The 71,675-nt window shown below is 40.4% G+C and overlaps 4 protein-coding genes across 11 annotated transcripts; 2 read left to right on the forward strand and 2 right to left on the reverse strand.

The window, feature by feature from the left end:
• The first annotated feature begins 361 nt into the window (after positions 1-361).
• LOC112565110 (transmembrane protein 220-like) lies at positions 362-5,036 on the forward strand. 2 transcript variants are annotated; one of them, XM_025240409.1, is made up of 7 exons: positions 362-500; positions 1,355-1,477; positions 1,636-1,665; positions 1,936-1,996; positions 2,525-2,657; positions 3,546-3,611; positions 4,090-5,036. In XM_025240409.1, the coding sequence occupies exons 1-7, from the start codon at positions 468-470 to the stop codon at positions 4,271-4,273; spliced, it is 630 nt and encodes a 209-aa protein (XP_025096194.1). In that variant the 5' UTR covers positions 362-467; the 3' UTR covers positions 4,274-5,036. The 2 variants fall into 2 exon arrangements, with proteins under 2 accessions (XP_025096194.1, XP_025096200.1); XM_025240415.1 differs by having other exon boundaries at positions 455-559.
• A 1,277-nt stretch (positions 5,037-6,313) lies between these two features.
• On the reverse strand, positions 6,314-32,352 carry LOC112565138 (N-acetyllactosaminide beta-1,6-N-acetylglucosaminyl-transferase-like). Of its 6 annotated transcripts, none has more exons than XM_025240486.1 (3): positions 24,506-25,487; positions 12,795-13,933; positions 6,314-7,641 (listed from the first exon to the last, which is right to left on the reverse strand). In XM_025240486.1, exons 2-3 carry the CDS (start codon positions 13,909-13,911, stop codon positions 7,391-7,393), a joined length of 1,368 nt encoding a protein of 455 aa, XP_025096271.1. In that variant the 5' UTR covers positions 13,912-13,933; positions 24,506-25,487; the 3' UTR covers positions 6,314-7,390. The 6 variants fall into 6 exon arrangements, 5 of the variants coding, with proteins under 5 accessions (XP_025096271.1, XP_025096254.1, XP_025096237.1 ...); XM_025240469.1 differs by lacking the exons at positions 6,314-7,641; positions 24,506-25,487 and adding exons at positions 10,556-11,001; positions 32,236-32,352; XM_025240452.1 differs by lacking the exon at positions 6,314-7,641 and adding an exon at positions 10,556-11,001 and having other exon boundaries at positions 24,506-25,495.
• Positions 32,353-33,059: 707 nt separating this feature from the next.
• LOC112565171 (lupus La protein homolog) lies at positions 33,060-42,709 on the reverse strand. 2 transcript variants are annotated; one of them, XM_025240500.1, is made up of 13 exons: positions 42,564-42,709; positions 41,604-41,686; positions 41,321-41,390; positions 40,859-40,965; positions 39,688-39,789; positions 39,093-39,307; positions 38,648-38,716; positions 37,156-37,183; positions 36,361-36,501; positions 36,140-36,254; positions 35,635-35,753; positions 35,178-35,211; positions 33,060-34,810 (listed from the first exon to the last, which is right to left on the reverse strand). In XM_025240500.1, exons 2-13 carry the CDS (start codon positions 41,667-41,669, stop codon positions 34,611-34,613), a joined length of 1,266 nt encoding a protein of 421 aa, XP_025096285.1. In that variant the 5' UTR covers positions 41,670-41,686; positions 42,564-42,709; the 3' UTR covers positions 33,060-34,610. The 2 variants fall into 2 exon arrangements, with proteins under 2 accessions (XP_025096285.1, XP_025096292.1); XM_025240507.1 differs by having other exon boundaries at positions 41,604-41,683; positions 42,564-42,701.
• Positions 42,710-45,949: 3,240 nt separating this feature from the next.
• On the forward strand, positions 45,950-53,357 carry LOC112567670. Its single transcript, XM_025244397.1, has 10 exons — positions 45,950-46,748; positions 46,861-46,902; positions 47,265-47,355; positions 48,221-48,278; positions 48,530-48,674; positions 48,910-49,106; positions 50,154-50,332; positions 50,650-50,837; positions 51,393-51,479; positions 51,828-53,357. The coding sequence occupies exons 1-9, from the start codon at positions 46,365-46,367 to the stop codon at positions 51,426-51,428; spliced, it is 1,320 nt and encodes a 439-aa protein (XP_025100182.1). The 5' UTR covers positions 45,950-46,364; the 3' UTR covers positions 51,429-51,479; positions 51,828-53,357.
• The last annotated feature ends 18,318 nt before the right edge of the window (positions 53,358-71,675 follow it).

Raw genomic sequence — 71,675 nt, forward strand, 5'->3', positions numbered from 1 at the left:
TCACTGACATTTCTTGTCACTACCACCTGTTAACCATGACACATCGATTAAAATGATCACGATGTTGATGGTATTTTTTGTATGCCTGTATTTGCAACTAATCACCTAAAAATTTGTTAACCAGCATTTGTACCAAGGACCGAAACAGACCTTTCTCGCATGCACGAACAGTTTCTCTCATACACTATGTATAAACGTTCTCGGTGACACTCGAACGCTGGAGAATTGCCGATTTCGTCAAAGGTAGATTGCAAGTTGCGAATTAATATTGAAATCAGATACTAAGTATCAATCATGCATAAACTTTACCTATTACTTGTTATTATCATGTTTAACATCGTCTCTTGCTGTTGGCGAAGAGGACAGTACGCGTGTCTAGACCACAACAAATGCTGTCATTCGACACTTATTGACTTTCAAGTTAAGAGATTGCTCTGAAGGGAGAGCACTGTGATACACATACAAATATGACTTCTGCTACTGCGTCTTCATTTGCGAAGGTGAAATGATCATCAGTATAAATGCTTGTATAAAATAAGTCTCGATTAAACCCTTACAGGTATGATCAAGTGCAGTGACAAAGTACGCTGAAAGCAGTCTCATACTGGTGCATTAAAAAATAAAGCTCATGCTGTAGAATACATGTCCTCCATCACTAAGCACTTCACAGATTAGAATATAATGGAATTGTTCAACAATCAAGAATGTTTTTCTTATTTTTAAAGTGCTCAAGATACTAAATTCCAGTATAAACTAGAGTAAGGGAATTTTCTTTTTTTTTTTTTTTCGAAATTTCTGGGAATTACCTTTAACTGTCATTATCCAATACAGACATATGGTAACCAAGTTAAAACATTAAACTGTTACTTGAACTATGTTTTGTTTTGATCCAGGTCTATGCTTACAATAATTTTCGTTGTGTTGAGCACACAAAGTTTTATGCTACACAATAATGTAGAGGTAGGGTTGTCGCCAAAAAGAAAGCGCCAGCTATAGGCAAACACTTGACCTTTTCTAGTCATTCTTTAAAACACGAAAGAGATAGATTTTTGCTACCCAAATTATTTGATGTCCTTGTCCTTTCTGTCTGTGTAAGTAACTGTGTATATTCACAGCATTCAGTGATTCACCTAGATCTTTATTTAACTCCCAGCTTTTCTGTATTCTGTTAATATCGTCTTCACACCAATTGACAAGCATATATATATATTCATGAAATATGTTGGGAATGTATTGTAGACGACTAATTGATAACTATTTTTGTTTCATTTTGTTTTGTTTACCTTCCTTAATTATAAGCAGTATATTATTTTAAATTAATGATTGATAATATTGTATTTGTAATGATGTTTAGACCATGGCAACACATCCTGAACTGTCAACAAAAAACAAGTCTGTCACCTCGCACTGGTTCCTTGTATGGCGAGGAATCTCACTGTTTATGACAGTATTTTTCCTCCTGGCCTCGGCAGTCAATGTAGGTTGTAGGTTTGATGTAGGATTTTTAAATTTCATTGTACACTCACTTGTGATTGCTAGATGCTTCATGAATGGTCACTGAAGTGTGTGTGACAAAAAGAGAAATGTTATTCACACAGTATGATATCCAGACTGATGTGTGCTCTTTTTTTTCAGATTAATGATGGAGATTGGTACATATGGGTTGTAAGTATAACATTTGATTTAATAAAATGTAAAAATATAATAGTTCCAAACCATTAAGTCATTGGGGAATGAGGTATTATATATAGTGCCTGCATTTATCAAAGGGCCTATTTTTTCTGCCCATGTCCTTTCCACTGGTTTTCTTTCACCAACTTTTCTAAGGAGCCAGCTACCTATTGAAATGAAATATGTCAGAGGAAATAAGGCTGACATATTTTGTAAAAGAGTGAAAACCTGCCACAAATCAGTAAATTATTCGTACTGTTTCAGCCAATATACCTTATTCCAGCTGTACTTGCCAGTGCAATCGTGATTAGGCCAGATGTTCATGGTATGTTTATGACAAGTATATTGGTATTTATACATTGTTGTAAATAAATGTAATAAATTAGTTTTATGGTAATGTGTAATATTTCCTTAATTATAAATACTTTGGTTTATTTTGTTACAAGAAATTTGTCAACAGTATGTTTCATAAGTTATGCACTTGTAAAATATTATTGCATTTACTAAGTGTAAATTTTATCATGTGACAAATTTTTCATCCCATAAAGAGAAGCGAAATTCATGCATTCCTAATCATTTTTATTATAAAACATGGAAAGGTTTTCAAGAGTTATTTAATTAGTCCTTAAAATTCTGCCAGTGCTTAACAACAAAAAAAAAAATCACTTTGGAGTACCTGTTAATATGTTTGCATGTCAATCATGTTTAGATGCATATTTACTAGACATGGTTATTTCACATTGCCTATGATGTGTTTTAATTTTGATTTAACATTTATAGTTTTCATTTTGATTTGACAATTTTCACTCCATTATTTCCATGCAATTATGTTCCCTTATTTTCATATCAACAGAAAATAGAGTGTGGAGCACTTTGGCTGTGATCCATTTTGCATTTTGCCTGGCTTACACAGTTTATCAGGTGGTCCTTTTGATAGAGGCTATCACAGGGGAACTGAAAAACCCCTTAGAACATGAAGAAGGCCGGTGAGATTCAAACACTTAGATATAGGTGACATGTTATACATCGAGGTACTGTGAGAAAGTGTCTGTGTGTGTGTGTCTGCACAAATGTCTGCATGTACATCTGTAAATATATGTATATAAATATGTATTATCTTGCCTCCTTGTGTCCAACATAGATGTTGGATGAGAAGTGAGGCTGGCAACATTAAGAGGGTGTGTGATCCATAACTAGGGAAACTTTGTGGAAAATCTGTTCTAATAGTAAGAAAAGTGTTGGCAAGATAATAAGTTGAATCTGTTTTTATATAACCTGTTAGCATCGTTCAGCATTCTGTCAAAGATAAGGCATCTGATGTGGGTGATCAAGATTGCCAGCAAGATCATTGGCTTTTTACAAGAACCACTAGATGATCTCTATACCAGGGCTGTGAGGTTAAAAGCTATCAGCAGCATTACAGACTCCTCTCACCCACTGTTTCACCATTTTAAAATGCTGCCCTCTGGCTATAGATAGAAACAACTGGTCACCAAGAAGAGGACTTTTGCCAAGTTTGTCGTACCAACTGCAATAGTACTCTTCAACAGAACAAATGTACCTAGGGTGTGCTTCTAATAAACATTGCTGGGGGTTGGGGGTGGGGGTGCAGAGTGGGGGTTGGGGGTCGAGGGTTTAAGTACAAGTGTAAGTAACTGTATGGTTGTGTGAGATGGGCATATGTTCTTTAGTTTACTACTCATGAGAGCTCCCAACAAAGGAAAATTTCTATCTCTGTTGTGAACAATAGTAAACAATAAAGATATTTGTAACATGCATGGATTTACATTCAAACTTCTTTTGTGCTATGACTGTAGAAAAAGTGCTTAATAAACTGATGGTGTATAACTAATCTTTATTTGGATTTTCAACAGGGAAATGGCAGGCCTTTTGATAATTATGGCTTGGCTTGGAATTTGCAGATTTACAAACCTTGGAAGGTAAAAACTTTTGTTCATTTACTATTAGAAGATCACATGCTTCAGATTTTCAGCCCTCTTATGCAGGAAGCCCCAGCTGGATTTTCATCAAACAATGATATTGCGTGAAAATTCTGATAGCAGGCTGTCGTAACATACAGCAGTGCAATGGGATCCCTGCATCTGAATTTTCATGCACCATTGCGACTATAGTCCAATCTAGGCTTACTGCATATGAGGTCAGGACTTTCAGTTTTATCCTTCCTTTACCTCCCACCATAGACGTTCATGCATTTTGCATAGTCATTCAGATCTGCTTCTCAATTACAATTTTATAAATATGTTTTTTTTCTCAGCGCCTTGAGCAGATAGCTCAATTGACCCGTAATTGTTCTCACTGTGAAATAATGTTGGCTAATCTTGTACGATTGATGGGATGTTGAGAGCTGCAAATGTGTGAAAAAAATAATAAATAACAGTCTACTCAATATCACTTCAGGCCAGATGGTGCTGTTTCCAATCGTAGTCTGATGAATGCACTGCTTCTGCTAACGGTCATGCTGGCTGTAATTCCACTGGGTATTTGGTCTCTCTGCTTCGTCCATGACTGGCACACAAAACTTGGACATTGCAAGGGCATGTTTCAAGAATTCAGTGACTTTGAGAAGTCAAAAGAGCTGTAGTTGGCTTGCTGAGCCCCAAATAAAGAATGCTTCCCAAATACATATCCACTTTTTGAAGATTTTTTTGACAGTATTTTGTTTGCACTGCTTGTATATTCTGTTTTATCAGCATAAGAAGCAAGTATACCTACTTGTCGAAAAGGTGTTATTGTTTCTTGTTGACTGTCACTGCTGTTTCATTCATGCATTTCTAAAAATCTTTTATGCGATTTTCTTTCTCTTGGTCTACTATTCTAAAACATAATGATGAACGAACAATTTTCAGTTGTTGAATTCTTAAGTTAAATGTCTCTTTCTTTGAAACTTGAGTCTAGTCCTTGTTTACATATCAAAATTACTGTTTGTGTTCCACTGCATCGTATATTCCATGGATAACATTTTAATATTCTCATTTATGATGTGATTAAATGTTTTTAACTTTTAACTTATGTTTTTGCTGACTTTATACAATTTTAACTTCCAAAAGAAGCTTTATCATTGTACACAAAGTCAAGGTTTCATGTGCAATATGCTGAAATATACTTGTCCATTAAAAAACTGTGAAGTGTTGTAATAACATACTTCAGAGGCTTTTGATATTACCATCGTCTTTATCTCTTGATTTAATCTTATGGCTTCGGATATTCTTTGTTCAGAAAAATTTGAATTAATACTTACAAATAAGCATGCTTACAAAGGGCATTTGTTCAACAAAATCCAAAAGGTTGTGATATTTTGCCATAAATGTTTTCATTATATAATCCCAATAAAATTTAATCATGCATTAAATGTGTTGTGGCTGTGCATAACAAGAAGAATGCATTCAGTGGCGACATGAATTGTCCACTTGAAATCCATTAAATATGCATCAGTGTATATTATCTACTGCAGGTACTTAATTGTAAGTGAAAAATATTTTGTATAGCGTGTCATCCCTTATTTCAGTTTGTGTTTTTTTTCCTAGCAACAATTCTTGGTTGACCAAGAGCTTAAAGATCTGAATGGGATACATTTTCGTCCTAATAACTAGTCAGAGCGTTTCCCCAAATCTGAGTGAATACCCCTAAACTATTCTCAACATACACTCCTACAGACATCACAGGGGCCAAGAGAAATGTTAATACAAAGTTATCCTCAATACCCTGTATATTTTGTGATTGCACATGTAACAACGTAGATGGGGTTGCTTTCCCGATCTCACGACAAGAACAAACACAACACTCGATCTCATGGGTTTCAAGTCTTTTTACTTTAACGCCAGTCGATGATTCTGGATAAAGCGAGAACCTCACAACACACTCCCGCTCTCGAGGAGTCGTAGCTCTCACCTCTGCGCTGTCCCCCTCCTTCACAACCGATTAACCAAACATCCCGCACTTCCATCCTGTCACTAGTCGATCCCCTACCGCTCTCCTTTGGTCACAGGATTGTCACCCGGCCAGTAATTATCCCCCACCACCCACGCCTGTACCTGTCCTGTGTGCGTGTGTATGTGCCATGTTCCAAACTACTATTTCATGCCAGGCTGCATTTTGGCCATTTTTCGTCTATTTTTAAGTACCACCAGCAATATCTTCTGGATAGAGTACCTTTTGGCAATTTTTTTTTTAACCTTTGGATGTTGTTGGGGAACATTGAAGAGGCAGCAGAAAGCACTTATCATAGGCACCTGTTGTTACACTGTCACTATGTGCACCATTGTCAGTTATCTATAAGGATAACTTTGGTCAAGGAAGTGTCAGCTTATCTTCTGGCGAGATAATCATTTATCAAATTACTTTGCACAGGAAGACGACAGCACATTTTTGACATGTGTCATATTAGTACAGTTTAGGAATTAAACTTTCTGGTAGCTATTTACAGGGCGAATACTCCCTTTTGGGACCAAAGGAATTGATTGTAGCAACAAATCCGTTCCAGGATTTGTGAGCAACTTCTAAAATAGTCTGCAAATGCATAATTGTTGCATGTGTGCAGTGTAAATTTGGATTGGTTATCTGGGCAGATATAGCTGCATGGCAAAAAAACAAAACAAAAAACAAAAAAAAAAAAAGGGGGGGGACGGTTGAGTGTATCTACTCCCAGGCGATCGACTTATCAAATTGTCCGTTTGCTGAATGAGACTGGTGAGTTGTTAAATTTGTTGATAGGGGAATATTTTACAAAAACTTGATCGAAACACAATAAGCCGGATTCCGCTATAGCCCCACCACCACCATCACTACCACGTTCTCTTTCCTGGTTTCAGCATCCACAGATCTGACTGATGTCGAGTGGCCACTGGCAAGCAGGAAGAGGAGAGGAAGGCTTGCGCTTTCTGGTGAATGACAGATAATGTGTTGTTATTGCTGTGATCTCAAAGTCGCGTTCGAAAACGAATATTCAAGTATCAAACGTAGGCATTTTTATTCCCCGCGAGTTCTCGATGATTTCCATTTGGTGATCTTAGCATCGGCTTCTTTGAAGGTCTCCTTGCGTTACCTGATGACCTCCGCAACCTTTGCCAGTTTGTTTACCAGGCAAAACAATCTGCTAAGGTGTAATATAATCATAAATAATAGTAAATTATATAACTGGTGTAGTCCGACTACAGTAGGTGTTCCTCTGATGGTTAACCCAATGACCATCTCATATGGTGTGAGGCGGCATCGTCTGCTGTCCTTTTTCTTTGTGAAAGTCACAGATGAGAAATGAAGGGTCACAGGTAAGGAAATAGTCCAACAGAAGGAAGAAGATACCAGCAAAAGGTGAATGTCAAACAAAGGGCACTCAAACCAAGCACCGACGCAGAGAAATGAAAATGTAGTTAATAGGCTCTCTCAAGCCGGAAGAGACACCAGACATTATTTTTTCATTTGCTACTTTCTATAGACATCTCAAGTCATTAAATTTTTGTGACAAAAAAGCAAAACAAAACAAAAAAAACCAACAGTCGAATGCGTTGTGTATCCATGTATATAATAATGAATTCATATGTATAGTACTAGTTTTGACCCCAAAAGTCGATTAATAATAAAAATATAAACATGTCAGAATTTTTTTCTGCTATTGTCCACTTCTCTGTACCTGTCACTGTCTGCAACACAGTTATTTCAGTGAGCGTTGTCTAATGCATATTACCGAACGAAAGGGAGCTTTCTATAATAAAAAGTGTTTAACGGAAGGGAGGAGATAGTCTTGTTGTACAGCCACTGGTCGAGACAGTGCAGTGTGATTGGCTGGAAGTCCATGTAGAACTTGTTGGCGAAGAGCTCCTTGCGCTCCATGATCTGGGGCAGGTCGCCCTACGCCGAAGATGCAGATGCCACGAACGACCTTCCCACTCACACACAAATCACGTGGGGGCCAGGATGCGTACACAGCCAGCCATGGCTTCTTGTCAGGCCGTCCTGAAATGAAATCAAAACTTTTCCTTTATCATAAAACAGTGTGTGTCCTGACCTCTATCACCGAGTACACCAAATCTTATATGATATGAATATTGGCTGATACTCCAGATTTGGTAGGTGTACGTTGCTCCGCACTAAGTTTTATATTCTGTTCTCTAACATTTTACCACTGACTCAAAAAAAAAAAAAAAGTATTACAGAACATATTGCGCCATGCACTATTTATGCCAAGGCAACAAGGATGTCGTCATTTGAGAGAGAATCGAATAAGAGCGAATGGGATGAAATGAGAGCAAGGGGGATGGTTGTGTTTTACGCCATGCCAGCAACTAAGGCAATATCACTGAGAAAGAAAATAATCATACATTTAAATGTTTGGGAACAACCCCCCCAACACACACACATGTTATATGATAACATCCTCGACAAAATAAGAAGCAAGAAATATTCAGATTGTAGGTAATAGATAAAGAGACGTGTTGTGACTTAATAAGCCACCAGTAACCCTGAACCTTAAACCAGAATCTAACAAGGCATAAAACCTTAAAACTGATGGTAAAGAGCTATACTCTTTAAAAATGAAGAAAATAGCTACCGATAGAACGGCTCTTTAAAGGAAAAACAAAGTGCATGCTTAAAAAATTGTTGGCGGATGCTCTAGAGACCAGAACAATTTACTAAAACAAGCACAACAGCACGATTAAGACGAATCTCCGGACAGGAAGAGTGTCGCGTAACGCAGTCGGGCGTCGCAAGACTCGCTCTCGCAGACACACTCGCAATCACACAGACTCCCGCGCCCCCACCTTCAGCAACGAAGCCAGTCACTCCTCAGTGGACGCAAAACACGTGCACGAGGGGACAATACAACACGTACATTTATTGGCGGTCCCCAAAATACGACTCGACAATGCTGACGTCACCTCGTCCAGTGACCACGCCACGCCCTCGTCTATTGCCCTGCCACCTGGCGATTACACAATCCGTCCTCGTGGTGACTTGAATTTCGGCGGCAAGTCGACGATCCACCGACAACTCCACACTGGTTTGACCGCCCTCTGGTGGTCAACAGCACTCCGTCCTCAATTCACAGACTGACGGCAGTCTGTTAGTCTAAGTAAACGAAAGTCCTATATAATTTCTCTTATTAAACACAACATGCTACAAAACCTTCAACTTTTTCCATATGAACAGACGCGAAAATAGACGAGATTCAAGTGGATCCTACTCTTTACGAGATTCTAAGCAGTTTTATTTTGCCTTTACAATACCTTAATGTCACCCCGGCTACCTTCTGAGCTCTGAGAGAGAGACAGACGATCCACTGGCTTTTTCCTACACCTGCCGTCTCCCTATTCAGCGTATCCTTCTGAGGCTGTACAAAGCGATGCATATGAACAACACATTCTTCGGCCATACACATACAGAGATCTCTCAGCCACAGTCGCTCGCGCACCCAGCATATCTGCGCACTGGTCAGCTTGTTACTGACCTGCAAAAAGCCGACAGGACAAGTTTTAATTACTCACCCAATTCGGCTCGTGACGCGTTGATTCTGTCACACGCAGAAAGCGCCGGAAAATGTGACTGTTTGCTAGTACCCGTCTCACGCACTAAGCTAGACTCCTACGCACAACAGCATCACACAGGAGGCACAGGAGAAGTTATGTTCACCAGGACAGCACACAGCCCGACCCTGGGTACACGACGTCTCCCCGCACCTCAGCTCTTCTCTCTCCGCCCCGATCCGATTCCGGGCATCCAATATATAAATATAGTTCCCATCTAGCCCTGGCCTCCCGCTCTTCTTACGCAAAGGAGACGCCCGCCCTCCTGTCTTACGTCAAGACCGTGACGACATATCCTGTTGATTACGTCACCTATAGTTCGATGTCTCACGAGGTGGGTCTATTACCTCATGCTCCGTAGCACTTGAGAGACGTGCCCTCCCTCTGGCCAGATAGTTGGCTACACCAGCCCCAGGGCGACCTCTTCCGGCTTCCGGGCGACCTCCACGTCCCCAGGCGACATCCACCAGCCCCCTTACCTTGACCACCCAAGAAGCAAGCGACACGCGACAAAGAGTTCAAGGAGAACCTGGCAGGAAGACGGACTATGTACAACACCGAGTGATAATGGGTGCTTCCTCTTTTCTTTTTCGCTCCTTGATACAAATGGCATACAAATGGTTGAGGCCCAAAACAGCACGGTAGGACAGGGTTTCCAGGATGAACATTTAAACAACAGACAGGATAGCATGAGTTTGAGTTCCTGATTTGGTACCTTACATCTTGGCCGTGTATTAAATAACGGGGAGTGATCGAGGTTTTCAAAACACCTTAAAAGTAGGATGGGGTGAGTAAAAGAGTTTACACCATGGATCATTATATTGTAAGCTGACGTTGACGGTGTTTGTGGTGGGCAGTTATATGCCAGATTATGATTTGAGCAGAATCAAACCGAGTACGAGCCAACTTTTCTGTTTACTTCAGTTGTCTTTGTTGTGGCTGCATCAAACATCGGACTGGGAGGTCCATTTTTCACAGCAAGGCATATTATAGTTGTCGGACTCAAAAAAAACAAAAAGTTCGTTTGAGTGTATCTACTCCCAGGCGATCGACTAATCAAATTGTACGTTTGCTGAATGTGACTGGTGAGTTGTTAAATTTGTTCCGACGGGAATATCAGGACGTTTCAGTCCTTTATTTTACAAAAACTTCATCGAAACACAACAAGCCAGATTCCGCTATAACCCCACCACCACCACCATCACCACCACTACCACTACCCCGTTGTCTAATTAATAGGCTCTCTCAAGCCGGAAGAGACAGCAGTCAATATTTTTTCTTCGCTACTTTCTATAAACATCTCAGGTCAATAAAGTTTTGCGACAAAAGACAGATAGTCGAACGCGTTATGTATCCATGCATATAATAATGTATTCATATTTATAGTACTATTTTTGACCCAAAAATACATTAATAACAACAATATAAACACGTTAGAAATTGTTTCTGCTTTCGTCCAGTTCTCAGTATCTGTCGCTGTCTGCAACACAATTCGTTCAGTAAACGTTTTCTAATGAAATGTTCCAGACGAAAGGGAGAGTTCTATAATAAAAAGTGTTGAACGGAAGGGAGGAGCGAGTCTTGTTGTACAGCCACTGGTCGAGACAGTGCAGTGTGGCGGGCTGGAAGTCCATGTAGAACTTGTTGGCGAAGAGCTCCTTGCGTTCTACGAGCTGGGGCAGATCGCCCACGCCGAAGATACAGATGTCACGAATGATCTTCCCGCTCACACAGAAATCGCGTTGGGGCCATGATGCGTACACAGCCAGCCATGGCTTCTTGTCGGGATCGCCTGAAATGAAATCAAAACTTTTCCTATACCATAAAACAGTGTGGCTGTGTGTGTCCTGACCTCTGATCACCGAGTACACCAATTGTGGCAAGAATATTGGCTGATATTCCGGATTTGGTAGGTGTACGTTGCTCCGCACTAAACTTTATTGTCGATGTGTATTTTCTGTGCTCTAACATTTCACCACTGGCTCATGCACTATTTACGCCAAGGCAACAAGGATGTCGGATATTGATCAAAACATGCATAACAGCAACAGCAACAACAACAACAACAACATCCTTGACACCAAGGACACATTGGCGGGGGGTTCATCTCGTAAAAGGTGTGACTTCATGGCATAGGTGTGTCCTAACCTTAGTCAAGTGAGAACTACCTCCTCCCGCCGCACAGGACATAGAGACAGGTAAAGGCGCCGTTTAACTTGTTCTGGCCCAGAGTGCCCCAGTGGCATTGCCATAGGAACTGAACATAAGCCTTGAACAAAAACTTACAGTCAGATGACACCAGTGAGTGCATTTGACCAGGAGACTAGCGCGTGTACTGGGCGGCCTTTTCCACTCGGACATTGCCAGGTATGCCGGCATGACCAGGGACCCAAATGAAAACATTGTCCTTGTTGCGATGAAGGAGAGCGCATGAATCGTGTGAAGCTGAACCACGAGAGGTTGGTCGAAACAACTGGAAAGAAGAGTTTGGAGAGCAGAAAGCGAATCTGAAATGCTCAAGAAGAGTTGCTCCGAAGAGAGGTTAACGTGCTGCAAGGCTAGCAACTGGCGTGAAGTTCCGCAGAGAAAATAGAGCAGCCATCCGCGTCGGACTGAAGAGGCCAGTTGCGGCTGGCTAAACGGAACCTACCATATACATTATCATCAGAAACGGATTTAGACAAAGACAGTTTGAAACCATTATTACACACGACGATTTGAAGGATCCAGTAAGTTTTCGGAACATGACATGTCGTTATTGCGCAATGTATTGTAAGACGTGTAGACCATTATTGCCGATAGTTTACAGTAAGTGGTACGGTAAACCACAGTCTCTTTCAACGATTTAATTAATTATAGAGAAGGCTGCAACTAGACACGAGAAAACTCTGCTGACAAATTAGATCATCTGCTATGAAGTCGGTATATGAAAAACGTTAGCAATCTATTTTGAGTTGAAATCATGTCTGATCGTGAACTATTTTTTGGAAACACACCTCTTTACCATCTGGGACATTTCAGCGAGTTATCTAGCATATAACGAAACTCAATCTCAACTCCAAGATATTAAAGGATGGCTTTGAGCCAAATGAGAAAGAAACTAGACCAACTTTGTTCGCTGATCCTTCAAAACCAGGTTCGGATTTGGAAAAATGACACACGTCTTAAGTCATGTCTTAACAGCGGCAAACTAAAAGCTTTGCCATCTTAATATGACTTATGGTATTACATCACACGACACAACAGAATTGACAGAACACGTAAAGCTATCGTAGTTATTCCTCCCTTGTCTATAAAAATGGTGGAGATCTCGCTGTAGCCCCGTATAACTCGTGGAAGTGTGAGTGAGGGAAAGACAGTTTCGGTGAGAGTGCTATTTTTTTAACACTTCTTCCCTACCAGCTGTATTCCATATTGATGGTCTTGGAATATACAGTTCTGAGAGCCCGGGCGTGTGATGAGATTCCGTACTATACAAACATCTTACTTTTATCTATAATTACTACTATATTTCCAAAAAGTCTTTACATGTAAAGCAGCCTTGATGATGGATGGATGGATGATGGATCTACACTATGCACATACCATGATAAGCTCCTGGAGTCCCTAAGCTGGGATTGTGGTGAAGAATGGACCAGTAAAACTCATCAGGGCTGTACACGTGACGGGTCCAGTTCAGCAGCGCCTTGGCGTGCTCGTCATGCAAGACGAAGTGGACAAAGTCCCGCGAGAAGACGCCATAGGCGCTGCCCTTGACAACTGTGGCGTTATAAGGGGGTGGCTCCAGCCGCTCTTTAGTTCTGACAATCATCTTACGCTGGGTTTTCGGGTCCCATTTGTACACATGCTTGAGGGTGAAGCGCTCCTCGAGGACTTGAAAGGCCGTGATTCCCTCGACGTCGTTGGAGCCGTTGTAGATGGTGAGGATCTTGACTAGCTCGGCGTTAGTCTTGAGGGGGAACTGTTGGCTGGGCAGATTGATGAGGTAGCGCCAAGGAATTTTTGAGTTTGTTTTCACGCCTTGCTTCTCGGCTTTCCACGTCATGTGGTCCTGCATGCAGTTGATGTCGGCCTGAAGACGCGTAAAGCCACTGTAGGTAATATTTTCTCGTTTCGATGTCAGGAAAACGTTGTCCAGGCAGTTGGCCAATGCTGCCGTGGCCTTGTACACAGAGGCATTTGCGTAGCCATCCACGTGCAGGCAGTACACGTTGTGTGGTCGATAGATGGCGCGCAGCAGCATGTGAAGCTGGTCCACATCCTTGTACAGGAGAACGTTGAAGGCCAGGGGAAAGTCAAGCTCTTCTTTACTCACCTGGCCATAACGTTCGTATCCGAAGCGTTTTCTAAAGTTTTCACAGTTGGACGTCAGACGTATAAAATCTTCGTCCCAAATACGTGGCACAGAGTTTTCGCCGAAGTCTTTGGAGGACAACGGAAATCCTTCTATGGCACGTACACAGTCGTAATTTTGTAAACCTCTTAAACCCACATCGTCAGCTGAGACGAAACGAATTGGGTCTTTGACAGTGACTGAAGGTTTCTTGCTTACAATTTCTCCTCCCAACTGGGGATAAGAGGTCTGAAGTTGAGAATGTTCTCCCCAATCTTGCTCTGCACCCGTGGCTCTTGGTCTGACGAGAGACGCAGGAGGCGAATGCAGACGACAAGGAAGATAACCAGCACGATCCAGTTTTTCCATCTCAAGCACTTGCGGTACATGCCTGCAACATGTGACATCCGACAGGAGAGATTAGTGCGTAGACTTGCAATGTATGCTTCATGTGGTGTCAGTGGTAGATTAGAGAATTCAATTATATTAAATTTTAGGCTAGTAGTTATAGGGAATAAACCTTTGGAATGACGGTTTAAATACTTTTATTAATTTAACACAATCATTTTCCTATCTACTTCCATGTTTCTCTATATTGCATTACCACGCTGTTTCATCGAAGTAAAAAAAATAATCAGTGGTGACGACAGCGAAAATATGAAGCGCAATGAACTCGTCTTTGTGGGCAAGAAAACTTCTCTCTATTCTTATTATTCCATTTCTTCCTTGCGACACTAGAGAGGAAAGCTGTAAAAAGTGATGAATGTTTATGACAGAACTTAATCAAAACACATGAGCAGAAGTAGACATTTGATAAGACATACATTTGGAGAAAAAAAACTCCCCGGGTTTCCATAATATTCGTGTGGGAAACTACACTTCTCACTGTAAAGTGCTCATTAATTTTAACCAAAAGCTTTGCTCTTACGTACAGCCAAACAAGCTTGGCCAGATGTTGTTTCTACAGAAATGGGGTTTATATTCAAAAAGTATTTTCAATAACAGGCACATCACCAATGTCTTTTTTCACGGCTGGTTCATCAACATTATCAGTCTCCTCCTCACTAGATGCCCCACCACTGCTGTCCTTGTCTATATATTTTCTTTTCTAATTTAAAAAAAAAACACATGCATTAACTAGTAGGGGTACCGCTCAAGCAGTAAATCAATTAGTAACCTGAAGTTTCAAAATAAAAAGCCCATAATCGACATTACCTGACCACCTGCCACGAGGCAGGTGTATACACAGCTTCCGGTTTAGTCCCACTCATTGTTTAGGCTCACCGAGCCAGACAGCTGTCCACCGATACACGTCCGTGGTGAAACCATTGATAGCTAAGAACAACAACTGAAAGACCCACCTGAATAATCTACAGCTTTGCAGAAGACATTAGTCATCAAAAAGTAAAGAATAGATCACAGTACAGTATATGTCCTGTATTTCTAACAACGGTATTGACTGCTTTGTCTTGCAGCCTGTACCTTCCTCCACTTCGCAACTGGATGACTTGAATATTACAAATGACGGAGGATGTACTCTAGAGAACATGACCCATGCGTGTGACACAAGGACCTAGAAAGTACTACACACTAGAGTAACTAGACTAATCAGCGCTCTGTGAAGTGTAATTGATAAATCATCTCAGGTTTGCTGTCAGCGCCACCTGCCGCTGGACTCATGGCGCAGGTGTGTTAGACGCAGACTTTACACACCTGGCGAACAGGATCGCGTTTGCTTGTCCACATGCACGCGCACGATCGTATATTATGAATGTTAGTTTTGTATCTTTCCGAAAAGCTGGGAAGCGCATTTCACAAAACTTAACTGGACGTAAGCAATAAATACAAATAAATAAAGAGAAAATATCATAGAGAAAGTGGGGTGAGGTATGTGTGAAGGTGCGCGCATGTAAGCGTGTGTGCCTGACGTTAATTGTATAGTACTGAAATAGGTAAATAAAACATTGCACTTTGGTGTACATTCGTATGAGTGTAGGACAGACATTTTGCTTACGTTTCTTCAGTTTGTGGGAAACCCCTTTGTTTGCCAAAAAAATTCTTGTAGTTGACAGCTAATCATTCTGTGTATGCCGTCTAACAACATAGAATGTATGTAGGAACGAATTTGTGGAATAAAATTTTCACACATTAAGTTCTTTGTTTGTTTGTTTGTTTGTTTGTTTGTCTGCTATCACGCATTCGGATATACATAGCTAAATAATGGTGAAGGTACCTGGCATGATGACTGTGCCCCAGTCTGGGCTAAATTTTAAAAACATTCTCAGACTGTGTATGTCAGTTTTTAATCTACAGAGATTTTCATATTTTTAAAATCGTGAGCAAAACTGATTTTTTATGTGCAAAATAACAAAGATTTTTATTATCATTATTTACCAATAATCATGAGTGAATTATTATTTATGCTGAATACAAAGCGGTTTAAGTTACACTAAAAGGAAAGTAGAATTACTTCATCCCCACCGCTTGCTCGGGAGGCCTTCTATCCTTACAAACAAACCCACAAACTCAAAGAAATAAACATAAAACCCAAACAAAAATTCTACGACACACATAAATCAACTGAGTCACAGCACTAATCCTTATCGATATCATAAGCTGTAAATGTCCCACGACCGTAGGACGACCTTCCCTGTTCGAAGATGTGAAAACCAGCTCATAATACCCAATGTTTTTATGTTATTTAAAGTACATAGATGGAAGGTGCTGCCCGCGTGTAAAACACACCCAACCTTCCCCGGCCCTCCCCATCCCCCACCCCATCACAAACACACAATGGGTTGAAGAGCTAACGAAACTGATTGTTGGTCTCATAACAATAACAGAAGATCCTGTTCTTTTTAAACTTTTCCAGACCTGTCCCAAAGCCTGTCCTCAGTGACCTATTGAAAAAAGGAAAAAACAAATGGTCGTTTACAAAAAGTTCAACGTATACGTAGTTCGCCCTCCTGACACTGTAACAGAAGCTTTGTTTTCAGACCACGCAATAAACCATGTTCTCGATGTCTCTCATGGTTACTATACCGGATACAGTTTCCTCGCTTTGACAATAAAATCCTTTCTTTGTTACTATTTTCAGATTAATGACACCGATGTACCCAGAGAACACAGTTAGCCCTTTGTCATGATGAGCATTTGCGAAACTGTAGTCTTAAGACACTTTTTTAATAGATCTTTTCTCCGATGGCTGTGCCCAAAGCTTCCTTTCACTTAACTTCGGTTCAACATCTGCAATTTCGTTTATGAACAGACTTGAATTGTGCTGTGACCAAGCGTGAGTTCAAAAACGAACTTATTTTCAGTGTTCGATCAGGCCAGATGTGAGCTGTCAAGAACAGGAAGGGTTGTCATCCTCGAGAACAGGCTATGTTACACCCCAGGCGGAAGACAAGAGCTGTCCCTCCTTTAAAAATGTCAACAATTTTAAACGTAAAGGTAGTCCCGTTACGTGACAGTCGTTTGGAGAATAAGAATACTTAACTTATCTGAGAGAGGGGATCAGCATTTGTGTGACTGAGAGCAGTGCACATCTTTCCATCGCTGCCTTGATGCGGAGTCAGATACTTAGTTCCATACACAGGTTAACAGGGAGGAGTACGCTACGCCAGACGGGTATTGAACCGGGTAGTGTGCTGCTTTGAGCTTTGCATGTAGTCACCCTGTTATCCTCTTTTCAGCTCTCTTGTAAACATATACAACAATTCTCCTCGGATGCAGAGAAATTTGAGATTTTTTCGTAGGCAACGTAAAAAGTAGTTTTTCCCCCCAGAGTGTTCACACAACCGGAAAATGATGAATGAGGTATGTCATCCTCACACAACCAGCAAAGACGGATGAGTTTATGTCGTAGTTTGTGAAACATGCCTGCGGCCGACATGAAACCTTCAGGCTTGCATTCTTCACCAAAAGAGAGACGAATGGCCGTGGGTGGACCCAGGACAAGGACTCGTCTCTCCGCAATTATCAATAGAGTCTTGTTGTAGCTTGTAGCAAAGTCCATCACCGTGCTTTGTTGTATGTGTGTGTGAGAGAGAGAGAAGCATAGGTCCCGAGACAGATGAGCACATCGACCTTTATGGGGCTCAAGAATTATTAAATTTTGCTTGTCTTTTAGGTTTTTCCAATTAGCCAATTAGCATTATGCTAAATTGATTGCTATTACCTCCATTTAATAACGCAATATCGACCATGGGCCGAACAAGAGAGTAATTAAACACTACACTGGCTCAACATTACTACATAAATTTCCACCATTCCTATCTCGGTCAAAACAAATAGAGGAAAAATGAATTAAAGATTTTAAAGCTACTGCTGCTGCTGCTGCTGCTGGTGCTGCTGGTGGTGGTGGTGGTGGTTGTGGTGGTGAAAGGGCACGTACAGCAAAGAACATAAATTATTCCTTTCATAAATTAAAACAAGCGATCCAAACGTGCTGCAACAAACAAAGGCTCCTCTTTTTCTATTTCTTTTAGTAAATTAGAAAATCAGCAACAGTGTCAGTGATGGACTATTTTGCATAGTAGGCAAAGGACAAACTAAATCTCTTCCCCACAAAAAAGGGTTTGTTATGATTTTTAAATTTAAGTTGAAAATCTTTTCTTGCGCTTTGTTTTGCCACCAAAGACTGACGACTGGAGTGTTAAAAACGCGAGCGACAAATAAACAAACGACTTGCAACAGCACTCGAAGGTCCCTACCGTTTCTATTTCTATGAATGGATACACACACAGTAACACATAAGCACACAAACCCAAGAATGTGAAAATGTGAACGTCCACATAAATGGTTTGAGCGAGCGGCCACGCCTCAGCACACACAGAAGTGGAAAAAAAACCTGAGTCGTCCTTTCTTCTGTCTAAAACACCCATTCCCTCCCCACCCCACCTTGTCTAAAACTGAAACGTCTTTACCAATGTTGTCCACACCACAGATTTCTGAGTGGGTTGGCATGGGAAGTGACAGGCCTGGGGCTCTTTAAAGCTGAAAACTCTACCATACCCCTGATCTGCCAAAGAAGAATAAATTATGGTGTCTCTGACCAATCTGCCTGACCGTCCATCACGTTGAGAAACCCAACCCTCATAAACATTCACAACCACTTCTTCACAAAGATATAAAAAAAAACTTGCAAAAGGTTTCGTGTTGTAAGATTCGGTACTAACCATCACAGCACCGGCATTGGCTACCTTGGTCACTGGGAGCCATCTTTAACCCAGCATGGGACCTGTCCAAGTCAGTGAAGACAGTCTGCTGCGTGGTTGCCATCGTGGTAGAATGTCGGCTCCATGACCGTAGTTCACTTATGTAGCTATAGGGTGGCCCACAGTTCAGCGAAGCAGATGTTTAGTGAAATGTTTACCCAGTGAGCCAACGATCGAGAACAGCCCGTGGTATCTAGATATTATCAATCCTGTGAAAGTTGATCAAGGGCTGTTTACATGGTCGTTTGTGGTAAATGGATGAGCAGATGCAGATGGATAATCCACTGCCTTTCCACTTTAAAGAGAAGATTGGCACAATACTTATTGAACTTGCGTTTCCAACGTAGCACTTCCACAATGTAAATCACACCTGTTTCCAGCGCCGCCCGTCGGGTTTTTTTTTTTTCTCTGGTTTCCACCCCTTTCCTCTCCCCTCAAAGTGAGAAATCACCTCTGTTTGGATGGAAAGACTTTACCCCGCCAAAACAACCGGTTAGCCAACCAACGTGTCTGCACCCCGCAGGGCGAGAGGTCATTCTTCCCCATATGTCGACTGCGGGAGAAATACTATTGTGCCGTGTAGATTTTTTTCCCCCGTTGTCAGGTGGCTCACCTACCTGGAAACGCGATCCAGGGTGCAACGCAGCCCCGATACTGTAGATTGGGGTGGGCCGTGGGCAAAGTCAGGCCTAAAAAGTGCACGTGTTTAGCTAACAGCCCCTTTTAATTGCTTACATCATTCTTCTCGCTCTCCACAGTTCAACAAACTCGTCACAGACCTGTAAGATTCTAGGGAACATAACTTTCTGCTTTTAAAGGACAAACTTCTACTCTACTGTCGCGCATAAAAGAATGGGGCGGAGTCGGGGCGAGGGAGGTAAGGGTGGACCAGATCAAAGCGATTAGCAAAGCATGATTACTGCTGCAACCAGCATCTCGTATGCTGCTCCCCTCCCTCTACCCGGCTAAAGACGTGGGCGGAAAATAACATTCTGAATGACTGGGAAGTGAAGGGCATGAGGAAAATGAAACATAGTACCAATAAGGAACTACAAGAAGATATTGCAAACAATCGTAACAACGTGTAGTGCGAGTTTTAAGGTCGCCATAAATAACGGGTGTCAAGCGGCAGTCCCACAACCAGCGTCATAAAAACATGTTTGCCCTGCTTACTCTTCCACACCGCCACTCCGCCATTCCCTACCCCTTCCCATAGGCCTGGGAATACCTCGATCTCTCCTGTCTTCAATTCGAAATCAACAAAACTAATGCTTTGATATTTTTCCAATAAAATTCTTAAATAAAAAGTAATCAAACGACATTATCAAGAATCGCACGGACTGACACTGGGCCCTGTATACAGCCCGCGATCCTGGGTACAACAGCCACCACACTTACTCTCATCTATAGTCAGGCCTGTGTGTGTGTGGGTGGGCGTGCGTGCGTAGGAGAGATGCACACAGATGTGAGAGAGATGTCCTTGTAGCCTTTTCAAAATGATGGAATTGTAACAATGCGTTTGCTTATACGTCTCTATGGGTGAAATAATAAAAATACGGATCACTCACCAAGTCCTTCCGAACACAAATCACCAAAACCGATAACCTTTCTCGGTCACGTGCACGCCTCCAATGGCGGTAAGTGATAGTATTCTATTATCAGCGCCCATCCACCCTCATCCGCTGACAGACGCGCTGATGGCAAGCGAAAACAAGCTGGAGAGGCGACGGGCCGTCCAAGGTTGATGGCTAACGACGTACCAGCTCCACGCAGTCTTCGTGTTATAGGACTGCCAGTTGCCAGGGAAACCTTGCAGACAGAGGAGATCGATGCTACACCCTGTGACGTCAGATGCAAGCACTGCGGAGAGCGTGAGCAGTGCGTGCTGCATGCCTTGACACAGCGACCTTTGACCTCCAGCACTGCAGCGTCCTGTAGGTCGATCCCTGAGCTGTTTGCTTCCTGTTACAACCCTCGTTATCAATAAATGTCTTCATTAATTATAGCGTTGCCAATAGCCATGGCGCTGGTGTCGCCGCGAGCACCTGTACACTTGACACTTTCCGATGCCTCGACATCGAGAAGCGGATTCGACGCTCAAAGCTTTTCTCAAAAACACTTCCCGGTGTATAATAAAGCTTTTTACAATGATGATTGGCAGTTGTCTGTGTCTGTTCAATGGCCAGGACGTGCTCTGGCTTGTCCGTTAAGAACAAAGTTAATGGGTTTTATTTGTAATGCTTTGCTAGTATGTAACCGGCTGTCTCCACTACTTCACTGCTCGCAATATTTATTATTAAAGCATCAAGGGGGATATCTGCTCCGAGCGATTTCGGAGACTGGGAGAAAGTGTTGGAGTGACACTGAGAAGACATTTCACAAAAAAAGAGTGACAGAACGTGCGAACAGAGGTACCAGGTACAATCCAGAGAGGAGCTGCGAAGATTGAACAGGAGTAGTTCCGTTAATGAACTGCTTTTAATGAACAATATAATAGGGATATCTTACGGGTTTTAGGTATTCCTTGAAATGAGGACCATACCTCATGGTCCTGTCATGTGGTAGTATAGTTGGCTAAGAGCAAGATTTTCCAGGATTTAGGACAAGAAAGGAAGGTTTGAGACAGGGCAATAGCTTTATATAAGTCGTTGCGGTCGAGGCGCCGGGTGACTATGACATGCTTAATTGAAGAAGTTACCGTGCCGGTCAACAAAAGTGGTTGACATGACGACAGAATCAGCAGATAAGACATTCGTGTTACAGGTGGGTGGAAACAGATTACGGAGTAAGAATTTCTTTGGAGACTGCATTATGACTGGGTACCAGGTGCAATCTCAATAAAACTCAAAGGAAGAAAGCGTTGCTAGAAGTGTCAGCAAATGTTGCCAGTCCGCTCTGATGCTATTAGTCTTCTTCATAAAGTATTCATAGAAGTCATCTGACATCCGTTCAAGTGTAGCGGTTTTCGGTAAAAAAAACCTAAAGTGTTTGCTTAGTACCCTCTATGCTGCAGCCCCCTTTATTTTCGTTATTTGCATTGACTCTCAGAGGGGCACCGTTTCTTTTTGGCGTCAATCACCTTTGATGTGAGCCAAGGTGCGGAGGGACGGTTGGTGACGTGATAAGAAGTAATTCTCCTTTAAAGCGTTAACTGCAAACTGAGACAGGTGCATATAATCCATACTTCAAATCTTAGTCTAAATCGGAAATACCAGCCCTGCAGGTAAAGCTAATAGAACGAACGGTGTTTTTTGTTCGTTTTTAAGGGTCGTTGAGTGGAAAGAGGGAAGGGTTGGGGACCAGCTTTTTGTGACAGTAGTGCTCCTTTCCTTTCCCTCTCGCTATTTCGCCTTTCTTCCAACCCTCTCTGGACAAAGATACCCATTCTCGGATTTCTACAGCCAGGCCAAACGATACTAGGAAGTGGTCTGACAGTAACCCAAATTTCTAGCAGAGATATTTTATTTGGAACACATTTATCTTTCACACACAATCAGCCAGTTGATGATGGATAGATTTTTACTTGATTCCCTATGTGCAAATGTACATTTATACTTAATCATTACAGCGACATTGTGTGCAGGAACACCAAAAATAAATTATTTTACCCTTGCACGCCGTTTAACAGTCTGATAAATTACATTCTCGCTGATCTCCCTGGCTTTATTTCTCTGAAACCGTGAGTCAGAAGTGTTAGGCAAAACCGAAAACACCAACAGGTTTTAAACTCTTTTAACTCTTCTCCTATAGAGCTTTAACCAGGGTACTGGACGTTTGGCAATAGCAGGAACGCATATTGAAGTACCGTCTACCTCGCAAAATGTTCCGAATTTGGGACATCTCATTACGACTGGAGGACTTTAAACAGCCTGGGGTAGTCCTGCCCACCGTTCAGGCTCTTCTACCTGTCACTTTACACACCATAATTATTTTTTGAGCGACGTCCCTCCACCTACCCTTTTCACCTAAAGAAATGTATGCTATACATGCACACAAAATGTAAATATACTGCTCAGAACAATGGAAAGGCCAGTTGCATAGTCAATCACTGTTTCGTGCCAGGAAACACAAACAGTAACATTGAATCAAAACATTTATTTATTTATTTATTGAATGAAATATCAGCAAATTTCATTGAAGCAAATCATCCTTTCAACAAAAAGAATTTGAGCTTGGACTGACATAGCCAAATTTTTCAAAATTCAGATACGTGATAGAGAAAAAGAAAGTCGATTTCGTGATTATCCACTATTGGCGTGAACACAGGCAAGACACCGTTGTCTCATGGATTAAACCAATGTTCTCAGAGTCCTTTGAGGAACTGCCTGCCACTCTTGCTGAAAAAAAATCGTAAGTTGATTGAGGTCAACTGCTGCGAGGGTGGGGGGTGTTGGGTCGAAGTCACTGGTCCACATACCCCTCCTGTCATATTGCCTTGCACCAGGTAAAGGGGAGTTTTGTAGGTCGTCCCCATCCCACCCCACACCACGATGGATCTACCACCATAGCAATCACGCTGTACCACAGCGCGATCGTGTTAACGCTCAGCCTGTCGTCTCCAGACGAGGATTCGGACATCGTGGAAATACTTGGCAAAGTGAGATTCATCAGATTTGACTGATGGAGTCCTACCCAAGCAAGACGAGCAGCGCGATGTGCAGGTGTCAGGACAGGGCGGAAAGCGGGTCGCCTTGGCCGAAAATTGCTCTCCCAAAGCTTGGTCACTAACAAATATGTTGGAGGCTACTTACAGCTGTCTGATGAGTGTTCTGGCAGTGGCTGTTCTCTTAGAGCCGACAAAACAATGAAATTGTCTCGTAGTTGATCCCAGGCGTCCAGGGTGTCTTCGCTTCCCGTTGCATTGTAGCGACCTCGAAGAGTTTGAATGACAGAGTGAGCATGGACGTGTATTTATGGACTGATGTCTGTATGCAGAGACTCACTCTTGGCCTCTAGCGAAGTGATCCGCTGTTAGTCTCGGCGAGCCGTAACAAAGAATGTGAATAAACCGGAAGCTATGTCGTCTAACGCCTCGTTTTAGTAGTTAATCTCAAATGTGAATAAACCGGAAGCTATGTCGTCTCATGCCTCGTTTTAGCAGTTAACTGGAAAAAAATCGCCTGCCAGCAGTCCATGGATATTAGTTCGTAGAGTGAGCAACTAATAATCGGGGTCCAATTTCTCGAACACATACATCCTCGTGCAGCAACGCAATGACTTCCGTGGTCTCTGACGAAGATTAAAAAGACGCATAGAAACAATAAACTCTCCCAGGCCTGTAAAATTACTGAGCTGTGTTGACAATGGACAGGGCTTCCGCGTGCACTGCATTTTTTCTATTGTTGAATTCTTCCTTGTCATGTGGATATGTTCGCAATTGCACGCTGTTTTGGTGGGTTTAATGACCTGACTGCTCTGAGCACGTACAAGACCAAACTGGACTGTCATCAAACTCACGTTGAATGTTCACCCACACAATACATTCACTTTAAAAAATATATTTAAGGAATTGCTCTGTGTTGATACAAACACGATTAATAAAAATGTATAAAATATGAAGGTGGCCTTTCCATTGTTTTGAGCAATATATATATATATGACGAGAATTAACTACAATATTAAGACATTAGGAGAAGAAAACACGAAGAAATGGAGCAAGGAAAGACGAGATAAAGAAAGAAAGAGACGACGGTTCTTTCGCCATTTTTGTTTAGAGGAGGGGGGTCACAATATTTCATCCTTACCATCACATTTTTTTCAAGACGACAAGTTGCGGTTGACTGCCCGCAGGGCAAGACAGGCAGTTGGAGTAGCAGATGACAGATCCCGGTCTTGAGAAATGAAGGATCTCGTATTGAGGGCACAACCTTCCACCTTGGAAAGTACACAAGGCTTTCATCTCCCGCTGGGCCGAGATTAGACCTCGTGCCAGCCGATGCCAAAACTTTCGCCGGATGGAAGCAAAGTCACGTGAGAGGAAAATCCAAGTAGGACCACTCTTGCACGTCTTGTGATCGAAATGGCGGTCCGTCACGTTAGCCGGAAACTGAATACAGGCGTGTGAGAGAAGACGACAGTAAGGTTACACTGGGTTACGGCTGTATGTCATGCGTACACACAGACAGACCTGTGGCAGTGAGTTATGATGACAGAAAATACACATCTTGGTGACTGAATCCACAGGCGAAACTCCAGTCTGTTCTTATCGCCGCACTTAAAATGTCCTTCCATCAGTAGGCTTGTAAGGTTTTTTTTCTTCTTCTTCTGCATTCGTGCCATGCTGCATAACTGGCCGAAATCTTGGGATGGGGGCAGGGCACAACGGAAACATCTACTTGTGACACACGCGGCTGCTAGTAGGCCGACACAGGCATTCTGAGCAGGCGCCGTTATTTTATTTCTTCTGCTTTTTGTAGAAGGGCGGTAGTCCGGCGGTGATTGATTAGGGCGATGTGAGGGCAGAGGTGAGATGAGAAGACAGACGTCATAGTTGTAATGACGTCAAAAGACTAATTTGACGTGAGGAGAGAAGCAGACGTGCAGAACGGGTCGAGAACAGTTTTGCCTGCGTTTGATTGAGTGCTAGGTAGGACCTCATCAACATCACATCACACCAGCACCACTCGTTGACATCAGTTGGCGCTGTGGAGCAGGAACAGCGCCAGCAAAATGTCGCGTCCTTTTATTCTCGATGGCTTCACCAGTTCAGCATGTCTGCTTCTCTCCTCACGTCAAACTAGTCTTTTGACGTCATTACAACTATGACATCTGTCGTCTCGTCTCACCATGGACGTGTGTTTATGGACTGATGTCTGTATGCCGAGACTCACTCTTGGCCTCCGAAGTGATCCGCTGTTAGTCTCGGCGAGCCGTAACAAAGACTGTGAATAAACCGGAAGCTATGTTGTTTAATGCCTCGTTTTAGTAGTTAATCTGAAATGTGAATAAACCGGAAGCTTACTGGCATGGAGCCTCCTTCTAGCAGTTAAGTGAAAAAAGAATCTATATATAAAATAAAAGAAGAAAACTTTGCCCACCCCTGTTCTAATCATTCACCGCTGGATTACCGCCCCTCTATACTTTGTACGTCATTTAGTATAAACCTATCTCTACCCTCTGTACTATCCCAAACCCTACTCCAAACCCCATGACTAACCACACCCCATCATAACCCACACCTGACTGGATAAAACACGCTGTGAAAGCATTATGTAAAAGGAATATCACCACACGAATATTTAAAGATAGCTGATCTGTTCTTTTAAACAATGTATTAGCAGACACGAAGCGCGAGTAATAACAAGCGGAACACATTTGAAGCTACGTCTGCGTAGTGACGTCACGCTTTGTGCGAGGGCGTCAGAGGTTGGAGCATCCTCACGCGTTTGTCCACCTTTCCGTGTTAAAGCAGCCAACGTATGAAGTGCGAGAAATATTTCCTTATAAACAATATGCTGTACGCATAACTATTCTAAAGTAAGTGATTGTGTGTGCATCTAGCCGGATTTGTAAGAGTCTGACATGCTAGAGGGCTGAGTAAGTATGGTGTCGAGGCTTAGTGTTCTTACAGTTGATTACTCAGGTATTTATTTATCTTTGTTGCTTTGGGACATAGACTATATCCTAAAGCTTATCAAAATTGCTTTCCTTGTTATTATAGACAACCAGAAAAGTATATAAAGTGCATGGGTCGAAGAAATGAACGTCTCTTTTTTGTGTGCTTATCATTAATTTTTTTAATTAGTTCCTTGACTGATACCGGTCGTTATGAAGAGCTCATGGATAGGTGTGGCAACTGATATAGCTCGCCACTCTAGCCTGTCTTGAGCGATAATAAGTAGTTTTTTCTTTGTTTGTTTGTTTTTTTGTGCACGTGACGACCAGTCCATAATGTTACATTCGTAAGAGAAGTCTTCCTCTGACTTCCTCGGCATCCACTTCCTTTTTAAGATGATTTGAGATTCAGTTTTCGATATAGTGTCGTTCCGGGTCACACGGCCAAACAAGACGGTGCTTGACTGTTGATGGTGGAAGTCAATTCAATTCAATTCAATTCAATGAACTTTATTATCTCACTAGGAGAAATTATATGACGTGGTATGACAACTGGCAATAGAGGTTTTTGGTTCTAGGAACAGGACAAATGATGGATGTTTCCAGATATTTGGTACAGTACTCACATTTTACAGACCAAGAGAACAACTGAGTAAAAACACCAGACAGCTGAGTCGCACAGTTTTTCAACACTCTTCCACAAATACCATCAGGGCCACATGCGTTCCTCACATTCACCGGTCTAAAAAGGGATAAAACAGCGTTTTCCTTAATCACAAAGTCATCCAATTCGCTCCCATGCTGCTCCTCCCCTACTCTCTCCTCCAGTGCAGAAATCACATTAAATAAGTCCTCCCCACCATCATCCCTCTCAAAGCGACAATAAAATGCATTCAGTTTGTTTGCATAATCTACTCTGTAGGCAGGAATAAGACGTACAGCGTTGTGATCGGACTGACCGATTTGAGGGAGCTGGATGGATTTGAATACATTGGAATGTTGCCGTAGCAACGATCGGGGTCACCATCAAGACGGGTATTACAAGTTACATATTGTTTGAAAGCAGGCAGAGCAGATCGTACAACCCCAGTTATTAAAATCACCAAGTACAAAGTTAGGAGCATCTGGGCTAAGTTCCTGGTGTTCTACAAGTGTGGCGAAGTGCTTTATTGGTTTTGTGTTCCCTGTACGAAACCCGAGCGGCCTCTTCAAGTCCTTGTTCTCGAATACCTATATTATTGTCTCCCTATCGACAAGCAGAGTCTTCGTTTCACATCCGTAAAGCAGGATAGGTACTATGAATGACTTGTACACATTGTACTTCGTAACAATTTTGATGTTATGGTTGCACCAGACACTGTACAAGTGTACAGTCTAGCCATTGCCGCTGTTGCTGTCGCGACCCTGATGCGGATATGTGACGTGGAGCATCCGTGTCATTTATAATATATACATATATCTGCGTTGACTTGCCAATGACCACGACGCTGCTCTTATCAGTCCATATACGTTCGAACATATTTTTCTGTCTGTTGTGAAGAATTTTTCTGTTCTCTTTTGGTGCCTGCTATCAGATGGATTTCTGCGAAATGTAGGCCTTTCACCGATATAAATGAAACTGTAATGGTTATACTTTACTTATGAATTATGTTCTAAAAAAATATGCTAAACAGACTTGTAATCCGTGTCTTTATTTAAGCTGATGAATGAATAAACATTGCAGGTAACGCCTACCCTGCTGTATTGCGAGTACGTGACTGGCTAGAGTAATGCCCACATCTTGCTTGTCCTTTCCATTGTTAATTTATGCTTTTGCGTTGTTGTGTAACCAAGTGGAGGGGGTTGTGGACTGACGACAACAGTCCAACACTTGAACCAAAAAGGCAGGAACCTTCAGCATTTGATTGCCTTTCTCCAGCTACTTCATAAATGACATCCAGCCCACTACATCCCCGCCGACTCTTTCTCTAACAGCGTCCTCGCTGATGAGCTTTAGCTAGCAATACTAGGGCTGATATACAGGCACACATAATTATACTTGCCACGGGGGACCGCCAATATTTTAAATCTCTAAAGATCTGTTGCTGCCGAGATGTGTATCAATGTTTTAAGCAACGCCTGGTCATACCAGCACCTGGTCGTATTTACCTAGCAGACTATAGATTTGCCTTAAATCAAAATATCTGTACTCCATCTAACCCCTGAATCTGATCGACTGATTATTTTTCAAAGTAACTGCTGCGGCGGCACGATGTGCGTGCAAAGGCAGGCATTCCGTCAATCTGTCGCGTGTGTACTTGTCCTGTCATAATAACATTTCTTATCGCAGCCGTGGCAAAACGAAAAGAAAATGAGCAAAATAGCAAGATAAACAAACTAATCAATGGTACAACATATTGCTCGTTATCTACAGTGTCAATAATCCCCGCAAACTAAAATATGTCCATGGCATTCATATGGCCACTGAACATTAGCCACACTATAAAGTAGCACATGGATGTAAAAAATACATGTAGCTATACTATTATACAAACAACACAGTTCTGTACAAAGCCGTGCATTTTCACTACAAATATTTACCTCGCTCCTGTTACTTTTCAACAGAGGTTGCATGGAATTTCCGTACTTACAACTGGTTTAAACCCAGCGCATGTGCGGCTGTTTAAATTAAAATTCAGTGAGCTGAACTCATTTGCTGTTGCTAACCGTAGCTAAACATCGCCAACGTACGCCTTGCTTGGCGAGCGTGATGTTTGCTATTCGGCGCGGATTTCAGTCTTCGCCGATTGTTTGCAGTTCTTTTGACTTGTATACGGACGGGTAAGTGATTGTAAATGTAGACAAAAAGTGAAATGCTGTACCCTTGGAAACCAGATGTCTGATGTCTGAAAGGTTACTTCCAAAAGCGTCTCCAAACAAGCTTATCGAAAAGGCTGCGTACCGACAATAGCTACACCTCCTTGTATAGGTTCCCACGACTGTAAAATTCTCATTCTTTTCACGCGGACTTTTATTTCCGAAATAAAGACCCGTGCTTTTTCCCATTCATTGCTAAAGAACCCAGTAAAAAGAGACTATAGACGAAGCATCGACACAATGAAGGTACATGTATTTGCACAGTTCGCGCTGGTGGGTAGTTACAAAGTTGGGGTAATCCATTCACCTTCTTTTACCTACACACATGAGCATAAAACTAAAGGTTGAAAACGATCAGCGCTGTGTTATTAATTGCTTCAACGGTAAATTTAAAAAAAGGCAAGAAAAAGGTTAATATGATCTGCTTTCCGGATGGTTAAATGCCTAAAAAACCTCGAGAGACGAAAATTGGGGTTAAGTTGTACGCGATATGAAGAGAGAAGTTCGTGCAAAGACACTGTGTGTAAATAGGTAATAACCTTAATCTCTTCTTGTGAAGAAAAATCTGTCCAATTACAGTTACTTGCAAAACCAATGTATACTTTTTGAAACGTTATACATTTTTTTTTCTAAATTAGAGGAGTTGCACCTTTGACATATATTTCAAGCTCCATTTCCCAAAGTATCCAATCGTGCGCGCCTAATTGTGTGTATGTGGGATACCAATCCACGACCATCAGAACAAAGGCACGAGGCTAGCGATGTTTACTCTCCTAAAGGGGTGGCCGTGCGCACCGTGACACCCGCCAATCTTCAAGCACATATATCTGTGGTGGCTCATGTTATTCTTTTAGTTGCTACCTTAGGTCCCCTACCTTGGTGAAATACCCTCATCGAGCTGCACATTTGAATAGGTAGGGTAAAGGTCATCCCCTTTTTTCAGGTCGTTGGGGTGGGGTGAGGTGCCAGCTTTACATGAGGGTGTGCTCAATTTCCTCTCTCTCGCTGCCTTATCTTCCCCAGCCCTCTAAGGCAGTGGTTCTCAAAGTGTGGTCCGCGGACCACTAGTGGTCCGCGGGTATAAGTCAGGTGGTCCGCGGCTGACAGTCGTCATATGTCAGCAAAGTGATGTTTAAAATGATGCATTCCTCGCATTAACATTTTAATGACAAAGAACGAGGTATACGTAGTTCTATGTCAACTTATTACTATACTACTTTTACAACAGGACATTTAGTTTTGAATTAAAATGAAACAAATGCGGCAATTTAAATTTGAAATTCATAGTACAGACTGATTTTTAGGCCTTGGTGGTCCGCCATATTTTTTACTTAGGTCTTGGTGGTCCGCCATAGCTTTTACTTAAGTAAAGTGGTCCGCGGTCCGAAAAACTTTGAGAACCACTGCTCTAAGGAGTCAAGTACCCATTCATGCCAGCTGGGTCAACTGGGGGAAGTTTTCTGCATTAATCAGGCATTGAACCAGCGCGCTTCTCAGTTCGAACATTAGCGCTCTAACCACTCGACTATCCGCTTCCCCTGCTGGTGCGAACTGTGTAAGAAAGAGTGCAACTCCAGACATACAAACACATTGGAAATGGGGAACGATACATTATAGATGTTGCTTTAAAGCTGCATACTACTTGATTTTTAAGTCTAAATAACTGTTTGAGTTAGGCTACCATAAAAATGTAATATGTGTAAGGAATTATTATTCATTTCATGCAGTACTTACAGTTTAGGCAAAATGTTACTGAAAGTTGTTTTCCCCCAGATTTAATAAATAAAGCGAGATTTCCATTCACCACATGACCAGGTACTCTGGTAAGACTGGTTAGTCAGTGCACGAACTAAGTACACGTCCATGGTCAGTGGAAGTGAAACTGAGGGTGCGTGTGCCAAAAGCTATCTCCGGATATTGTATATAAACACAAAGGTTAAACGTGGCTCGCTCTTTACATTTTCACTTCGGGAGGAAATGAGCAGAAATACAGAGAGAGCCAGGGGGTAGAATGGCAGATGATAACATAGAACGATGAACATACAAATTTATTGAAAGGGCTGGCAACAATAAATTCTTAAGCCAGACCAGTCTTCTGCTTCGACGAACGAAGATCGCAATGATTAACGCACATGACAACTTCAAAGTCTCATATCCAAGCATGTGAAAAATACTTAACTTAAATGCACTTTGAACTAATAAAAAATAAAAAGTGTGAACCTCATAAAAATCAGCGCTACCTCCTTATAAAACCCGATAAACCACTTACGTAATGTTCAGAAGTGTCTAACAGACTAAATAGAGCGTTTATAGTTCGGTGTCAACGGCCGATCCACAATGTCAACGTGTACTCAGTCCATTCTGGTACAAATGCTATGGTAACTATGCAGCTATATCCATAAATTGGAACATTCCACACACATAAGGGAAGAAGATTCCATGCGATGTCACCACCATCACAAAGTGTAATCCGTCACCCATTGCGTCCAGGGATGGAGGATTGCTCAAACTGGGCGAGCGCTTGGCAATTCTGCTGTTACCATCAAACTGAAACTTTTGAAATCGGTTTTACGTGCATGGGTTGATGTTCATGTATGTCGAGTATCTAAACATGTAAACAGAAGTTGAAAAGAAAACGCTGCTCAAACAGCTCTCAACTCCCGAAAGGTCTTTACTACTCTGTGAAAGAATCTTTCAACTCTAAGTCTGAACTACAGAATGGACGCAATCAGTAGTCATAACCCTTCCAAAGAAACTAAGCACTAGGTCAGTAGTTCTTAACCGGGGTTCTATCAAACCCTAGGGGTTCGGTGAGTAGGTCTCAGTGGTTCGGCGGAACCTCCTCCACGGACATCAAGACACACCCGCAATTCGTGATGACACTATGTGTGAAAATTTAGACAGCCTCGTTCAATTTATCGAAGCACTGTACAAGAGCTTAATAGTCAGGAGGGTACTTGTGACAAAAGCTCATTGCCTGGTCTTTGTCCCATATGATGCCCTGTTAACATGTACGTACAAGAGCGGAGTTCTATGCAAGCTATCATCATATCATTTTACGTACCTGAATCCATTTTAATGAATGCACTACACGTCTCAGTTGCAGTCGACGACAAACGAAAATACATCCACACGATCCAAAGTCAACGCATTCTCAAAGGGAATGAAGACCACGTGATCAGAAAGTTATACCTTGGGTTATTCAAATATAGTACATATCCCAACCCCGCTATGCATGACTACTTTTTGCAAACATGTCTTCTGTATCAGGTTTCCTCGCTCACCTTTCAGTTTCCCAGAATGTGGTAGCGCATGACTTTAAAGAAAAAGTCATGTCTAGTTATTTCGTTATAACGTTCACGAGGTTAACGAAATCGAAAGCTGGACGAGACCAGTATGTATAAAGTTTGAAATTTTGATGTTGACTTCATTGACTTCCTTTCATTAAAGAGTCCAATCATTGTATCACGAACTTATAAATACACGTTCATGATTGTATGCTATTATGTGCAGGGTGCTTCTAAATCGAGTAAGAGACGAGTACAGCGCTTATGAGTCAGTGATAGTCATGTCACATTTTTTCCCAGTCTACAGCTTTTGACACCGTCATGCTTGATGCTTTCTGCATTTTATTGCTTATTTTTCTCTTGCTCGATTCCATTTTGTGTAATGCTATGTTCTACATATATGTTTTACCACGTAGATTTTCCTTACTTGGATTAGAAGTAATGTGCGATGAATGTACGCGCGTAGTACAACATAAGTTGGTACGTACAGATGTTCCATGTTAATGAATAATCAACACATTAACTGTGATGAAGGAATATTACATCCATCGCAGCCCAGCTTACACAGTCTCACGACGAAGACCTGTTATGTAGAAGACACTGGTTATGTGATGGTTTATTTACACAAGTATATCCTGGCATAGTCGCGGCAATGCCCAGTCCAGTTTAGTCATGAGTACACATTGGTTAATAAGCATTCAAATCCAAACCTACAGTACTCATTTCGTAATCCTAAGATATGTTTATGTGTCAACACCGCAATGTTCATTTCCCTTTCATCGGAAACAATTCTCTTTGATCGTCTGTGCATCACATTTTTCACTTGCTTCACTAACATACTGATAAGCATAGATTCACCCCAAAAAGAAGTTGTAATTTGCAGAAAAATTCACAGGAAAGCCAGGTATCCAGTGCTTTTCAAGAAGCTTGATAGAGTGGCTAAAATTGCTGAGGGCATTTTAGCTTGGTCAGTGTGCTGGGCTTGGCAAAACTAATAAAACAATATAGTCACATGCATGTACCAAAACTACTGGTTGTTCTCTGGATGCCTGCTAGCACCCAATTAACTGCCGTCTAAGACAATGCGGTTCCTGGATAAGGTAGGCTCTGCTACCGTGCTTCTGTGTTTTACATAAACTGTCAACACTGTATGGATTTTTAGTTCACTAAAAACCTAACAAGGTAGGTGTCATTTTTGGTTCATATCTTATGCTGGTTTAAATAAAAATTTGGAGTATCAGACAAGTTCTGTTACAGCATGTGTATAGGGTCTATCCAGTAGTGTTTATAGTTCAAACACCAGTGGTCATCACAACCAACTTTGTCCATTTTTCCGCAGCAAGATTCTTTTGGAAAAGATGTGCACAGTGGGTTAAAAAGCAATGAAAAAAAAAAAAAAAGACTCATTCAAAAAGTGACTAAAATTACAAATATTGCTGTATGAAAATTAAAGAGAACTCAATCACTTCTTTCACCACACATTTTTCTACTTTAGAAAGGATTGCAATAACAGCTGCTGAAAGGTGTAAAAATGAAATCAGTGGTAGAATTTGCAGAAAAACAGGACATGCAGCCAGTATGAGAACTCACCAAGGTTTTAATGGTACCATGTTTGCAAATCTAGTTATGAACATACTAGCAAAAAATTAAGCAAGTCTTTGGATGGTAAAACAAAACTTACGTTCACAAAATCTTATCATGGCATACCTAAAAAGGGCAATAACAGCAGAAATCTTCTCCAAAGCAAAAAAGCAATTCAAACCATTTAAGAACTGAATTTAAAAACTAAGTTTCTGCTTACTTTCACATATTAAACAAAAGTTTATATGATTATTAAATGTTATACAGAAATATAATACTTGGTAGAACATTAAAAACTGACAAAAAAATGTAAATACTTTTTAAGTAAAAGCAGAAAAAAAAGATTATTTTCTAAATTTTTACCTTGCATTTTACTGCTTTGCCTTTCTCCCTCTCTCACACACACACCATGTACACCTTTCACCAGTTCTTTTTTTTTTTTTTTGTACACTCAAACTATGTAGCAAACTTTTCTGTTTGGTTCAAAAACTGGCCAAAAATGCCTTCTTTGCATTCTTGATGCAGTCCCCTTCATCTACACTGGTTTATCTGATGTTGAGAGCCTACACTTTCAATCATTCTCTTGCTTCACCCCATCAGTTCCGGTCTTTATTTCGACAGCTGATTTCTCATGTTTCTCACTTTTCACAGGTGTGTTTTTAGCATCTTCAGTCTTAACTTCCATTGCTTGAGGCTCACAACTTTCTGCCTCAGCTTGTACAGACAGAGACTTGTCATCTTTTTTCATCGCTTTAGGTTTGGGTTCCCCATCTGTAAGATATACATTTGTATCTGTTTCAAGCCACTACTTAATGCACTTTATCATGAAAACCACGTGATGGACAGAACATATTAAAGAAGAGTTATATGTTGCACAAAGATAAAAAAGGAGACACTTTGTAACACCTTAATACTATGTTTATCACATCACTTAACAGAACAAGTGTGTGAATCAATTGGCTAATACTCCCACTCTCTCCTTCCATGTAGCACATTCTCTTAATTTTCTGTAGTCTCATAAACATATTGACAACACCTAAAAACTCAAACACTACTGCCAAGAATTTGGAAAATACAATTCCTTTCTTTGCCCACATTCACAGTAAGTGGTAGGGGTGGGATGAATTGTGAGACTTACCCTCATCACCTCCATGGCTGCCCTTCTCATTGCCCTGTTGCAGAAAAGGAACAGTTTATTAAGTTCCCAAGATACAAATTCTGTTTATAAATATAAACATACACATATTAATCTACTGTAAAGTTGTTACACAGGAACAGTTTTTTATTTGGGTACTCAGAGATGAGAGCTACAGCAGAGGCTCAAGCTTCATCGGCTAAAAAGATCAAAAACTATTTCAACTGCTAAAGGCAGCATAAGTTGATTCTAGAATGACGAAAGCAATCTTCACAGAATCTGGCATTAGCGACAGTGCTAAAGCATAATGTATTTTCAGAAACTGTCCTCAAAGCAGTGAGTAAAGCTATGGATGCAAAACATTAAACACTATGCGAGTACAGTTCTGCAAATAGTGATGTTATTTTTGTTGGGAAGGGAATTTATAGTAAAATATAATAAATACCATCATCATACAAACCTTTCTTGATTTAAAGCCACCTTTCCTCTTACGTGACTGAGACTGTTGATTTCTTCTTCTATTACTACGTTCTGCCAAATCCCGGAACATTTTGCGCCAGTACTCCAGCTCCTCTTCACCTTCAGACATGGAATAACCGTTGCATGAATTTAAACTACCACATACATTATTGAGTGCTAACTAGTAGCTTTTTATTTTTAAAGAGTGCACTCCGACCCTAAAGGCTCAAGTTTAGTCAAAGGCTGATGGAACACAGCCATATGATGCCTGTACATAATAACAAAATCAGATAAGGTCTAAGCTCATTTTCCTTGTCACTGCACTCAGTTGTGGACCACACAAGGCTTCTGTCAAACAGTTGTCTGGGATCAGTTGTGGCAAGATAATGAGCAAGGGCTCTGTCTGCATCTAACTGGTTTGATCACTATCACACTGAAATATTGTCAAGATGACTCCTTTAAAAAGTCAATTTAACACCTGCTAAAGAATTTAAAAAAGTATCCACCTTCCAAAATGCGAGTTTCTAACTCTGCTTCTTTAATGACAATCTTGCCCTCTCCTGCTTCCAGTGCTTTCTCCCTCACACTTTGAGCATTGCCTTCACCAAAACGGACTAAAGCCTGGAACACAAACAAGATCCTGATTAAAAATAAGTTGACAAAACGCAACACAAATCCACTACATAGGCACACATACACAGCAATCCACACATTAATAGGTTTTCACCTTATCTTCGCCTTGATTAAATTCCACCCAGGCAACTTTCCCAAACTTTTCAAAAAATCCTTTAATATCTTCTAGTTTTGTTTCAGCTGGAAGTCCTTTCATGAATAGGACAGCACCCTTTGTAATTTTCTCTTGCAGGGTCTGAAACATAACAAGATGTTCATTAAACTTTTTTCAAGATCATCAAACATTGCAAGTATGTATATTCCAAATTAAAATGTTGAAGGAAGAAAGCAGGGCTTCTGCTTACGCAAAAAATTGCGTACAGCACGCATTAAAAGTTCGGAGGACCCCTTCAATTTTCGTCAATGGGGTCCCCTTCAAATTTTGGCGAACAACAGGGACCCCTTAAAAATCTGAAGAAAGGGTCCCTGGGACCCCAAAGAATTTAGCCTTAGCAGAAGCCCTAAAGAAAGTACCCCCAATTTCAAGAAGATATGACTTAATGAAAATATCATGTGCTCACAACTTCAGTCTGTAAACATCTTACACACTTACAAACAAAATGTCTTAAATAAATCATAAATAAAACAAATAACATAAAGAAATAAAAAAAATACATTCAAGTGTATGTTGTTTATGCTGCAGCCTACTTGAAATTCCAGTCCTAATAATTAACAAAACTACGTGTGTTCTTTCGCCAAATATACACTAGAGCAGATCTCTTTTTGTAATGATTACAAGAAACACTTTGCTACATGATATCTGTGCAGAAATACATGCCAAGGCAAACATGTACATTTATAATCACAAAAAAAAAAAAAAAAGCTTGACTTAGCCTGTAATTTAACATACCTTATCTTCTTCTGCCTTCTTTTCTTGTCTGTTAAAAAAAAAAAAAAAAAAATAAACTCAGATGTCTGTGATCAAAATATCATTTTTTCCACATTTTTTATTTAAAAAGGTGCATATCATTCAACAGTCAAAAGCTTGTCTTACTTTCCTTATTTTCTATGGAAACAAGAGAAAATAAATTAAATTAAAAAATATCTTCACCTAACAATTAATAAAGAAAAATACTTAATTTTAAAAAAATGTTTGGAAATGAAGTTCAATGGAATATTGTGTTGTTCTTTAATGTATCTGTGTAAGATCGGTAACTACTGTCTCTGTCACAGTGGCGTAGGAAATAACTCCCTGCTGACAGTGAACGGCCTTCGCACTCGCACTACCGTCTCCTCTCTACGCTAGCTCTTTGTGAGGTATTACGTCTCTCATTCCTCTGTATTCCTACGCCACTGTCCCATAACAGATACTTTTAACCAAAAGAACAAAATTCATTTACAAAAGAAGTTTATAGTATTGACAACCAAGTCCTTTTTCCTTTATGTTCATTATGGTCTGTCCACTCACCTCCATACAAGTCAGTTTACAAGGCAATACAAGTCAATACAGTAATCCCTCGCCACTTCGTGCCTCACCACTTGCAGTTTTTCATAATTAATGGGAAAAAATGATTCGCGGATCTATGCTTATTTGCAGATTTTCTGTGAAATTAGATCAGCGGAAAATATATATATTTAATGAATTTTTAGATTAATAAGAGCCCAAAATGTATTATAAAAAATATTACTTATATTAATTCTAACAGTAAAGAAATATTATAAATAATAAAAATAATATGAATTACAGTAAATAGTACATGTATTTACTCTAAAACAAGAACCAGCATCGTTTGCCCGAGACATCTCGTGCCAACTCACAACTGTAAACAACACATCTCGAGTTTGGTGGCTAGAGAAGCGACCAGCCAGAGAGTGCTGCAATGTATACCAGCCACCGATTGGCTCTGTACCGTGGCCCATGTGTACTTTTCCGTCTTTTGTTCTATTACAGCTACTGTATTACTGCTACAGTACAGCACATATTATGTGTTTGTTCTTCTATTTACTGCAAAGGCACAATAAAGGTGCAGAACAGTGTGGAAATGGTTATTAAGGATATGAGAAAGGTTTATGTAGCGTAGCAGTATGGGGGAGGGTTTATAAAGCCTTACTATAGTGTATAAATACATAAATAGATATATCGTTTCTATTTCGCGGATTTTCGGTTATCGTGGATGTTCTAGAAGACATCTCCCGCAATAAACGAGGGATTACTGTATTTCCGCCAAAAGATATCTGATAAAAGGAAGCTACTTAGCAGCCTTCAAAAGCTTAGAAAAAGCTGCCCTTCCCTCACTTTTATATTAAGCTCCTATAGCTCTTTGTATTTCAGGATTCTTATTTATCTCTAAATTAAAAAAAAAAAAAAAAAAAAAAAAGAAAAAGTCAGGGACAATACATACGCCTTCAAAGTGTCATTTCCAAGCTTTCTCTGTTTAATTTCTTCACTCTTCTTCTTGAAGTATTCTTCCCTGCAGAAAAAAGGGAGATAATTACATATATTTATATACACACATATAAGGCCTTAGAGATATATATATTTTTTTAAAATATGGAAAACAAAATGAAGCACTAATTCTTGGATTAATCAAATAAACATTTAAGGTCAATGCAAATAAAAAAAACAACTGCCAGCTTTGTGGTTTATAAAATGACTCTGCCATGTATCATACAATGCAAATAGGTAAGTAATAGATAATAATCTATATGCTGCAATGAAACCCACCTCCAAAATAGTGGACTTTATTTTAAGCCACAGTCTAAAAAATATGACAACGCCACAAAAACATTCTCTCTCTCTCTCTCTTTTTTTTTAAAGAAGCTCTTCAATGTATCTTCTCCACTTACTTTGTCATCTTGATGAGGCTGACATCATTGTACTGCAAATCCTGAATGGCAAGAAATTTATCTTCTTCATCTCGGTTTGAGAACACCACCATTACGCTTCCTTTGAAAGTTTTGTCATTTTTGGCTTTGCGTCGCATAAAGAGATTATCAATTTTGCCATGCTTCTCAAAGAACTCTAATAGTGAGTCCAAAGTTGAATCTTGAGGGAAGCCTTTCTGTAATAACCAAGAATATGAAATTTTACTGTGGTTACATTATCATAATATACTAATACAAATTTATTTTAATTGTTGATGAATATGCTGATAATTCTAAAATTTTCTCATAAGGCACAAGTCTCAAAAAGTCCTGTCAAATAATTTACAAACATGGGATTATGTTTTAAAATATATTAATAATATCTAAAAAAAAAAAAAAAATGAAAACATAAAATCATATTCCTCAGCCTTAAAAGAAGGGTTGAAGAAAACAACTGAAAGGAGTGATGTGGGATTGATCAGACCAAGGACTGCACCAGTTATCAAAATCTCATCCACCCCATTAAGAGGGATTACTTATTGATATATCTACTCACAAAGGTCACAAAAATACTTACAACATATACTGATCGTGCTTGTATGTCATCTTTCCTCTCCTTTGTGTTATCAGGCAGTGGTTTCAAAGGTGAGCGTCTGATCTTTGTAGATGTCTCATCAACCTACAAGAAAATGCACCATTTTACTCAACATTATCAAATAAAATACACTGTCAGCACTGAAACAAGGTGCCTTACATCACATTTAAGTATTAAATGCATGGCATGGAATACAGATGGCTAAGTGGACAGAGCACTGTTAAATGAATACATGCACACTTGCTACTTCTACACTAAATAGTGCCGAATACTCCCCCATAGCTATACCAGCTGTTAATGGGGCACCTGACTCTTTGCAGTTGCAGTTAAGAAAGAAAGGCAGTGGGGTAGAGGAGATAATAATAATAACTTATAAGTATAACGCAGCATCATGACCAAGATAAATTGCATTCTTCGCACAAAACAAAAATGATAAATACATGACAGACAGTATTATGAGGGACTTATATAATTCGTGGATAGTACTTTGTGAAAAGACGTTTTTACAGAGCATTTGAATGTTGTCATGAAGTCAGAGTGGCTAATGTTATGTGGAAGAGTTCCACTGCTTAGCAACATAGAGTGAGAACGTCTGTTGTCTGCATGTGATTGTCTTTGTGAGAGGGAAGAATAGAATGCGTGAGTCTGAAGAGGAGCGAAGGTTTCGGGCAGGAGTGTCTACAGAGAAGATTTCAGTAAAGTAGTTGGGGAAGAAGCGTTCAAAGAATCCATAGCATGGAGTTGAGAGCTTGTAGTCTATTCTAGCTTTAACTGGAAGCCAATGAAGAGAATGAAGAATTGGTGTCACATGATCACATTTTCAAGTCTGGAAAACTCAGGGAGCAGCAGAGTTCTGGATTTTCTGAAGCTTATTAACGACATACTGTGGACAGCAAAGCAACAAGGAGTTGAGGTAGTCTAGTTTAGAGAGAACAAATGAGATGGGTGTTTTTACTGCAAATAAGCTGTCTGACAACATAAGACTTGATGGCTTTCTCCACACTGCCTAAATGTTCATAAAATATAATTTTATTTAAACAAGCACATTTGAGTCAAAGGAAGAAGTTTGTTGGCGCCCCTATACTCCTCAAAGGAGCAACAAGGAATAAACTAAGAAGTATGTTGCAGTTTTTTCCTTCAACCACCTACAGACCTCAATGAGACCTGTGCTGGACTTGCGCAGGGCTGTGCAGATGGCGTCTTTGTCATCCGACAAACACTTCAGACGGTTGAAGTTCAGCATGACATCCATTGAAACCCCTAAACATGACTTGTCAAGGAAATTATTAGGTACACTGTAAAAACCCTTTAAATGTTTTCCCACATCACCCTCTGCATTCTTTGACAATTTCTGTTCAAAATATCAAATTATTTAGAACCAAACTCTAAGAAATTATAAATAAGACATGCATAAATTTTTTCCTGAGAAGTAAATAAAACTTCTGAGACCATGACAATGTTGTGTGTGAGAGAGAGAGACAGCATATCTCCCAAATGTCAGGACAAACCTTTGGTTTTGAAAAAGGTGGATGGGTGAGAAGCAAGACACTGTTAAAAGATATAAGAAAAAATTAAGCCCTATCTTCTCATGCATATTTTTGTAATTCAAGGATACAGCCATCATCTTCTTTGATTTTCTCCTGCAAAAACTTGTCTTTTGGCAGATTCATGTCACCAAAATAATACTGCAAAGAAAACATTTGTTGACAAAATAATCGTATGCACGCACCTTAAAAAAAAGTAAGGGTCTCTATTACTTATGATAATTTTCTGGTTAAGAAATCTGAATATAGCAAGTAATTGTTACAATTACCGTATTTTCTTAAGAGCTTCCTAGCACACAAGAAAATATTTATGAGAATCAAACCAATGTAAAAAAACTAGATTTAAACCAGTACCTCAACTTGACGGATGATCCTTTTCTCAAGAGCTGTAACCTCTGACTGCCCATTTTCACCTGCCATAATGAAAATAAATCCTGCTGGGGAGAAAAAAAAAAAAGAGATAATTTTAATTTCATGGGCCAATGACAATGTGCAGTTTATAAATAATGTAAATGATGATGAGTATCTGTCATTTAGAAGTTACAACCTTGTTTGTTTTTTGTTTTTTTTTGAAACAAATGAATCCATCATTAAGGTATACATGCCTATAAACATTATCCTGTACAGAACCAGGTCAAATTGTGACATCTCACTTGTACACAGCATGCCTTCATTAACATGTTCCTAGCTCTCCAATTGGTTCGGGCTTTCACAACATTTATATTCTTTATATCCATATACACTCCCAATGTGGATTCGTAAAAAAGTTCGTAGGATCATCGACTATGTAACACAAACTACTTACAGTATATAGACTTAAATAGTATACAGACTTATAAGTATATACTGATAAGACTCTGCACAATATACAGCAGCTAAACAGACTATTCAACATGTAGCTTCCAGTAGTAAATGGAATACAAAACACATCCTACATCTGTGATACACTTTATTTATGCATCGTTTCTGTGCCATGTGGCAGCCCCCCCCCCCCCACCTCCCGCAAACTATCAATCATATAGTTACACTATACAGCTTTATTACTTCAATTTTTCTTGAAATGTATTTCTTCTGGATAATCTTTTACAGATTTTTCTCGCAGCAGGCTGATACCATTTAAAGCAACAAAAATAACACGCGAAAACTTAATTTGAACGTTTTAAAAGCAAAATGCGCGTGCATGGCCCGCGATTAGATTCTAATGCTTGAGAGATTTTTGTCACAAAACAAAATTACGTGATAAACACACGCCGAAGAATTTGAAGTTCTTTCTCTTATCTTGTGTCAAAATTATTTTATGGTTTAGCTCAGTACCTCAATTTCGGCGTTCTGCAACTCGATGGTATAGCACACTTGTTTCGGTTCCCTACACACGCCACACGCTTTATTTAAAATGTGGCAACTGCGCATGAACGGAAAGGCACTCGCAAGATGGCGGCGTACACAAGCGCAAGTCAGCGAGCAACCATTTGGGAAATTGTATTTTGCGGTGTGCATTATAGGAATGGCGGCCATTTTGAGATCAACTAAAAAGTGCAAATTGTATTATGAATAATAAGGATCAAGTATATGTATATATCAATGTTTATTTTCGTTGTCCTTTGACTATCAACATATGACATATTTAGTCCATGAGCAGTGGCATTTAGCTTGGGGCATGATTTTTGGTTATTCTGAATCTTAAAGTTTCCCACATCCTTACTTTCCAATGATTATAGATTTCATGTGTTCCTGGAAATAATTTCTCCTTCTGACCATCAGTATAGACTTTTTTAATGTACAGATTCAAGAGCAGGACAGTAATGCATGTCTGAAAGCTAACATGAGACTCTTAATGCACTTTGTTCAGGGTTTTATAGTCATGGCATATTAGTTGTACATTATTCAAATGAATGAGGCAATTTAATGTATTATATGTAAATGTGATACCGTAGTGCTGGAACTGTGATGTTGCATAAAAAGACTTGCAGCCTCTTGCTGTGGTTCTTGTAATTTGCAGCGATTTCCTAAATTTCTGAGGATGTCTTAATTATTGTTGGGCAGCCAGTAAGTGAATGTTAATAAGTAAGGTTGGACAGTGTTAACAGCAGATATCATCATACAACTGTTTCAAAGACCACAAACTAGGTCATGTCCTCCAGACCTACTCTTACAGATAAGAAGTGTGTGCATCATCCTTGATGAGAAAATAACACAGTGTTTGATGAGATGAAACAAGCAGTATTTCTGTTCATAGATGTACATTTTTTGCAACACAGGGTGGAGGAAAAATAGTGCCTACCATAAAAATGTAAATGGGAGCAAATTCCCAAATGCATTGTATTTTATAAAACAGAGCCATATAGATCATCCCTTCCCTCACTGCAGAGCTGTGGTTCAGGGTAGGTAGCTGCTGTCCACAGGACTAAAAGTCCTACTTGCAGATTTGCTTCCCTTGGGATGTCAAACATATCAGATGTTCTTAATACTATGTCCATTTATTAAATAGTGTTTTTTATGATTACAAATAAAGCCTTATAAATATACTTTTAAACTGAAACTATCATGATCACACTGTTCATTATTATTCAAAAGTAACTGCAAGGCAGTGCCACTTCAGCAAATTTTATAAGAGAGTTTCCATCTGTAGTGTTTCTACAACTGTTGATACATAGCATGAACAGAAATAGAGACGAGCAGCAGCCCTTGAGGGGAACCTGTACAGGTGACAAAAGGATCTGATAGAAGACCATAAACAGAAACTCTCTGTTGCCTGTGTTAAAAAGTCCATTATCCAGAGAGTGGGATAGAATTCAGTTGTTCTCAAATGTGGTCCGGACATATGTCAGCAAAATGACGCTTCAATCGCCAGATACACTAATTAGTCCACTATTGATTTCACATGAGTTTTACTTTTTATAATTTATGTTATACTTAGTAATGCAGTAAACTTCTTCATCTTTAATTTTTATGTACGATCTGAGTACAGTGGACTTGCTGACATCCCTGTGAAGCATCTACTGCCATTTCCAACAACTTACTGTTGCAAGTGGATTTTTAACACAAGTTGGACTGAAAAGAAATAAGAGAAGCCGGTTGAATGTAGAATTTGACATGAGATTGAAGCTCTCCAACATTGATCACCTATTATCACCTTAATATCTAATCAAAAACAACTAAATTCATCGCATAACATTTTAATTAATAAAAAAAAATTTCGAAGTATGTGATTTTATGTAAACTTATTACTTGTAATAAAAGTACATTTTGTTTTGAATTGTAATGAAACAATTTTGGTAATTTAAATTTGAAATTCACGGTACAGAGGGATTTTAGACCTTGATGGTCCACCGTATTTTTTTACTTTATTAAAGTGGTTAGCCGTCCGAAATACTTTGAGAACCACTGGGATAGATGGAAGTCTGAAACTAGACTCTCTGCTAACAAGTGAGGTTGGACAGTGTTAAAAGCAGAAGAAAACCCAGTATGAGCTCTAGGTTTTTCCAGGAGTCTGTACAGAGCATTTAGCATAAACAGCTTAGCATCATGGACACCTCTTCCAGCTCTGTAGGCTAACTGCAGCGGGTCAAGACAATGATCAACAGCGGTCATAACCTCGCTCAGAGCTTGTAATAGTCCAGTCAAATACGGAAAAAATCCGATGTGAAAGAACGGGCATATACAGTCTATAATCACAAAGAAATTGAATATATAATTAGGTATAGAGATTTTTCTTTTTATTACGGAAATGACATCTTCCTTCTTTACTACTAATCCACCAGCAGTCTTAACTTGGCATCTAAAGATAAATTTTGCTAGCCTATTACTTTTTGGTTCAGACTTCTTCAATCTTCTTTGACGATCCAAGTTATTTCTGAAATTTACGAGGAAGTTTTTTTTACTTTTATTCAGCTCCGATGGGCAGATGATTTATTACATGTCTCAACCTGTGTTTATATATATATCATTGTAGAGACTGTCCCTGTTCCTTTACATATCAGAATAGTTGAGATTACTCTCACCAAAACATTCATTACATTAACTTTGTATTGTTCCTTCATTAATGCTTTCACAGTGTTTTGGCCCTTTCCTAAATTGTATGGGTCTGTCACAAAGCTCAGAATTTTTTTTTTTCTTGAGGAAAGGTCCCCTACCCCAACCACCACCAGCAAACCCTCTATCTGACAAGACAACGGCTTTTGACCTAGCCTGGGGGAAGGCGGAGGGCGCCCTTGCTCCGTCGGTAAAACTTCAAAACGATTATAGACAGTGCAGATGACATCCCCCTTCATTTTTTTTTTCTTGGGCTGAAACTTTTTTTCCAAAGGCGGAAATCCGCCGAGAGGCGGGAAATTACAAGTACTAAATCATACATTACAGAAGACAACAATAATTAGGATAATGATGATTATTACAATAAAAGAACACGAATAGTTTTGCGGAAAAAAATGCAGAAAGAAGAACAGATAAAAGATCAGCAAAAACACAAACCCTACTTTTTTGTAACCCCTACCTCTACTTTAATAATAATCTTGATCAGTTAATTCAGATGAAAGCTATCAACGGCAGTCTTTTATGTAGCCCTTGTCAACATTCAGGAGTAGTATTCAGTCGTGTACTCCACTGCAGAGCCGCATTCAGTATTCGAGGAACCTAGGGTCGGAAATCCGGAGGTGGCATTTGTGGAAAATCCGTTTCCTTCTGAGCATCTCCTGTTCACCGCTGGATTTTGACATTTGCGCGACTGTGCCTTGTCTGGTACACGTGGTCACCAACGCAGTGGCCACTTGTTTGACAACTGGCTAAAGTGCTGCGTAGTCTTCGTTGAGTATTTTCATGTGCTTGCAGAAACAAATGTAAGATTTTCAATCTGTGAACAATGGCCACCAGACTTGAAGAGAAGGACAGCGCCAGTAGACAGTATGCAATGTTAAGTGAGTCTTTGGAGTTGCAGCACACACAAGTACAGACCCAGGTCAGTTGACGGGAAAGTCTAGGAACCAGTCCACTGCTGCGAATAAGTTGGATGCTAAAGCCGAAATTCTTATTTTTGGCGAAGGTGGATGCTGAGGTTGGAAACAGAGTGGTGACCGAGGAGCAAGGCTGTGTGGGTTGACAGACCTTGTCCTCCAGACAATGGCTCACGGGACTATGGCATCTGACCCTCCGCTGGATCGTAAAGGAAGTAACCTTGCTCTTGGCCAGCGCTCTGAACGAGACGACCAGGAGGGAGCGCTCGTCCTCTTCGAGACCCTTGCACAGGTTGAACCCGACTTTAAGGTTCAAAAACGACTTCCGATTGCTGGAAGTGGGTCAGGACAAGATGGCGGTGATTTCGATCGAAAGCAGATGCTTCCCAGCAGCAGTCGAGTAAAAGAAGGGTTTGAGGAGAACTGGTCATCAGGTCTGGAAGATCGATTCCTGGTGGGACCTAGTGAAGAGAGGGGTAGAGCAGCCGTCGTCTCCTTTGAGGGAGAGGACTACTTCAACGAGGCACTTGGACAGGAAGAAATAGAAATGGTGTGTATATGTACAGTAGGAGTCTTGCAGTTTAATTATGTAACTTTCTTCCTGTCTGTATGTCTGTGTATCTTTCCTTTACAAACAAAGAATTTCTGGTTTGTACTTTCAGGAAACACTGCATCATTACTCCGTCAGGCAAGATTCCTACATGGTAAGATATTAGCCATTAATGTATATAATTTTGCCTCAGCTCTAATAGTACTTCTCAAAGACTGACCCTTAAAGCCATAAAACCACACTTAAATCTTAATTTGGTGTCTTATTTGCTAAAGTGTCTACTTCCAATCAATCAATCAACCCATCAACCAATCAATCAATCAATCAATCAATCAATCAATCAATCAATTCTTTTGTGTGTGTGAGGGAGAGAGATTTATATGACGTGTACATCTTTTATACAGGTGATCATAATCTGAACTGTCTTAATTAACCGGTACATATAAGACGTTGGTCCTTATCCAGTGCATTGTATGTATGTTTACACACTTGTAACTTATTATCTATTGTGTGCAGATGGCGCTAGCAACAGAAAGAGATCAACTTCCTGAGCAACACGAGCTCAGAACTGTGTCCATGCTGACAGGCAGAAGTAGGAAAGCAGGCAGTAAGTCTCTTCATCTGGACATCTTTTGTCAGTTAAACCGCTACAGAGGCAGCGAATTATACTGTCACAGAATATCAGCTACACAGCCCTAAAAACAGTCAACTACACCCAAACCCAGCGAAACAACCAGTAAAACTGCAACACATAAAACCAATCAAGCAACCAAGAAAGGTATTACATGAGTCAGCCAGTGGAGCAGCCAGTCAAGCAGCTCCACTAGTTTGCTGTCTTACACGCCCTATTACACCATTCTGTGTCCAATCACCAGATGGCATAATATTTCCGGTGTAACAATATGGCAATTAAAGTCGCCTTCTCCAAAAACTCGCGGAACAATGGTTAAACCTGTCCTTTCACAAGAAGAGCCTATGCGTGGTCATCTAATAAGTTGTCCCAGAAACATTTTTGGTCGCTGCTCTTGAGAGTAAACTGCTTCCGCTTTTATTCTAATTCAAACACTTTTACTGGTTGTTGTTCTTTGAGGTAACAGATGGACAAAGCTCTCACGACTGTGTCTAATCCAATATCTCTCATAACTGCACCTCGTATGGATAAAACAGTGTTTTTCTTCTTTACGGATCCTGTTCCCATGGCCTTCTATCAAGGAACGGGAAGTATCTAATGCTTGTGTCTTTTGAAACAGGGGCTTGTTGACACATTGCTTAATGCCAGCCTGAAGCAAGATCAGCCTCTTCTCTCACCTGATGGCTTTGTTGAGAGACGTTTGATGTATTTTGAATCAGCTTTTACAGGAAGCCGGCTTCATCACTGCCATCTCAAAGCAGTGAGACAATAATGCGGCTCCATCACTTCCGTAACCCGACTTTGCTAATTTTTTTATTTATTTGATTTTTTTGTCTATCAGTGGGGAGACCACTCTCGCAACATGAAATGGCGATAAGTGTCGATGACTTAGTTGAGAGGTAAGAGCATTTTTTTTCCTTAAGTGTTCTCATGTCTTGTAACACAGCTGCGAAGCCTGTTGAAGGAACTTTCACTAATCAGTAGTAACAAAACCCACGGACTGTCCAAAGGTTACTTTGAAAGTACGATTTTTAATTTTTTCAATATGGAGTTGCGTGCGGAGAATTCATTGACGATTCAATGTAAAGCTTGTGAGTGGCGAGTATGAAATAATGAATACACAAGCAATGTCCACATGCTTGTCCAACAGGTCAACTGGGTGGGTGAGGTTAGAAGACTGGAGGTGGAAGAGCCGCCGGGTGAGGTGCGTGTGTCTAACGACTTTGGTCACGTGTTCCCTGCTCCTGCTCGTGACGCTGCTTCCTGCTGGCCTCGTCTACGTCGAGTATTATGAGGTAGGTCGAAGTGGTGCGGTGTGTCTAGCACCACTTTTACTTATTACAGATTCTGATACAGAACTGTGCCTCTGTGTGCTAACAAACATCTTCTCGAGCAGTCATGGCGGAATGAAAGACAAGGGATCTGGAAACATTTTCCCATTTCTGCTTTAACGATATTAGTTGACCTAACAAGACTATCCAAAATGCTTAGCGAACCACCTCTGAACCCTCAATGTTTTCACGACTGCAGATGGCGCTGTTGAGAAACACAATCAGCGGGAGAGTGGACCGACAGAGGACCTACTACCCTGGGTGCTACTTGCTCGTCCCGGGGTCAGAGCTGATTCGGTTCCGGGGCACGGCGCACACGCTGGACCTTACCATGGAAGTTAGGACTTCAGACAGTCTGGCCCTTAACCTCACACTGTCCTTACAATACTTCATCAAGTAGGAACGGCTGCTTACTTTAAAGCAATCATCCAAGTCTAATAAGGGATCCGCTTTGGTAAAAGGGGACAACGATGGGGTCGATAAGAGTTACTATTTGTTCTTCATTTCTTCATTAATCAGGTCTGCATTATGGGAACCGTTAGACTTAGGACATTCACGGTGACTTAGATGTAATCCGCTCAGCAAATTGAGTGAAAATTTAAGAAGAGGAGGCTAATTTAAAAGGGGATTAGGGAGAAGAGTCTCAGTTGTAAGGAATATTCGCTCCGACATATATTCTTGGTGATAGGAAACAAAATTTACTTTGGATGTTAATGAGCAACGTGGCCAGCAAAGCTGATACTACGATATATAGCATTAGTGAGATTTTCAGTCGGAGAAAATGGCAATCAGGTGAATAAATGAATGAATAAAACAACGAAAGAAAAGGAAGGAAGAAGGATATGAAAGTAAAAAAGAAAAAAAAAAAGGATAGACAGATTTAATTGTGGCCGACATCTTAGACTTAAAGAGTAGCTGGCCCAAAAATGTTTTTAAAAAAATTACGATGAAAACCAATGCTGCCCATGTCTTATCTGATAAATTGTTAGGTCCGCATACACAATACTTGTCACGTTTATTAGGCGTTCCACATTTGTTATGCTTTTGACATTTGTTAGACATATTTTACTTTTCATGTCTGTCGGGATCTTCACATTTGGCGCACGAAGGCAAAACTTTAGGCAGGAGATTCGCAGGTTTTGCAAACGGCATCTGGATTGCAAAGTGGACAATTCATTTTCAGCTGGAAAAAAAATGTACTGGTAGAGATGAAGATAGTGATAGTAGAAGTCGGACTAGCATACGTTTTTTTTAAAAATGTAATTGTAGTTGTAGTAGTAAACAAATATGAGAAAAAAATTCGAAATGTATAACTTGCATGCCTTGACTCCACTTTGCTTGTAGTCAGTCACGTGGTATGTAATTGTCATCGTTTCTTCTTTTGCTTGCATTCTCGTCGTGACCTTCCTCTGTGTGCCGTGTACAACGACGTGGACAACAAAGTGGGGAGGAGCTTGGTGTCCTGCACAGCGAGTACGAGCACGAGTACGAAGACGTAGTCAGAAGTGTGGTGGTGGCGCAGACCCGAGTCACGGCCGTTCACTTCAGCCTGCGAGACTTCTGGTGGCAGAGGGCTGTTGTGGAGCGAGCCTTCTACACTCACCTTTCTAACAAACTACAAGGTGAGCAAAGCACATCTACTTCTGTGGATTACTGGTTATTCTTGCGTGCGTGCGTATATCTTGATACAACCTCACTTCCTAGTGATGGACAAGTTACAAGATGAAGTGAATCGGAAACAAAATATACTATGTCATCCCACTGGCCAGTGATTGAAAAATTACAAGATGAAGTGCATTACAAGGGAAATATGGTATACACCACTTAAAAAAAATTGAAACATTCGAAAGGCCTGCTACACATTAATTGACAGGCAAAAACAAATCGGTGGGGAAGGGAGAGGGGAATGGAAAAATAAAACTCTGTGTGTGTGTTACAGGAGACTGCTGTCCGTCTGTCTGCCCCATGAGATGGTCAGGCCACGGCAAAAACTGCAGCACGTGCAGCCTGCAGCCATTTTGTGAACGTGGTTTTCACGTGATCCTACGGCCGGAGCACGTCCAGATGGGTGATCTCCAGCTCCCTAGGGACTCAGCTGACATTTTCTTGAAACTAGCTCTGCTTCAGGTAGGACAGTGTCAAAACGTGTGTTGATAGTCTCAATACCTATAATATGCACCTGGCAGCAACAAATAAAACAAATAATAAAACAAAATAAAATCACACTAGAAGATGCACTTTTTCGCCTTGCGATGCTATATTTGAAGGACCCGAAGCATGATTTTGCTAAAGTCAATTAGCACATGGCTTCTTGTTCCACAACAACTAGCATGATAAGACTGGTGCTAACTCCATGCAGCCAGGTAAATTATATTTATAAACATTCTAGCCTATCAACAACCAGCTGTGCATCCAGCTTTACCATGCTACCTGTTTTGTAACTAGCATTAATTAAGTTAATTAGGTAAGTGTGGAGAAAAGACCTCAAAAAGAAAAGAAAAGAACAGAACAGAACAGAAAAGAAAAGAAAAGAAAAGAAAAGAAAAGAAAAGAAAAGAAAACAAAACAAAAGAAAAGAAAACAAAAAACAAAACAAAAACGGATAAAGTACTGACTTGTAACTAATGATTTTCTAGGAAAATCAAATAACAAATAAACTTCAGTCACTTTTTATTCTTGCAGATTGAAACAGAGAAGGAAGATTTATTCAGCAGATGAAAGTTGAAACTAAACTTAACGAAAGGTTGACTCAGATGACCTATAACGAAGGTATTGTCTGCATTTATTCATTATTTATTTTTCATTGTCATCTCTTTGACTGGAGCATGAGAAACTGTCCCCCTATTTCCGCCTATATATATATTCCTCCTTATATATTTCCAACCATTATCATTATGCTGTGTGTTTGTGTTGGTTTTTTTTTTTTTTTTTTTGCTTCAGATATTTTTTTTTTGTTTGTTTTTTGTTTTCCAGCGTCTTTAAGCTAAACATAAACCAACCATTAAGATAAAAGTTTTATTTAACCTTTCCAGTGCATGTCCTAATCTCTTCCCTTTTCTTCTTCAACCCCCACCGTCACCCTCTCTCTCACCCTACTGTCATCCATCACGCTTTCAGCGCGTGAGATCCGCGCGCACGCTGCAGCCAGGAGCCAGGAGGTCGATGCTGCAGCACGTGCCTTCTCCGAGCAGCGCGTGCAGGGATTCCGCGTGGCGGCGCTGCGAGCTCTGTGCCAGCAAGTGAACGTCACTCGAGAGGACCACAGACTGTCGCTCTTCCTAATGCTCGTTTTCCTGGACAACAGCGACAACTTGTTCCTGGCAGGCCACAGGGCTTCAGCAGGAGGCACTTGGCAGCCCCTGGAGCAGCCTGGCGCGTGGCTTGTGTGGACCCTGCCTCGTCCTCCGCCATAAGGCCACCGAGTATTTGCGCAACCTGCTTGCTCTTGACGATCCTGTGACCGTCACGCACCCTAATGAAAGAAACCCTGTCCCTGAGAGGTGACGTATGGAAGTAATAATAAACAAACCCCAACCACTTCCCTCCCAAAAACACCAAGAAATCAAGATGTCCAGAACTACTGTTTTCTCACCAAAGTGAGGTCCTGCAGTTTTGTGGGTAGCGCGCTCGACTTGAGAGCAGACAAGAGTGCTAGATCGAGGTTTGTTTGGGTCACGAGGACACGAAAACTACATCCATGATGGGTACATGGTGTATTATGGAAGGAAAGGGCAACAGAGGTAGAAAGTCAGTGATTTTATATGCCGTGATCGAGACACGGGAAACAATTTCTGCTTAGTTCCCCTATGACCATTATGTTTTGAGACCGGAACTTTACCAAACAGATTTCGATCATGAAAATTTAACTGTATTTTTTAAAACTGAAATCATACTTGATTTGAACTTTCAAAGGTTGGAGAATTAAATTTCAATAGCAAATGCGAGTAGCAATTTTTTTTATTGGAACCATATTGTGGTAAACGAATGGAATGCCAGAATAAGAAATATTCCAAAAATAGATTGTATACACTTTAAGTATATAAGTATATAAACTATAACTTTGTATATTTTAGAGGATCAAGAGGTGTGAGTATCTTTGATTAATGGGACAAACCATCCACAAAAGACTAAAAAATTAATTGAGGCTTCCAAGTAACCATGACAACTTGGTCTCACTGGCTGTGAGAAAAATGGAACGCGACCTGACATTTTTCAGACTAAATCTTAATTTCTTCTATCCTATGTACAGAACAGACAAATTTGATCATTTGAATGTATTTTCTTGGACAATGAGAGGCCGCACGGATAAACAGATCAAGGGCAAGAGTGAAATTCCACCAAGCGTGCAACCGGTGTTGATGAGGCATGGCGGGTAGCTACCCAGCATTTTGACTGCTGATGATAGAATGCAGATCGACAATTCACCCGAGGACAACCTTAAGTGCAGTGCTCTAGACATTGAAGGAAAAATCAGTCACCATGCAGTCCATTTCATAAAGGTTTCTTGCTTCTGCTACCTGAAGAAATCAATGACTATAAAAACTTTCCTACTCCATTTTCTAACAGCCAACGGTTTATAAGTTTATATGCTACACATAATTCTGTGAGGGCAGAAATCTGTTATAGTATACTTATGGAGATGGTGAAGGGAGAATTATTTGTCCTTTCCACGCATTTAAGTGCACGTGCTTGTCAGAGAGTGAAGGTCTGGGGACAGGGAAGACATACGGATGTTCCAGTGACCGGGTTCGGGGTTCTGCAAGCTAAATATATCAGAACTCAATCACCATTCTCTCAAGTCCAAGGAAATAAGATTATTTTTTCTGCAATAGATTTCAAAATCATGAAATCCTATACATGCACATATTTAATTCTTCGTCTTTTGGATCCTCCTGATGTCTTCAGTATTATCTAAATTGAACGATTTTTCCAGGTGGTGTTTGATTTTCTATAACTACCTCGTACAACATTTTTGCCTTTCATTTCCTTCGCAAGCTTGGGCTTTTTCCAACATAACTGACTTCTCCGCAGAAGCTCCCACAGCGATGTGGCCGTGCAAAGATGAAAAACTATCAATTTCCGCGAAAAATGCAAAGGAAACCGGGAAGGCAAGGCAGTGTGAGTGATGTCCAAGAGCTGTGTCTGTCACACGATGCGGACAACGTAGAATGATCGCTAATACCCTTACCTGCAAAGTGGCTTCCTTTGCACCCGTAAAACGCGGCAGGTAGCCAGGTCTTTTTCACAGGTAACACCGTATCTCTTTAATTGCGATTTCTTCTTCTTCTCTCTCTCCCCCCCTTCAAACGAGAGTTGCACCTCAATCAGCTCGCGTGGGCATCGTCTTGGGCAAAGTTTCCAGGGGATTATTTCTCCCTTTTAGAATAAAGTAGCTGAAGTTACGGAGGATATCTTTACTTTACCATCTGACTGCCATCTTGAACACCACGAGACTGAGGACCATCGCAGGTAGCAGCAGTTAGCAGGAAGGTGTGACAAGTGGCAGATGTCCTCGATGGCCAAGAACTGTGGACGGAAACGCTGACAAGGATGTGTAGAATGCGAGGTGTTCATGGCAGCTGCATCTGCTTCCAAACTATAGGCGGTGCTATCGGAAAGCTATCCGTCTGCACGGCAACTTTTTATTACACGAACAATGAGATGGCGAGATTTATGGTGTAGGCTGACAGTTTCTCACCAGATTGTGCCAATATTGCTCAGTCGATCACCGGGCGCTTCTCTGTGCGGGGATTATGCTGACAGTGATGACGGTTTAGATGTGAAACCCGATCGCCAAAAATGAATTGTTCTTCTCCATCTCTCTTTCTTTCCCTCCCCACCTTCCTCACTGAGTGTATTTTTCCTTCCCTCTATCAGTCTTCTGTCACTGTATCACATACTGTTATACCATTTCTCTGCTCTGTTTTGTTGTGCAAGATGAAAGTTTAAGTTTCTTATCTCTTTCCTTCTTACACTAATTAGCATTCAGTGTAATAAGTTTTTTTCCCATGTCCGAGGGAAGAATGAATGCATGCATGAAAAAAAAAAAAGAGAAAAAATGGAAGAAACTTAAATACTCTGCGATGCACATGCCAGGCTTAGCCAATAAGTATTGCACCACGATTACACATTAGCCCCTGCAAAAGAAAACCGTTCCTAAACACCCGTCTAAAGCCTGCACCTTTTTATTAAATTTAAGACCAATGGCATGGAGTGGCCAGCGAAGAAAGTAAAATATCTGCCAAGGAAGACAGATATATCTGAGGGTGACAGCTGAGAAAAGTGGGGTCTAGTTGTCGCAACTGCACCACACTCACCCTCTTACAGGTTCATAATTACTGCCGGTTGTGTCTGCCTCCAATCGACCATCTGATCACAGTACTTCACTTCCGGGGCTTGCGGTCCCCCCGGGATTGCCGAGTGCTCTCCATTGTATTTTCAGTGCAAATCGCAGTCTCGTCTGCTGGCCCTGGAGGCCGCACTTGAAGAAATACAGGTGCGTCACCCTCAGCATCGGAGAGATAAGTAGTTCAAACTGACTGAAGGAGGAAAGGGAGGAGTAAGAGAGAGTTAAGATTTAATAAGTCGACAACACTTCATGTTGTCATGCTACGTGTAAGAAAACAAACAAAATAGAAACCAAGTTAAAGAAAATTAAACCAAAGAAATTACGACGCCTTCAACGGTATGTGATTTCCAGAAAAAGTTTGCATTTTTTTTTTAGAAAGTGGCAGATAACATAGTGCGACTCGTCTGAAGGTACCTACCTGCGATTTTCGAAGTAGGTGTTCCTCTTTGTTTGTTTGTTTGTTTCTCTGGAAGCAGCTGTTTCCAGCCGTAGACACTATATAAGACATTGTCATTTCTCTCTTAACACGTGTCTTTTCGAGCATTTACCTTCCAAGCTCAATTTCTCTTCAGCCAGCTCCACTCCCTCTCTAACCAGATTCAGCCACTTCCCACTACACCTTCCCCCTCTCTCTCTCTTCAAGAAGCTACCCTTTCCTACAAACAGCTGCCTTCCCTCTCCAAGCAGCTGTCCTCTTTGAAGCAGCTGTCCTCTAACAAGCAACCACCCTCTCAACCGGTTTCCTACAAGCAGATCTCAATCCCTATCAAAGCAGCTGCCCTCCCTCTCCTAGCACCTGTCAATACAAGTTTTGTTCCACGTAAAAAAAAACAATACAAAACAAAACAAAAAAAAAAAACCCCCACAAAACAAAAGACAAAAAAAAAAAAAAAAAAAAACAAAAAGAAAAAAAAGGAAAAAAACAAAAAACAAAACAAAACAAAAAACAACCCAAAACTCAACTCAACAAACTCCCCGTACACCAGTCCTCCCTCTCTAAGCAGATGCCGTTCCCCTTCAAGCAACTAACACCCGTTTATTCCACGGAAGAAAAAAAGAGCAGAAGCAACTCCCATTGCCTCGGGGGTACCACACAGGGAGCCGAAGCGCCAACTCCTCGTGATCCTCCCCTCCACCCCACCACTCCCTGAAGGCCACGTCTCCGCCAAAGTGACTCTAAGACTTTGATGAAGGGTCCTGCTAAATGCTTCGATATAATTAAAAAAATGTTGTGTTTCCATCGAGCCTTCGCCATACGCCAAACGGGTGGCCTGCAGGCCAGTGGACGCGAGTCCCGTCGAACGGAAGTTAATAAGTCGGATTTGGAAATGGCTCTCTTCCGCACGCGGGTGTAATCAGAGGCGACTGGGGGGTAATCACAGGAGCTTGTACAGGGGGTGGTTGTCATCGGAGGAGGTTGGGAGGTGGCTGAGATTAGTGAGGTGACACAGACCTAAGCGCAATAATCTTTGGTTCTGACCGCCCCCTTCCACACCCACCCCCCCCCCCAGAACAAGGGAGGCTATCAAGGATTTTTGTTATTAATCGACTCTTTCCTGCAATTGAATAATTTCCGCATATATTCCACACACTTGAAGCCGCCGATTCTTTTCTGCTGAAAATTCCCTCCCTACCACCCGAAGACTTTTATAGTCAAGCGTTTAAAGGTTTACCTACACACTGTAGACATAATGTTACAGATACATTACAGATTAAAATTAGCTTCTTTTCTGGCGTGTTTCCTCTACTTGTCTTACATCTCTACATTCCTTCATATATTTTTATTTATTTGTCAATTTATTCCCTGTAAATCATTCTCTTTCCAGTTAAAAAAAATTGTCGAGGGAGCGTTAGTAACGGCAGTGATACTAAACAACTTTTCTGAGAATAATTAAGTTTCGCCCCTCTTTCTGATAAAAGATGGAAGGATGTATCAGACTATATACCCGGTGAAAATCCTGTAGACATAACATGCATCCTAAGGAATGTTTTCGGTATTATTGACTGACAAACTGAGGTTTAATTGACTGGGTTGTACTTGTGTGACTTGTCCACAAAGCCACATACTTCTCCCAAGAATGGCTGTCGTCTTCGGCTTTGAAAGTCTAGCTGTTTAAGAATTTTACTAAAAGTGAGAGATTTTATTATTTATATGGGAATACAAGCTGTGGAATTCTTATTATGTTCGGCAATTTTTTTTATATAAGTACATTTTTTAAAGTTATTTAAATCCAATATTCGACATATTAAAAGGTCCTTTGGAAACAAAACTAACAACACATTAGAGACCGGAGAATGTAGAATTTTTGTTTTCGACGGACAGACAAAAGAAAGATTATTCGAAGATGACAGCTGGTGACAGTACAAAAAAAGATTTTGACGGGCACTTTTTTTTAGTTTCTTCATTTAAAAAATATTTGTACACCTTCTTAAAGTTTTATAAAAATAAAAACATATAAATGAAAATATAAAGATCTGCTTCAAACTACTAATTTTTATTTTATGTTGTTTTCTCTGACCATCTCTTCCGTGTGCAGTATGGCAAGCTTATATTTTTATAACACAAATACTCGCCTTCGTGCTGTCAGAACTCTATCGCTCCATCTCTCTAAAAGAAAATGTAATAGAACAGACTGTAAACCGACAGTCTACAAAAGAAGTGTGCTTTGACTACTCTGAGAATAGAACAGAAAATGTAGGCTTTCCCATGCTTCAGCGCACCTGACTGTGAAAAGGTCCATGAAATCTTGAGGACACATCAGTTGAGTGAGTTAATAACACTCTCTGTCTGCAGCTGCAGTCCAATAAATCATGGATATTTGGGTGCCTTGAAGGACTGATAGGGTGCACCAGATATCTGCACCGAACAATTGTTTTCTCCTGGTAACCCACCTAAAAAATCCCACACACACATGCTCGACCTCCCTATTCTCCCCACAAAAAGAATAAAATAATAGCTGTTCTTCTAGGAGGGTTTAAGTTCATAAGGAAACTGATTTAATGAAGGTCTTAAAAAAGAAGAATATAAAAACTAAAAACTGATAATAATGATGACATGCACAATGGTTCACTTGTCTTTACTGGAAAGACCTTACAATAAAATTCCGTGGGGTAAGCCGGGTAGTGCTGGGAATAAAACTGTTGGCGCAGGAACGTGATACAGGACCTATTGTCTGCCATCCACTTCCCCTCGCAATGCTGCTTCTTGAAAAGAAAAACCTCCACACACCCACACACCACTACACACATAAAAAACATCGGACAGATAAACAGCCACCACCACCAGCAACAACCACCACCATCAACCCTACCATCGCCACCACCAGCAGCTCGTAAACGGTAATCTCATTACAAGTGTTTTTCTTCCTTAATCTCTCTTGCGCGACGACATCCCCCCTACACACACACCAGACGACCTCCCTACCCACCTTCCACGTGTGCTACCCGCGTTGCCCTTTCTGCTTTGTGGGTGTTTTCCTTTTCTTCTCATTTCCTCCCGTGAAAAAGGTAATGTGTTTCCTTGAAATCAAACGCACCGCCGCTCCCATCAGGTGTGCGATGGATGGACGCCCACTACATAATGCAGCACCGGAGGTTGTTGGTTTTTTTTTCCGAATACTCACGCACATGTCTCATTAGTTTGTCTCAGATCGGTCACGGTGGGTTATAAATGACTTCGAATGAAGCTTGAAAATGCTGTAGAGAAGACACCGTAAGAAAAAGGAGAGAAAGAAAAGAAAAAATATGAACAGGTGAAGAAAAAGAAGAAGAGAAAATGGGAACTCCCATTATCTAGTCTCGGATCGGTCGTGGTGACTTTTCTTTTTCTCTTAGGGGGAAAAACCCTCAAACAACAGAAGCTTTAAATATGTGGACTGCTGTCTGTCTGCCAAGACCAATGTGAGCTTAAACAATGAATGTGACTAAACCGGAAGCGTTGTACAAACCTGCCTCGTTTTAGTACTTAATCTGAAATATGAATAAACCGGAAGCTTTGTAGTATCATGCCTCGTTTTAGTAGTTAACTGGAAAAAAAATCGTCTGTCAGCAGTCCAGTAATACAAGTTCGTGGTCTACCTGAGTTTTTAATTTTCACGCAGGTGGTTTGGCGAGCGTTGCTCTGAGAGCGACTGACGGTCGCATTGTTCTACAGTTTCGCGTTACACAACAGACTGAGGGATAGCAACTACACCATTCTTACAGGCGTGGGTGGGCTTATTCCCTCCCTCACACATCAATAACCTGGCCATGTAACATCGAACTCTGTGGAAAAAAGTGGCTGGCGCAGTAACAGTAAGAAGGGATATAAAGTTTCTCTTCTTCTGTTTTTATTTAGGTTTTTGTTTGTTTGTTTTGTTTTGGTTTTTTTTTTTTTTTGGCTAATAGAGATTTTGCACTTAGTGGGGTGAAAGAGATAAAACGCCGAAATCAGAATATCTGGAGAAATTTTTTCAACCGCAATTCCTGTAACAAAATACTTGTAACATACAGGGAATGTGTGTTGACAGAAGATTCGAACCTAGGACCAGCAGTAGTGGTGACAGCAGCGAGGAGGCAGTCAGGAAACAGAACAAAACTAACACAGCAGCACACAGAGGCACGCAATTGTCTCATATAAGCTGTGGAGGTGATGATAATAGACTGGGTAGGTCATGCACCCGGCATAGTCACCTACTTTGGGTGCCAGACATCAACAAGCCACTCCCGAAATGTGACGTCACCTGGTAACCTAGTAACGCGTGCAAATCACCCCTCCCACCCCACCTAAGTAACTCAAGTATGCAAAACTTTACAAAGTTACAAGAAATTCAGCTGTGGAAAACTTTTGAAAATGACTTTCAGAGCCTAAACTACTTGTAAAAAAAAAAAAAGTTGGAAAGAAAGCGACATGAGTTTTACAAAATACCTAACTGGGATCTTAAGGGGAAAAACTCATAGGAGGACGAAACTGAGAACGCAAAATAAAAACTGGTAATCCTATATAATGAGTTGTTTTAATAGCAGGAATATCCCGATGTTACGTGCGAAAGCCTGGAGTGGTCAGTAATGACGCACACGCCGACAGGTCGGGAGGAGCAGCGCGTGCAAGGTGCGCAAGTGTCGGGGCTGGAGTGAGGGGCTGCGCACGCCACCACCTGTGTCTGTTTGCCTGCACGTCTCGTCATTATCGGTCCTTACCAATGACAAGCCGTCATCGCACCGTCTCGAGAACTTTCGATTCATGTCGATAACCTGCATCAAGGACCGATAACTCGCACTCCCAGCCCTGCCCCTCTTTTTTGCTGACAGTTCCATCTACCTCCTTCCACGAGGGCCCTAATGGTGTGTGCGTGCGTTTGCGTGCGTGTCTGCGTGTGTAGAGGGGTGGGGGAGGTTGGGAGTGAGAGAATGGGAGGGGGACAGCATAAATTAGCAGAACCAGTGCATATCTAATCCCAGAACAACAGCCAAGGGCGCAATTAAGCCGCCTTTCCTTGTTTGGCGCTGCGAGGTGGAGCGCGGGGCACCTCCTGGCCTGACAGTGAGTAGCTGATCACCGTCAGGGAACGCTGCCAATGAGCTGCTAACTGGCCTGCTGCCCTTACAGCCGGGCTCTGCTCTGGGACCAGTTAGCACCCGAAGAAGGGGTGGCGATAGGACAGAAACGGTAAAGAGAAACGGACTCCGAACAGCGGGTATTTGATGTATTGCACATAACGAAAGGGATTCCGGGCAGGAGCAGAGAATCGCATTTGACAAACTATGAGAGAGAGATGAAGGGATGGAGCGAGAGAGAAAAGAGAGAGCAGGGGGAGAGGAAAGGAGAGAAAGATGCGCGCGCACACTCTGCACACATCACATATTACATCGCAATCAATTTTTTTATTATTGATTCAAGCAACTGGTTCATGGGCTCTAAACCTCTTTTCTGAGAGAGGTCTTCAATTACAGTGATTTATCACCGGCCAGTGAATACAGTAGGCGCTAATACACCGAATTATCAGTGCCTAGCATTGCGCTTAGAGCATACTTCAATGTCAAAACTTAGTTCTGTAGTAAGCACATCCATGCTGGGTGTCGGTATTCAAATGAGGAGTTACATGGACCCATGAACGAGGGCATACTAAGGTCAACACACACACACATGTGATACCTTTAACATCATTAAGTCATTATGAGGCTCAAACATACTGTTGACAAAGAACAGTTTATGAAACTCACATGTAAAGATCGACATTTTTATCATATTGGAATCTAAAGATACATCTATAGTCACCAGGCACAAAGATTTATTATTATTATTATTATTATTATTATTATTATTATTATTATTATTATTATTATTATTATTATTATTATTCCTACTAGAGGTACATAACATTACCTCACAAAGATGCAGACATAAAGCGCTATAACAACAATATATAGCACTCCTATATGTGCATATACTAACATACAGAACCATATACTAACACTCAATACCCTAATTCAATGTACAGCGTCTTGTGAACAACTTTTCAGCGGGTGGCTGCTGCTATCATTTTTGCCCTAATTTTATTTGCTTCAGCTTTGATTTTTGCTAGAGATATAATCACATCTTCATTCTTCCTTCAGCGTCAGTAAATTCTCTAATCCTGTTGTGCTGAACTCTTGGAAGAAGCTCGACGTTCCCCGAATAGTTTCAGTAACCAGGAGCCTGAACAATTAGTGTTTAAAAGACTTTTAGGACATTTTTGTCAAAAAAAGCAAAGGTCACTAGTGTAGCAGAAAAGTGATTTCTTCATGACATTAGAAATTCTACAACAATGGATTGTGCTGCGATGCTGCTGCTCCAAACGTTAGAAACATTCACTGTGCAAAAAAAGTTTAACATCTAAGGAAAAAATTCTTCACTAATAATAATTACGTAAAATCATATACACGATTTTTAATTGATTATGTCACTAAAGTAGTCTACAAATGCAACAATTATGTACTATATAATAATGTACTATATAATAATGCTGCTAACCGAAAATTAGAAACATTTACAGTGCGCGAAATTAATCTAAATGTTAGGGCTGTAAATACACATTTTAATAAAAGCAGACAACTGTGAGTTCTGATTGTCAATTTGTTGCAAAATATTTGTCTTAAAATGCTTTCATCAGTCTTTTATTTAATTTGTCCTCAGAAGAGACGGCATTTAGAGATCTCAGTTCTTAACCTCCTCCTCCTCCTCCTCATTAATTATTTTCATAGAGTTTATGCTGTTTGTAAATGGGCTTAAAGACACCTGTGTAAAATCCTGCATGGACATTGTACTGTTGTGAAGGAATCTGTCAGTGTTTATATAAATCTTTAGGAATGTACTTTGCATTGCTGATAAAAACATGGACAAAAAGAAGTTAAAGCCATGACAAGGATTGTGAAACTGATCCAATATCAACATCAGGATGGTAAACACATTCCAGTCACCGACAAATATGTTCGCCTGTGATACTCGCATGTATTCCAGTGTATGGTTGGCCAGGAAAGATACGAGGGAAGGTTTTGTATTAAAAAGTCATTAGTTATTTCCTAGTCATAGAAATAAGGGCTTTCAGAAAATATATTAAATACAAAATACTCGTATCATTCACAAATAATATTTTTTTAGTATTATATGACATTATATCCTTGGCTTCTACGAATACTACTGATAATAACAATAACAACAATCAACTACCAAACAAAGACAACGTAAACAAAAGTTTCTTTAATGTCACACGATAGTTTGTCAGCGCCTGGGATGCTGTCCATCTATGTTGGGTAACTACAACACACCTGTCGGTATTCTAAATAAATATTTGTTGGTCTCCTGAAATTTTGATATCTTTTATATTTCCAGCAAAAAGTCGTAAGTATATTTGATTTATTCATACCGTAAATGTGCAGAGCTTCAAAGATTTTTTTTTAAAGTAAATCCGCGACATACTGACACCACCTTGTCAGCACAAAACATACTAAGATCAGATTAGACAAGATAAATGACGATGATGATGGTAATGATAATAATGATGCAAACATTTATATCGCGCATATTCACACTCATAAGGAGCATGCTTTAAGAACGAGACATGTGCAACATACGAGAGACAGAAGAACAAACAACATATGAACGACGAAAGGATAAACAACAGAACTGATGACAAATATAAAAAAGTAAAGAGGATCCAAGGAACCAGGACTGAGAGTATCATGATTATCAAAAGGAAGACGAGCAGGTAAGTAGCAATAAGCAGAGAAGTGGGGAAGGGTGAGACAAAAGACTAGCATTGAGTGGAGACTGTTGTCAGGAGTAATACTTAATGAAGAGATGCCTTTCCAGTCCACGTTTAAAGGATTCAGTAGTGGGTAGATGGCGGATATGCAAGGGAAGAGAATTCCATTGTTTTGCCGCACAGTAAAAATCCTGTGACCATATGTTGTTCTGGAATAGTTAGGAGATACACATTAGGATACTTGTTGTTGTCTATGATGACGAAAGCAGCGATGATTACGATGATTAACGCTATGCTGTGAATTTATTATGGGAGTCATTTTCAGCATTAAACATCACAGGCGGTGGACGCATAAATCTCGTCGTTAGGCTTATAAAGGGAAATAACTCTTTAAAAAATAAAATTTTCTCATTCGTGATTTATGCGCAGTTGCTTCCCTTACACTCCAGGTTTTAAGTTATGCTGTTCTTATGGCTAGTGAACCAAATGCCGTCGCAAGTGTGTGAGTGCACGCGTTCACGCGGGTCACCTTTTTCTTTTTTTTTCTTTTTTATATATATATATAAAACCCCTGTATTTCTATTGTTTTTTTTCAACATCTCAATTTTCTGGAGTTAATAGTCGCCAATTTCAAAAAATGAAAATTATACACACGTGATTAGGAAGAACTACTAGCCACGGGCATACAACAGGCACGAGATAATTACTTTTCTGGTCAGTCCTACACCACATTCTTCCTCCTGAATACTTCTACCCATCCCTCAGCCTTCCCCATCGACATCCTGATTAATTTTTGCTTTTCACCTCCCCGCTTAATTATAGTTAAGGAGGGGGCGGGGGGCTTTTCAGTCTGGACTACATCACACAACACTGGTCTTGCTGGCCGATGCAGGACTATCGAGTTCGGTCAGCCAGTCATTAATCTCGACTTTGTCACGTGATTTCCGACCAAAGGAAAAAAAAGGACCAACGAAATCGGACACATCGGTCAGTGTTTCATCGGAATGGGTCTGGTCCTATCTGCCTCCATGGTCGCCATGTTTGTGGTTCCACCCTCCCGTGCGGTATCAACCCACTCCATTTGATAAATGCAGTGAGATTTCGTACCTGGCGTTGTTAGAGTCCTGATGTATCTGTCATCTGAAGGAAACGTCAGTGATAAACGACCTCAAGGGAGATGTTTTATTAATGACTCATGTTGCAACAGATGCCGTAATGTTTGAAAAAACAACTTGTAAAACGCACACCCAGAGTCACAGATTTGGACTAAAAGGTTGTTACACCAATAATTTAATAGACATACTTAATCCTAGAAATGTTTTTACAGATCCCAAAGTCTTCTTGTTTAACACAGTGTAAGCGATATTCAATAGCTGGTAAAGTACACCATAGAAAAATACAAGCTGTGTAGTTTGTAGAGCGAATTCAGGTTTAATAAAAATAAAGTCTGGCTCAAAGTTTACTATTCCAGCATGCAGTTGGTACAAACCTGAAGGCGAAGAAAAGGGCTGTGTTTAAAAAAGGAAAAATACAAGGACTTTAGTACTTTAAAACCAGAAAGTTTAACTTCACATCAGTCATGAAACATATACGCACCAGACTACACTACACCGCTCACATCACCTAACACATTTTTTGAATAATTGCACATGTATATTCTTCTTTTAAAACGATACTGATTTGGATTACATTAGCAGTAATACATTACAAGAATCGAATACGATAAATTTAAGTGCATTTTATAGAACAATATTTTTACAACCAAAAATTTTTAATGTAGGGGGAACAGACACGCGAGCTGCTTCACAAGAAATTGTACACGTGACAAGAAGAATATTTAAAAATATATTTCTGGAGGGTGAAACTAGGCACTCTTCAAACCAATTCACAACTCGTCTGCTAGTATATCTTTTCAATTCTTTAGATCTTAAAGGCCCAAAAATACCTAACCTTTTTTTCAGTTTTTATTTTCTGCTCGATAATGGAAGTAAATTAATAATTCATTAATTCGTTCATTATTCGTTTGTTAACTCTTGTCTACTTTTTACTTCAAAATTATTCAACAACAATAATAATAAGAGGTTTATACTTTATAATGTTTGCAACAACAAAAATTTACACGTGCGCAAAAAAAAGTTGATTACACTTAACACCGGACCCCTCTGTCCTACTGATCAACTGACCCAAAGCATCTCTCATGTCGGGTCTCGGGCACAAAGGCCACGGAAAAAGAAAAGAGTTCTTCTGTCTGAGATTTCTCTGTGGGATTCTCTCAGGGAGATGCGCGCACTAACATTCAAACTAATTTCACTGAGAGCTGAAGTAAAAGATTTTCAGAAAACACGATTAACAGGCGAATGTAATGATGCTGAGAGGTATTATACAGTATCTATCTATTAGAAAAAAGCAGGGATAGAGCGAAATCGGAAGGGGTGAGAAAGAGTGACAAGAGAAAACAGAGGTGTGGGTAGGGCAGACCCAGTAGCAAACGCTCCAGACGTTTAATGGAGTTTATGAGATGGAAGGGGGTTTGCCGGCGGATGGAGGCGGGGAAGGCGGGGGAAAGGGGTGAGGCACAACGCTGGCAACCAACTCTGTGAAAGATCCAGACTTGTCCCTCCCACCCCACCATCCCCATACACACACCTCCCATCTCGCCACACCCTCACCCTCCACACACTCCCCTAGCCTTGAAAGCAAGCGGTGTAGCGGGGCGGTTCCCATGTAGATAGCATCTGAAGGCAGGCCAGACAGCGGGTGCGGACCCGCGTGGCTTGGGCCAAAGATGGGGAAGGGAGTGGAGAAGAGGAGTGGGGGAGTAACAACTGCAATTACAGTCCAAATAGTTGTCTGTCCGTAATAGTAGTATTTTTTAACCCTACCCCGATATCCAGTTCCCCGCTATTCAGTATCAGCTTAGTTTCTCTGTATCTCCGGGTCCTTTCTGTTGTCCGAGTTTCTTGAATGCCCCTGACCATGTCTGCCACTTCGTACTGGTGCTTTAAAGAAGGTTAACTGCCACGACTTGGAAAATGTTTTTGAAAGTCTAAACAAAAGTTCCTGCAGAGTTTCGCGCCATTAGGCCCATTTCCTTCCAGTTTATTATCATTATCCTTTTCTTAACCATCGTGAAGAGAGAGAGAGAGAAAAAAACCCCAACCAGTGGCCCTACAAGTCATTGTATACAATGATAAATAAACAAAAGGACCATTTCCACACACACACACACGTACGCACGCGGGCTCACATACAATTATTCTAAGAGACCATAAAATTACATATAAGATAGAACTGCTTATAATATTATGGAATCATATATAAATACTTTTTTTTTATTTCATTGACAGATTGTTAAAAATCTATTGAAGAAAAATCGATTACTTTGGATCGTTTTAAAATGTTTCCATTCTTGTTTGTTTCTTGAAATAATTACCATGAAAATATTAAAATATATTTGTATGTGTTTATCAATGGTGATGACGAAGACGATGATGATAATAATAATAGAGTGCATAACCATAACCATAGTTTTGTCACTTTCCGCGTTGACCAACGTTGGTAAAGAAATGACATAAACAAATATCTCTGGCTAACAATGCCATGCTAGTAGACAAAACACACTCCGCGACTGAGTCACGGGTTAAAAAAAATTACACAGTTAATGAAAGTAAGAGATTAAATATAAAGGAATAAATATAACTGAAAAAGTTCTATTTTAAACTGAAATGTGGCAATGCATAATGGCAACACAAAGAGTAGAAAAGATCAAGTATAATATTTTTAAACATATGATTGAGCGTTTGAATGCTGCCTTTGAATCAGACTAACGAATATACTATATAAGAGATCCCCTCTCTAGAAGCTCAGATGAAGAACATAGGTTGTCCATACGTGACTGTAGGAGGAATGGACAGAATGCTAGAGTCAGATGAGAAGCGAGGCTTTGAGCAGGAGTAGAGACAGACACGAGATCGGAATAGAAGCCAGAAGCCAGTAAAGAATCATAAACAGATTGTTAAGAGCATAATCAATCTCCGTTTTAATTAAATGCCAGTGAAGGGTACAGAAATGATGTAACATGTTCGGATTTGCGGATGTGGACAACGGCAAGCAGTCCAATGCTGGACATTTTAACCCTTGTAAATTAAGGACTGTGGACATCCAGAAAAAAGAGAGCTGCAGTAGTCTACTTTGGACAGAACTAAAGAACTAGTGAGAATGCTGGTGGTCTGGAGAGACAAAGTAAAGCCAATGGAACCGATCTTGCTGCGACTGTAGTAAGCATCCAGAAATTTTTTTTTTAACAGACTTGAATGTCTACAGTCATTATGAAACTGAAGTCTCATGATAAAACTCCTACAGAATAGCAGCATTGCCAGGGCCAGGCAGACCAAGACGACCTCTTGGAAGAGATGAGGGCTTCTGTTTTATCTTCATGTAGCTTCAGCTTATTGTCGAGCATCCATAGCCTAGCATACAAAGTGCAGTCTTGAATGCATCTTAAAGTATATATTTGTATAAAATTAATTTTTGCTGTTTTAATTTTATCAAGGACAATGGTATTACAATAAAACATATAGTGTCAGAGAAAATTATACATAAACAGAAATACTTAGAATAATGTAAAATGATGAAAAATAATTTTCGTTAACTATAAATTGTGTAATATTTGAACAGAATCAAATTAGTGCATGAAGTTTTTCTGTAAAAGTATTTGTGGTGGCCTATAACTTAAAAAAAATTCATTAAAATCAGTCTTAAAAGTTATTATAATTTAAAATAAAATATGCGTAAATGCGATAAATGAAATGTACTTGTTGACACTTTTTAAAAAAAATGTAGTGATATCTACTGAAGAAGCATACTACTTTTCCTTTTAAGTTTTTAATTAGTTGCATATATGACTATTTTTCCAGAAATAATAAATTCAAGCAATTAATAATGACTGAAAATATACGTCCTGGATATTCAACATAAAATAATTTTTTTTTAAAAATAGAATACAACAGAAACAACATTCGGCTAATTTTCAAGCGATGGAGCACTTAAAATTAAAATTAAATAACACATTCATTACTAATTTTATATAATGTTTAGACATTATTATATATTTTAAATAGTTATAGATGATTGTTTTGCTTAAAGTTCCCTATCAACAGTAATAATAATAATAAAATTTGTAAAGGGCATTTCAAGCAATTCACACAAAAGACAATAAATGAAACAACAATCATTTATACAAAAAGCATCATTAAACAACTCACAACATGATTAAAAAAATAGATACACATTTGACTGTTTGGTCAGGTTTTTTTGTGACCGTGTCACGGGAAGATTTGCCAACTATAGTCACATGTTAGTGTTTGGTTAATAAAGTTCTTAATGTTTTTTTTTTTTTTACAAGAATACTTCAACTTTCTCACCTCTGTTACTTAAAATAACAGTTTAAAAAAATTCACTAAACATCATGTAGTGGTCCAAAAAAAAAAAAAAAAAAAAAACCACACACACAACGGAATGAATTATATTTGGATTGTGTGTTTGTGAAATGAGATGGTGTGTGAGTGTGTAATGTCAGAAGCTGAGGATAGAAACAACTGCCACGTTACATCATAACAACCCATGACAGGTAGAGCTGTGTTGTTGATGGCTGGTTTATGTCCCATGGCGAGCGTTGGCTTCTCCTCCGGGTTCCCTTTCTCTGCGTCTCCGGCCCAGGATTGTCAGGACAAGCCCCTAATCCTGTGACAGTCAGTCTGTGTTAGTCACTGACGGCCTGTAGTCCTCCCACACCCCACCCGTGTCCCCCGCCTGCCGCATGCCCAGGAATTTCATTCTCTCTTATTTGTTTTTCCTTCCAATTTGTTGGCGAGCAGCTTCAGCTGCAGGCCATTCGTCTTTGACGCAAATTGCAAGGAAAGGCTGGTAGATGGCTCGTAATGTGGACGGGAAATCAAAATCCTGAGAAGCTTTGCTGTGGATGGATGTTTGTGGCTTGGTTGCGTGGCGGATTGTTGACTGGAGCCTAGTTGCGGCTTCCACGAAGCGTAAGAATAGTGAGCGAGGAAAGATGTGAAAAAATCCAACAAAAAGCAGAAAAAAAGAAAGAGGGAAAGAGGGATGGAGAGAGAGAAAGAAAGTGTCCGAGAGAGGAAGAAAAAAGTCATCAACCGCCATCTAAGGAGAGGGACCGATTCTGAAGCAAAGAGAAAATAGAAATAAAAAAGTCCCGTTATCTTTTAAAAAATACAAAACTTAAAGCAACAACAACAAAAAGCAAACTAAAAGCAAAATCAACCACATGAGCAAAAGAAAAAAAAAAGCAAAAGAAAACAAAAAAGAAAACAAAAAATAAAACAAGAAACAAAAAAAAAAAAACCAACAAAAAAAGCAAACATTACAACATAACAAAACGAATAAAATTTTAAAATTAAAAAAAAAAATCAAAGAAAGATAAGAAATTGAATAAGTAGTGCGGTTTAGCGCCATGAAAGCTGAGCACATTAAGAAATTGGATCACACGCATGAACAAACTGATCATCTTCAAAGCAAAATGTTGTTGTAAGACCCTCGCCAAACACCAGGCTAGTCAGACGGCAACGAGTAAGTCACCTGCCACGTAAGCAGCTAAACTCTCTGACAGTAGCCAATGAGATTGTACACTTCACTTCAGGAGGGTAGTGATGGCGGTGGAGGGAAATGTTGTTGCTGCTGCTGCTGCTGATGATGATGATGTAGTCCTTGTGGTGTGTGAGCATAGGTTTGGTTAAGTACACACTGTTCGAATATTCTCGCTTATTATTTTTCTTCTTCTTTCTATCAGTCTTCTTGCTGTTTCTCTTTTTTGATCGCGGAGCTAGGTCTTTACACTTTTATATACCTTCTCTCTTCTCTTTGTCCTTTTTTTTCTCTTTTATTCCTCTTGTTTCTTTATTTGCTTTTTTTTTCCTTTTTATGCTCATTCACTCACTAATAATCAGAAATCTTAAAATCTTTGCAATTAAGTTTTTTCCCTGCATGATTAGACTTACCTTCAAGGTCTGCTAGTCCACTACAATGAAAGATGCTCTTTTTATTTTCTTTACTTCTTTCAACAAACGCATAAAAATGTTTACCAGTCCAAAGCAAACTTCCTTCACTCCCGCCTTTCGCCTGTATCCGTCGTGAGAAGACTGACAGACGACACACGTCTCGAGCGGTCGACATCGTGAAGAGAAAACAAAGTTCTCGTCAGATGTTCCTTCTTAATCACTCCACCCCCATCCCCACTACCCCATCTAACATTCTTTCTCTTTTTTCTCCCAAATCTCATTTCCTTCCTTTGTTCCGCTCTCCTACTTTCCTGCTTATTTCTGGGACATTTTCCGCAATTTCGAACAATTTAGAGAAGTGGCGACAAAAACAGGAATCGAAAGGAAACATGGAGGAACAGGAATCGGAGGCTAGGTTTCGTGATGATCCACCAGCGTACTTGTAGAAATCTTGCTTTGTTCCAGATTTTTTAAAAAAAGAAGAAAAAAAAAAAAGCCAACCCAAAACCACCGGTGTCTGGATGAGAAGTGATTCGGCCGTGTTTCTCTCCGTGTATTATTGTTATTACTATTCATCTTCCCCTATTTGGCAAGGCCTTATTGACCCCGAGGAGTGTCTTCCTGGACTTTTCTTTCTTGTCTTCTTGCATTGGAGAGTTCTCTCTGCCCCCGCGGTTTGCTTTGTGCAGTTCGTTTGCCCCGAGCCCGCATTTCATCATGTTCTTTAGACCTCCCCGTCTTCGATCTCCTCAATACGATTTCCAGTCTGTAAATGTCTGTCCTGTACCTGGTCACAAGCACGTGGACTGCTGCCTAAATATAGCCCCTCAGCTTTTGATCTTTCCCTTCTTTAGAACCGATTCTTCTTCCGTCAGGTGGGCCAGCTCCCTGGTCTGCAATTGTTGCAGCCCTTGTTGGCACAGTTGGATCCCTGTTCATAATGGCGCCCGCTTGGCCACTGTCGGTCTTGGAGACATGCATGTAGTTCGTGGCTCCTTTTTTTTAAATCCTTGCGACTCAACAGATCGCCACATCACGATTCCTGAGAATATTGTCTTTTCTTTATCCGGTGAATGCCTTTTCATGTTTTACTTGCGGATGCTTTGAGGGCCAGGGAATACTTTAATAGTATCTATGAATTGCTTCATTACTTTTGCGATAAAGAAACTAGTTAAAAGAACGAACAGATGAACAAACGAACGAACATATGTACGTATAAACGAAGGAAAGAAGGAACCATAAAAAGAACAAATGAACAAAGTAAGGAATTTACTAAGAAACTATTAAACGATCAAAAGATAAAAAGCATGATGAAGGGTCTCAAAGAAGGCTGCCACACAATCCTCAGTGGCGCCTCAAGACG

The sequence above is a fragment of the Pomacea canaliculata genome, linkage group LG1, assembly GCF_003073045.1.
Source record: "Pomacea canaliculata isolate SZHN2017 linkage group LG1, ASM307304v1, whole genome shotgun sequence".
Lineage (NCBI taxonomy): Eukaryota > Metazoa > Mollusca > Gastropoda > Architaenioglossa > Ampullariidae > Pomacea > Pomacea canaliculata.

Bases quoted from the DNA above. Each gene is read 5' to 3' on its own strand.
- LOC112565138 (XM_025240469.1), bottom strand. From the start codon at position 13,911: ATGGAAAAACTGGATCGTGCTGGTTATCTTCCTTGTCGTCTGCATTCG. The intron at 11,002-12,794 runs GTATGTGCATAG...ATTTCATTTCAG, and splicing joins GACTCCAGGAGCTTATCATG to GCGATCCCGACAAGAAGCCA.
- LOC112565110 (XM_025240409.1), top strand. From the start codon at position 468: ATGACTTCTGCTACTGCGTCTTCATTTGCGAAG. The intron at 501-1,354 runs GTGAAATGATCA...AATGATGTTTAG, and splicing joins CTGCGTCTTCATTTGCGAAG to ACCATGGCAACACATCCTGA. The intron at 3,612-4,089 runs GTAAAAACTTTT...ATATCACTTCAG, and splicing joins AGATTTACAAACCTTGGAAG to GCCAGATGGTGCTGTTTCCA.
- LOC112565171 (XM_025240500.1), bottom strand. From the start codon at position 41,669: ATGGCAGGTGAAAATGGGCAGTCAGAGGTTACAGCTCTTGAGAAAAGG. The intron at 36,502-37,155 runs GTATGTTAAATT...GTTATGTTTCAG, and splicing joins AGAAGGCAGAAGAAGATAAG to ACCCTGCAAGAGAAAATTAC. The intron at 35,212-35,634 runs GTTTGTATGATG...TTTCTGCAACAG, and splicing joins GTGGCTTTAAATCAAGAAAG to GGCAATGAGAAGGGCAGCCA.
- LOC112567670 (XM_025244397.1), top strand. From the start codon at position 46,365: ATGGCTCACGGGACTATGGCATCTGACCCTCCGCTGGATCGTAAAGGA. The intron at 48,675-48,909 runs GTAGGTCGAAGT...TCACGACTGCAG, and splicing joins TCTACGTCGAGTATTATGAG to ATGGCGCTGTTGAGAAACAC. The intron at 49,107-50,153 runs GTAGGAACGGCT...TGGACAACAAAG, and splicing joins TCCTTACAATACTTCATCAA to TGGGGAGGAGCTTGGTGTCC.